The 72,089-nt window shown below is 32.3% G+C and overlaps 2 protein-coding genes and 1 non-coding gene across 5 annotated transcripts; all 3 read right to left on the bottom strand.

The window, feature by feature from the left end:
* Positions 1-30,455: 30,455 nt before the first annotated feature.
* LOC133031330 (uncharacterized) lies at positions 30,456-31,053 on the bottom strand. Its single transcript, XM_061104812.1, has 2 exons — positions 31,048-31,053; positions 30,456-30,905 (listed from the first exon to the last, which is right to left on the bottom strand). The coding sequence occupies exons 1-2, from the start codon at positions 31,051-31,053 to the stop codon at positions 30,456-30,458; spliced, it is 456 nt and encodes a 151-aa protein (XP_060960795.1).
* Positions 31,054-39,334: 8,281 nt separating this feature from the next.
* On the bottom strand, positions 39,335-39,438 carry LOC133031627 (small nucleolar RNA R71). Its single transcript, XR_009684729.1, has one exon. It is a non-coding gene; the product is annotated as a small nucleolar RNA R71 (small nucleolar RNA).
* A 3,618-nt stretch (positions 39,439-43,056) lies between these two features.
* Positions 43,057-48,353, bottom strand: LOC115722913 (uncharacterized). Of its 3 annotated transcripts, none has more exons than XM_030652283.2 (6): positions 47,915-48,353; positions 47,371-47,508; positions 44,934-46,043; positions 44,310-44,347; positions 44,037-44,229; positions 43,057-43,443 (listed from the first exon to the last, which is right to left on the bottom strand). In XM_030652283.2, exons 2-6 carry the CDS (start codon positions 47,503-47,505, stop codon positions 43,441-43,443), a joined length of 1,479 nt encoding a protein of 492 aa, XP_030508143.2. In that variant the 5' UTR covers positions 47,506-47,508; positions 47,915-48,353; the 3' UTR covers positions 43,057-43,440. The 3 variants fall into 3 exon arrangements, with proteins under 3 accessions (XP_030508143.2, XP_030508144.2, XP_060959556.1); XM_030652284.2 differs by having other exon boundaries at positions 47,816-48,094; XM_061103573.1 differs by lacking the exons at positions 47,371-47,508; positions 47,915-48,353 and adding an exon at positions 46,392-47,332.
* Between the last annotated feature and the right edge of the window lie 23,736 nt (positions 48,354-72,089).

The following is a 72,089-nucleotide window of genomic DNA, read 5'->3' as shown; positions in this document are numbered from 1 at the left end:
GTTGAGACCATACTACTTGTAAGACTCAGTTAATTGATTTTGATTAATCAATTATAATTCTAAAGTTAGACTATGTCTAGTTTATGAATTTTCACTAAGCAAGGGCGAAATTGTAAAGAAAAGAGATTCTAGGTTTATTTATTAATTAAGAGACTTTATATGTCTAATTAATAAATATATTAAATGACAATATTATTTAATAATTAATTTTTAGTTATTAAATAATTAGAATTGGCATTTAAATGGTTGAATTTGAAAATTGGCGTTTTTGAGAAAATGGGATGCAGAAATGATAAAACAGCAAAATTACATAAGTGAGGCCCATTATCCAAAGCCCAGGCCGGCCACTATTGTAGGCTTTTATCATTTATTTTTTCATTATTTTAATGCCAAATAATTCTAACCTAAACCTAGGTGGTTACCTATAAATAGATAGTGATGGCTCTCATTCACACTTAACTTTGTGAACTCTGTCAGATGAAAGTTGAGCCTCCTATTCTATACATAGCCACCACTTCCCTTCTCTCTTCTTTTCCTCTTCAATTTCGAACCTTGAGTGAATGAGTGAGTGCCCACACACATCAAGTGGTATCTCAATCATAGTGTGTAAGACTGTAGGAGAATTCCAAACAACAAGAAGGAGAGAAAGAGATCCAAGTTCAGATCTTGGTGATGCTCTGCTATAGAAAGGAATCAAGGGCTAGAGATCTGAATGGAAGGAGTCATTATATTCCGCTGCACCCAATGTAAGGTTTTCTTAAACTCTTATGTGTTTATTTCATTGTTTTAGAATTCATATTAGGATGTTAATGAAACCTACTTGTTAGTAAATCTAGATCCTGGTAAAATATATCCAACAGAGGCTGCACGTGTAGCCTCTAGAGGCTGTACGAGAGGCCTTACAAGCGCGGACGAGGGGATGCCAGCCGAGGAAGCTCGACATTTGCAGCGTGTCATGGGCGCGCGCAGCGGGGTCCTGGTCGAGACGCACGGGTTCAGACAATGAAATGTCTGAAGCACGCTCACGCACGAGCACCTTGTCCGAGTGACTGGTCCGTGCGTCGTGCATCCCTCGAAACCCTTTCAACCCAAAAATTCCAAAATTCATAACTTTTTTAATTTTTATCGAAATTGAGTTCCGTAAAAAAAAAGAAAATTGCTTAAATTTTTCACAAGGAATCCAAATAAAATATTTTCAAAAACAGAAAAAAAAAATTCATGGAAAAATTTCGTACAACACATACATTCATCACATAAGCACATAAACCATGAAACTTCTTGGGTTTTATGCCCTAAATAAAACTCATTTCAATATAATCAGGTTTACTTATTAATATAGATCAGAAATAACATTTAATGTTGCATGGTTCACATGATTTATTTCATGATTATATGTACATAATGTATGAATTCATCTGAAACCCTTTTCACATACTTGATCCTGTTTATTGTGCCGTCAACACATTGGAAAGTAAACATGACTATGTGAATAAAGTTTCCTAGATTTATCAGACATAGGGTTTTACTGATATGATAATCTACAAAAGAGTTTACTTGCATTTGGAGAAGTGCTATGTTCTTTCCAGAACATTGGTTAAAGTAAAGCTCAGGTTGGATGCATGGAGTATGCATCGGAAGGGACTGATATTGAACTTTGACTTAGATTTATTAAACTTACCGTAATATCTATTCAAGTCAATATCGCCTAGTTGATCCTAGATCAAATGTTCTTAATCCTGTTATGATTAGGCTCAATCCTGAAAGGCTATTCGTGTTCTTTGATTTGTTAGTTAAGCCTACTTTTAGGTCAGGGTGATACGTACATTTTGGGAACACGGTAGTGCAATTGAGTGGGAGCGCTATCATAAACATGGAATCTATAGCTTCTATCTGGCGAATAGTAAGCAAAGGATGATCTCCTTCGAGCTTGACCAAACGAACATAAATGGTGGAGTACTCATTTCACATAAGCTGAAATATCATTTATACGGGGTCAAGTGTTTTAAGGATAAAATACATTGTAGGGTGTAACGGTAATCTAATCCATTTACAGTGTAGATCATTCATATAGAGGATCATTGATCACATTAGGATTAGAACAATGGATAACTAATGATGCGTCTATATGGTGGAACATATAGAGCATTCTATATACTGAGAGTGCAATTCTAAGTTCTATGCGTGGATTCAACGAAGAATTAATAAGTTAGTGAATTTTAGTGCTAAATTCTTGATCTACTTATTGGAAGCTCGGTTATATAGACCCATGGTCCCCGCACTAGGTTAGATAATATTGCTTGTAAGACTCATATAATTTGTTTTGATTAATCAATTATAATTCTCAAATTAGACTATGTCTATTTGTGAATTTTTCACTAAGTAAGGGCGAAATTGTAAAGAAAGAGTTTATAAGGGCATATTTGTTAATTATGATACTTTGTATGGTTCAATTAATAAATATGATAAATGACAATATTATTTAATAATTATTTATAGTTATTAAATAGTTAGAATTGGCATTTAAATGGTTGAATTTGGCGTTTTTGAGAAAATCAGATGCAGAAAAGATAAAACTGCAAAATTGCAAAAAGTGAGGCCCAAATCCACTAGTATAGGGCCAGCCACTTTTATAGGAATTTACCTCTGATATTTTCATTATTTTAATGCCAAATAATTCAAACCTAACCCTAGTGGAATGCTATAAATAGATAGTGAAGGCTTCAGGAAAATTACACTTAAATTTTCTATTTTTCCTTCAGAGAAAAACCTGAGCCTTCTCTCTCCCTATCTTTGGCCGAACCCACTCTCTCTCTCTTCCTCATTGAGATTTCAAAATTCTTAGTGTGAGAGTAGTGCCCACACACAACAAGTGATACCTCAATCATAGTGAGGAAGATCGTGAAGAAAGACTTTCAGCAAGAAGGAGGTTTCAGCATCAAAGATTCAGAGAAAGAGATCCAGGTTCAGATATTGATAATGCTCTGCTACAGAAAAGAATTAAGGGCTAGATATCTGAACGGAAGGAGTCATATTATTCCGCTGCAACCAATGTAAGGTTTACTAAACTTTATATGTGTTTATTTCATCGTTTTAGAAAGTTCATATTTAGGATGTTAATCAATATACTTGTGAGTAGATCTAAGATCCTTGTAAAATAATTTCCAACAAAACTATCAAAATCAACACATATCATCGTTTTAATTCATATTTCATGAAAGTAAATCATTACCATGGCTCTGAGGCCAGTAATTGGAAATATTTTGCCAGGATCTAGATTTACTACCATCACTACCTATTTATAGGTAACCATCTAGGTTTAGGTTAGAATTATTTGGCATTAAAATAATAAAAAAATAAATGGTAAATTGCATTAGTGTGGCCGGCCCTAGGAATGGATAATGGACCCACTTTGCAATTTTGTCATTTTGTCATTTTTCCATCCCATTTTCTCAAAAATACCAATTTTCTAATTTAACCACTTAAATGCCAATTCCAAATATTTAATAACTAAAAATTAATTATTAAATAATATTGTCATTTAATATATTTATTAATTAGACATATAAAGTCTCTTAATTAAGAATTAAAACCTAGAATCTCTTTTCTTCACAATTTTGCCCTTTCTTAGTGAAAAATTCATAAACTAGACATAGTCTAATTTTAGAATTATAATTGATTAATTAAAATCAATTAACTGAGTCTTACAAGCAGTATGGTCTCAACTAGTATGGGGACCATGGGCCTATATAACCGAGCTTCCAATAAGCAGATCAAGAATTTATCAAGTAAATCCACTGACTTATTAATTCCTTGTTGCATCCACGCATAGAACTTAGAATTGTATTCTCAGTCATATAGAAAGCTCTATATGTTCCACGATATAGATACGCTATTAATTATCCATTGTTATAATCCTAATTTGATCAATGATCCTCTAATAGATGATCTACATTGTATAGGGATTAAATTACCGTTACACCCTTCAATGTATTTTATCTTTAAAACACTTAGCTCCGTATAAATGATATTTCAGCAAAGGGAAATGAGTACTCAACCATTTATCTCTGTTTAGCCAAGCTCGAAGAAAATCATCGTTTCACTTCTATATACCTATAGAAGTTATAGATTCCATATCTATGTTTAGCGCTCCCACTCAATTATACTATCATGTTCCCAAAATGTACGTATCACCCTGACCCAAAAGTAGGCTTAACTAACAAATCAAAGAGCATGAATAATACTCTTGAGATCGAACCTAATCATATCAGGATTAAGATCATTTGATCTAGGATCAACTAGGTGATATTGAATTGAATAGATATTACGGTAAATTTATCATATCTAATCAAAGGTCAATATCGGTCCCTTCCAATGTATACTCCATACATCCGATACTGGTAAACTTTGCCAATACCCTGGAAAGGACACGACACTTATCCAAGGTGTAAGAATACCTATCGCTCATTGTCATGCCAGTCTAAATCCAGTGAACTGACAAATCAGGGAATTAAACTTTCGAACATATAATCAAGATTATATTCCACTGTGCTGACAAAACTATAATCATTAACAAATACATATGTTCTGGACTTAATAGAATTTATTCATTAAATATAATCATGAAATAAATCATGTGAACCATGCAACATAAAATGTTATTTCTGATCTTTATTAATTAGTAAATCTGATTATATTAAAAAGGGTTTTATTTAGGGCACAAAACCCAACACATCTCGCTATGAGGAAACTTCCTATAGTTTCATCCAACTAACGAAAGCGAGACTCATAACCCTGGCAAGTCAGAAGATTTCCATATACCCGCAATGGACGTCAAACATATTATGTCGACTCAAAAAGAAGAATGGTTCCAGCTTGCCATTGTGATCACTACAATCAAGTTTCTGTCGAGACATCTCCAGATTCAACAATTAAAGACGTGTTTAATACACGATATTCTTGACCCAGTAAAAGCGGGAAAATGACAACTAAATGATTTTCAAAGTCATACACCGCATTTACATTTCATGATATGTAATCAGATCCCACGAATTAAGGGATAATGACTGTAATTATATTTTGGTCAGCCTTGTAATTAACTACCATTATGCAATTATAAATAGTGGCAAACAATCTCAAAAAAGGGACGAAAAAACTCTTATGCAAGAGGCCCTAAAAAAATACTAAGAAATCTGAATAAGATTGACTCGTGGACTATGCAGAATTTTAACTACAAAACCACGTAAAAAACCCAGTGTTCATATTTTATTTTTCTATAGCTTTTATTATTTCTGTGTTGAATTATCATTGTGAGGCTCAAATTTGGTTAACAAAAATTTGGGTTAACAGCATTAATTAATTATGTTATATGATTGCATATGATTATTTTATATTGTGGGCTCTATTTTCATGAAATAAGCATTAGGGTTATTGTTAACCTCAAAATGTGATCAACCGACAGCAGGGTCGTACAGATCTGATGTTTGCCACGTGTTTGCACAAATAAGAATGAAAATTAATAAACACATAGATTTTTTATAGAGGTTCGGCCCCTTGTGATAGCAGGTAATGACCTACTTCCCTTTTAGATTAATACCGAGAGTTAATACTATTCATCTCACTATAGATGGGATATGCTATAGCACCCTTAGGAATGTAATGTATGAATCAAGAATGGAAAAACTTAAGTATAGAGATAATGCTTGTATAGGCGTGTGAGAGAGGAAGTGAAGAAGAGAAAAGTTGTCAAACTTAGGCTTAGAGCTTGGAGGCAATTATTAGTCTTAACTGAGCTTAGGCTTTTTAGGTTAGAGTTAAGGCCTTTATATAGGAGGCCTAAACTCTAGATTACAACTTGAAACCCTAGATATTTGTATATTTTATTAGTTAATTACAAAAGACCAAAATGTCATTGAATCTAGATATTACGAAGCTATTCTATTGGGCTTTTAGGGCCTAATTTGCAGCCCAGAGGATGTTATCCACGTGTAGAAGTACACAAGAAACCCTGCAGGACACCTCTTGGCTGGCCAGGCCCCTGTGGAGGAAGGCTAGTCTGCCATGGTGCAGTCCCAAGGCTGGTCGGCCATAGGGCTAACCAAGGGTGGGCGGCCAGCTCCTGTGAGGGAGTTGGTCTGTCACTTGATGCCTGTTTGAGTGTCGAGATCTCCGTTTTCTTAGGTGCTGACTCAACTTTCTCATCAGTGAGCGATACTGCCACGTGACATTGATTTTTTTTATGTAAGATTGCCATGTCAGGAGGAAAAAATTGTGATAGCATTTGCCCCCCAAGTTCCTATACGGATGTCTGTACGGATAGGGACTTTACCTGCTATGTTGATGTGGTCGCGACTATTGTAGCCTTTGGTGAATAAAATTTGATGCATTTTTAGCCTTTTAAAACACTTTGTCTTGACTAATTGATCTCATTGCTATAGAAAAATAACCACTTTAATTATCTTTTTGTTGTGTAGTGGAAGTGAAGAAAGGGCCCCACATGCATTATATAAGTGCTTTTTGGAGGGAAAACCTTTTTTAACTTCTCATTTTTTACTCTTCACTTTTTCTCACTAGAAATTTGCATTAGAAAAAGCTCCTCCTTCTCTCTAGAAGGCTGAACCCACAAGCATCATCTTCCCAGGATTTTTGTGTTGTTTCGACGATCTGAGCTTCCCACCTTCTTCTTCAACATCATCTTGTAGGGGTAAGCTTTCTTTTCCAGCTATTTCACTTAATTTTGTTGATTTTGCAATGGATGCATGAACATTATGTTGGGAATACTTTACCAGGATCTAGATTTACTAACAAGTATGTTGATTAACATCCTAAATATGAATATCTCTAAAACAATGAAAATAAACACATAAGAGTTTGAGAAAACCTTACATTGGTTGCAGCAGAATATAATGACTCCTTGCGTTCAAGATCTCTATCCCTTGATATCTTTTTGTCACAGAGCATTATCAAGATCTGAACTTGGATCCCTTTCTCTCCTTAGAGTTTGGTTACCACCGTCTTACTCACTATGATTGAGTACTTAACTTGCTATGTGTGGACATGGCACTCTTTCACTCAAGGTTCGAATGGGGAAGAATAATGAAGGAGGCAGAAATCACTATGGAAGGAACTCTCTCATCTAGGTTGAAGGCAATAGTCAAATTGTCAAAAGTTGGATGAATGAGAGCATCATGTTCCTTTTATAGTATTTCAACTAGGGCTTAGGATTGAATTATATGGATTAAAAAAGAATAAAATATTGGGCAAAAATCAACACTAGGGCCGGCCACATAAATGACCATTCTCTAGTTACAATTTTTCTACATTATTTCAACCACTATTCTTCTTTCAATAATACCATATTTTCCAATTCAATCCTATAAATGTCAAAACTATTTATTTAATAATTATAATTAATTATCAAATAAAATTGTCATTTATATAATTTATTAATTAGACCATACAAAGTCTCTTAATTAACAAATTGACCCCAAAATCTCTTTTCTTCACAATTAAGCCCTTGCTTAGTGAAAATTCATAAATAAGACATAGTCTAATTTTAGAATTATAATTGATTAATTAAAATCAATTAACTGAGTCTCCAAACAGTATTATCTCAACTAGTGAGGGGACCATGGGCCTATATAACCGAACTTTCAATAAGTAGATCTAGAATTCACCAAGTATTATTAATTCTACCTTGTGCCACTATAGATTTGGAATTAAATAACACTCTCAATTATATAGAACACTCTATATGTACCACGATATAGATATGTTATAATTATCCATTGTTAAAATCCTAGTTGTCAAAGATCCTCTATAGATGATCTACACTGAATAGAGACAAATTTACCGTTCTACCCTTCAATGTATTTTATCCTTAAAACACTTAGCTACCTATAAATGATATTTCAGCAAACTAATATAATTACTGAAATGAGATCTCAATCATTTATCTCAATTTAGACAGCTCGAAGAAAATCATAGCTTCACTTCTAAATACCTATGGAAGCTATAGATTCCAAATCTATGATTAGCGCTCCCACTCAATTGAACTACCATGTTCCGAAGATGTAAATATCTGCCAGAACCATAGGTTAGCTTCCACGAACAACGAAGAAAATAAATAATACAACCTAGTTGAACCTAACCATATCAGGATTAAGATCCATAGACCTAAGATCAACCATTGATATTGACTTAAAAAGATATAACGGTAAGTTTATGATATCCTATCCAAGATCAATATCGGTCCCTTTCAATGTATACTCCATACATTCGATACAGGTAAACTATATTAATGCCCAAAAAGGACATAACACTTATCTAAGGTGTAAGTATACCTTATCACCGACTATCACGTCAGTCTAAATCTAGTGAACTGAAAAATCATGAGAATTAAACTTTTGAACATATAATCATGATTATATTCCACTGTGCTGACGACAATATAATCATGAACAAATATATATATATATGTTCTGGACTTAATAGAATTTATACATTAAACATAATCATGTGAGCCATGCAATATAAAATAATTTCTGATCTTTATTAATTAGTAAATCTGATTATATTGAAATGGGTTTTATTTAGGGCACAAAACCAAAAAAACTCCCACTTGCACTAATATAAAACTAAAAGTGCATTTCAAATAATTTCAACACCTTGATTTCCAGATCAAGTGTAGTATGTAGTATTCTCTTTGTAATAGGATCTGATAGGTTGTATTCAATACAACCTTTTCTCCACCATTACATTTCCTTAATCACAAAAACCTTGATATTGTGAAATTCCTCTTTATATGTTTACTCCTCTAGGGATACTAGATTCTTTATTTTGGCAACTACTTCTGTGCTAGTCAGGAAGTAACACTATTAGTTAATAAATTATTAGTAAAATGCCAAAAAATGTATAAAACTTTTCATAGACTGAATAAGTATCTTTCCTGCAACTTTAATACTCAGTCTCACTGGTAGAGTTAGAGACTCAGATAGGGGTTTATACTTCTCCAAAATCACTACTCCACCCCCAGAGTAATCACCATCTCATCAATAGACTTTCTTGTTGGGATTTTATGCCCAAAATAAAACCCATTATAATACAATCTGATTTGTTATCAATAGAAGATTAGAAGTCATTTATGTTTACATGTAGTTTTCATGTTTATGGTTTAATGTGTACAAAATCTGTTAAGTCCAGAACATATAGTTATTCACAATTACAGCGATGTCAACACAGTGGAATGTAATTGTGATTATATGCTTCAAACGATAATGTCCTTGATTCATTCGTGCACTTGATTTACACTGATGTGATAATCAGCGATAAAGTATACTTATGTTGGGTTTTATGCCCTAAATAAAACTCATTTCAATATAATCAGATTTACTTATTAATATAGATCAGAAATAACATTTAATGTTGCATGGTTCACATGATTTATTTCATGATTATATGTACATAATGTATAAATTCATCTGAAACCCTTTTCACATACTTGATCCTGTTTATTGTGTCATCAACACTTTGGAAAGTAAACATGACTATGTGAATAAAGTTTCCTAGATTTATCAGACACATGGTTTTACTGATATGATAATCTACAACAAAGTTTACTTGCATTTAGAGAAATGCTATGTTCTTTCCAGAGCATTGGTTAAAGTAAAGCTCAGGTTGGATGAATGGAGTATGCATCGGAAGGGACCGATATTGAACTTTGACTTAGATTTATTAAACTTACTGTAATATCTATTCAAGTCAATATCACCTAGTTGATCCTAGATCAAATGATCTAAATCCTGTTATGATTAGGCTCAATCTCAAGAGGCTATTCGTGTTCTTTGATTTGTTAGTTAAGCTTACTTTTGGGTCAGGGTGATACGTACATTTTGGGAACACAGTAGTGCAATTGAGTGGGAGCGCTATCATAAACATGGAATCTATAGCTTCTATCTGGCGAATAGTAAGTAAAGCATGATCTCCTTCGAGCTTGACCAAACGAAAAATAAATGGTGGAGTACTCACATAAGCTGAAATATCATTTATACGGGGTTAAGTGTTTTAAGGATTAAATACACTGTAGGGTGTAACGATAATCTAATCCCTTTACAGTGTAGATCATTCATATAGAGGATCATTGATCAAATTAGGATTACAACAATGGATAATTAATGATGTGTCTATATGGTGGAACATATAGAGCATTCTATATACTGAGAGTGCAATTATAAGTTCTATGCGTGGATTCAACGAAGAATTAATAAGTCAGTGAATTTAGGTTATAAATGTTGGGTTTTATGCCCTAAATAAAACTCCATTTCAATGTAATCTATTTTATTCAACATCAATAAAGAAATAGAAGTATTTTTCATTCATTTGGGTATGTTTTGGTTCACTTTATCAATTTCATGTCTATTTGATTTATAAATTCATCTTAAACCCTTTTCACATACTAGATCCTGTCTATTGTGTTGTCATCACTTTGGAAAGTAAACATGACTATGTGAATAAAGTTTCCTAGATTTATCAGACACAGGGTTTTACTGATATGATAATCTACAACAAGAGTTTACTTGCATTTGGAGAAATGCTATGTTCTTTCCAGAACATTGGTTAAAGTAAAGCTTAGGTTGGATTCATGGAGTATGCGTCGGAAGGGACCGATATTGAACTTTGACTTAGATTAATTAAACTTACCGTAAAATCTATTCAAGTCAATATCGCCTAGTTGATCCTAGATCAAATGTTTTTAATCCTGTTATGATTAGTCTCAATCTTGAAAGGCTATTCGTGTTCTTTGATTTGTTAGTTAAGCCTACTTTTAGGTCAGGGTGATACGTACATTTTGGGAACACGGTAGGGCAATTGAGTGGGAGCGCTAACATAAACATGGAATCTATAGCTTCTATCTGGCGAATAGTAAGCAAAGGATGATCTCCTTCGAGCTTGACCAAACGAACATAAATGGTGGAGTACTCATTTCACATAAGCTGAAATATCATTTATACGGGGTCAAGTATTTTTAGGATAAAATACATAGTAGGGTGTAACGGTAATCTAATCCCTTTACAGTGTAGATCATTCATATAGAGGATCATTGATCAAATTAGGATTATAACAATGGATAACTAATAACGCGTCTATATGGTGGAACATATAGAGCATTCTATATACTGAGAGTGCAATTCTAAGTTCTATGCGTGGATTCAACGGAGCATTAATAAGTTAGTGAATTTTAGAGATAATTTCTTGATCTACTTATTGGAAGCTCTATTATATAGATCCATGGTCCCCGCACTAGTTGAGATAATATTTCTTGTAAGACTCATGTAATTGGTTTTGATTAATCAATTATAATTCTCAAACTAGACTATGTCTATTTGTGAAATTTTCACTAAGTAAGGGCGAAATTGTAAAGAAAGAGTTATTAGGGGCATATTTGTTAATTATGATACTTTGCATGGTTCAATTAATAAATATGATAAATGACAATATTATTTAATAATTATTTATAGTTATTAAATAGTTAGAATTGGCATTTAAATGGTTGAATTAGAAAATTGGCATTTTTGAGAAAATCAGATACAAAAGTGATAAAACTACAAAATTGCAAAATGTGAGGCCCAAATCCAATAAGCCTTGGCCGGCCACTTTTATAGGAGTTTTACCTCTTATATTTTCATTAATTTTAATGCCAAATAATTCAAACCTAACCCTAGTGGAATGCTATAAATAGGTAGTGAAGGCTTCAGGAAAATTACACACTTTCATTCAGAAAAACCTGAGCCTCTCTCTCTACTTTGGCCGCCACTCTCTCTCTCTCTCTCTCTCTCTCTCTCTCTCTCTCTCTCTCTCTCTCTCTCTCTCTCTCTCTCTCTCTCTCTCTCTTTTCTTCCTTAGTATTTCGAAACCCCTTAGTGATTAGAGTAGTGCCCACACACAACAAGCAATACCTCAATCATAGTGACGAAGATCGTGAAGAAAGATTTTCAGCAAAAGGAGTTTCAGCATCAAAGATTCAGAGAAAGAGATCCAGGTTCAGATCTTGATAATACTCTACGACAGAAATGATACAAGGGTTAGAGATCTGAATGGAAGGAGTCATTTAATTCTGCTGCACCCAATGTAAGGTTTTCTAAACTTTATATGTGTTTATTTCATCGTTTTAGAAAGTTCATATTTAGGGTGTTAAACAACATACTTGTGAGTAGATCTAAGATCCTGGTAAAATAATTTCCAACAACTGGCCTCAGAGCCATGGTAATTGATTTGCTTGCAAGAAATTTGGAATTTAAAACGATTGTTTGATGTTTTGGATGGTATCATGTTGTATTGAGTGTTATTTGATGATTGATTGATGTTTGTGAATTTACGTGAAAAATAATTGAATATCTATTTCTGGAATTATTTTTATTGGATAGTATGGACAAAATTAAGCAAGTTACTTTTTTACAGAACTCAATTTTGATTTAATTTGAATTAGTAATGATTTTTTGAATTTTCGAAAAAATTGGGGTTGAGCAGCACACCTCCTGCGCGCGAATTTCATGCAAATCCTGCTGCCGCCGAGGTTACACGCCCAGATCACCCTCCTGCGCGCGCATCCCGTCCGTACAGCTCGCAATTTTTTCGTTTTTCTTCGTTTTTTCATGCTTTTTGATGGATTTAACTTCCGATTTTTTTTGTAGTTCTGTATTTATACATTTACTATTCCTAATTCAATTCTAATTATCATAATTAAATTTATTAATATTTTTTAAATTTAATTCATGATATTAGTGTAATTTGAATTTAAAAAAATAGTTAGTATCTATCTTTTTTGCTTAATTATCTATCTTATTTTTAAATTTGATTATATCTTTTCTTATTTTTAAATTTAAGGTCAGATTTTAAATTTTTAAATTAAATCTTTTTTTTTTAAATAATTTGACCTTATTTAAATTTATAATAAGATAACTATAATCATGTAATTTTAAATAGATGTAAGATATTTTGCTAACTTTTAAATTTTGTTATTTTATTTATTTAAATTACATTTAAAATCTGAAAAAGATATTCATTTATCTTTTTAATTTTTTATTTAATTTTTATTTATAAAATAACATTAAATTTTTAAAAGTAGTTAGCAAATTTTTAAATGATATTTAGGTTGGTTGAAACCTAATTTTTCAAAATTGTAGGTTTTATTTAATTTATTTTTTAAATTTCGAAATTTTTTTTAATTTTTTTTAAATTTTTGAAAATAAATATTTTATTTATTTAATTAATTTTTTTTTCGAAATTATTTATTTAAAATTAAATAAATCCTACATCCAACTATCCAGCTAACCTTGTTGCAGGAGTATGTGTTTTAGCTTGTTTGTAAGCTTTCAAAACCTATTATTGCTTGATTGCAAATAGCCATGGTTACCTTTTTGCCAAATCTAATGATCTGATGGCTCCCTTGGTCAAGTAAATAATTTGTAACAGGTATATTTACAATCTTCTTTCATCTATGTATGACCTAGCAACATGATAGGACCCATCCAAAGTGTGCCTGTGTGAGCCTATGTGTTTAATTTCATTATAGATGCATATAGGTTGTTGTTGCTAAATAAAATGTCATAGTTCTTGATAGATTTTATTTAGGCCCATTCATTTTTTGGGCCTATTCAATTAATAACAGTTGTTCATTTTAAGGTTAAATTCCTCTCTTTTGGGCCTTGTGTGAGAGTTGGGAGCCATAAAAGTGGGTACGACATACTGAACCTAGCACCCCCTCACATGAACCACCTCAATTGTGAAGGCCCATTTGCCTGATTTGAATAACTGTACTAGGTTAATTAAATTAGTTTAACCTACTTAAATTGATTAGCAACATAATTAATTTCATTTATTTTGAAATTAATTTAAGAAAACCATAGTTTAAAGAATTTTATATTCTAAGCTAAACTATATGTATTTTCTTGTATTTAATTAAATATAGAATTATAACCATCTAGATTCTTTCAGAGGCTTAATTTAAATTTTTCATTAAATATTCCTATTTAAGTTGATATTTAGTTATCTATAACTAACCAACTTAAATCTGAATATCTTTTGGATTTAAAATTTCAAAATTAAGTTGAGGAATTTTAGGCATTGGTTATTAAGATTCTTTAGATATTTTTTAAGTTAATATCTTTTCGAATATTAACTTAAAATGGAATATTTTCAAATTAAGTGGTTACAACTTAATTTTAATTTAATTAAATCTGATTAGATATTTAAGTTGATTTTTTAGATTATTCTAAAACAACTTAAACAAGATATTTTCAAATTTGTTCCATTTATCATTCGAATTTATTTTTTCGAATTTAAATAATAATTGAAATTTAATTAAAGTTGATTTTTTATTTAAACCATCTTTGATTTGTAATTTTTCATTATCATAATATGGAACTTGTTCGATATTTATTCGAATTTATTTTTCGAATTAAATAATAATTAAAAATTAATTAAAGTTGATTTTTTATTTAAACCAACTTCAATTTGTAATTTTTCATTATTATAATATCGAATAAAATGATTATACAAAATACATATATTTTTTTTAAATAATGAGCTTTTAATCGAGAGACATTCGATCTCCATTGTTGGTTTTACATTGCGTTTGTTTTAGTGAGTAATCCTCCCTAATGGAGGAACGTTCATTAGCAATTTCGCACCGTTTAATCTCGAAAGATAAGTAGTTTGTGAGTGTTTTGTATGGTATGGATCACCCTAATGGTGGCGACCATACTTGACTTGCAAATTATGAAACAATGGTGGAAGCTCATAAGATAGAATTTCCTTGACTCTCGCCTAAACGGGACAACGTTGAATTCCAATCTTGATCGAATAAAAGGTTGCTAGAATGGTTATCATTTTAGATGAGTTGACAACTCTATTCAATGGATGATGCTTTGACTCTCACCTAAACGGGACACTGTATCAGTTTGTTGAAAGACCTTGGAAAATAAACTATGTTAGATTTAGTATTTCTATAACATACGTAATTATTTGTTATTTTCTGAACATGTGTGTGAATTTATGAACCAAAACCTTACTTCTGTTTTATTGATGTGTTGTAGTGTCATTATGAATAACCCTCACCCCGATCCTCTCCTAGTTAATATCTTAGCAAAAGAACTCTATAGTGTGAAAATGCATCCTGGTAGTTGCATAAACTCGCACCTGTTGATGATGAATCTGAAGTTCCAAAAGGAAAATCTACTAGGAATTGATTTATCAAGAGAACAATGGGTCCAACTCATCCTTAATAGTCTTCCTCCGGAGTATAATGAATTTGTTATTTCTTACATGATCAACAATTTCAACTCCTCCGACATGGACAAGCTCGAAGCAGAATTACGAGCCCATGAACGGAATCTAATTGCAATAGGTCCCCCTGGGTTTGCAATTCCTAAACAGCGGAAAAGGACTAGGTATGAAGGATCTAGCAAAAAAGCTTCTTCAAGTACAATTATCAGACATAATCTTCTATGTTCGAATTGTAAGAAAAGGGACATCAAGAAGAACGATGTCCCAGGCTTCTAAACAATTCAAACGAAGGTAATGCTTTTGTTTTTGAACGACAAATCCGTCTAGATTGTTGATTCTGGGTCTACTAACCATGTATGTTCTTCACTGCAGTTACTTGAAACTTGGGAAAATCTGCTTCCACGAGAGTTAAAGCTTAAAGTTGGCAATGGCGAGTTAGTATCGGTCAAAGCTAGAGGAAAAGCCCGCATCAAGTTTCAACAAAGATTTTTAATTTTAGAAAATGTTTTATTTATTCCAAACTTTAGTAGAAACTTGATTAGTGTCTCATGTTTGCAAACACAATCTTATATATTGAATTTTTTGAGTACAAATTGTACAATTTCTCGTAATGGATTTCAAATATGTGTTGCTACCATGGAACAAGGGCTTTATGTTTTAAGACCGAATACTCAAATCTCACTAAATAGTGAACTTTTCAATGTAGCTAAACCTAGAAACCTCAAAAGAAAAGATATTGATAATGATGATCAAACTTATCTATGGCATTTACGTTTAAGTCATATAGGCTTTGATAGACTCAATAGGCTAACCAAAGGCGGTCCATTGAAAAATGTCGTCTTAGGTGAACTGTCGGTATGCGAGTCCTGCCTGAAGGAAAAATGACTAAACGTTCTTTCTCTGCAAAGGGAGAGGTGCCAAAATCCCCCTAGGGTTAGTGCATTCCGATGTCTGCGGACCTTTGAATGTCAAAGCCCGAGGTGGTTATGAGTATTTTGTCACTTTCATTGACGATTACTCTAGATATAATTTTCTTTACCTAATACAAAAGAAATCTAAAACGTTTGAATAGTTTCAAGAGTTTCATGCTTTGGCTCAAAACCAATTAGGTAAATCATTAAAGATCTTGCGAACTAATAGGGGTGGAGAATATATGGATATGCATTTCAAAGATCATTTAATTGAACTTGGAATTGAATCCCAATACACTGCCCCAGGCACTCCACAACAAAATGGAGTTGCAGAAAGAAGAAATCGCACTCTTTTGGAAATGGTTAGGTCTATGCTGAGTTATTCAACTCTGTCTACGTCCTTCTGGGGATATGCTATTCAGATGGCAAATGACATTTTAAATGTTGTTCCATCTAAAGCAGTCCCTAAGACACCCGTCGAACTTTGGAATGGTCGTACACCTAGTTTACACCACTACAGAATTTGGGGGTGCCCTGCTCATGTCTTAAGAAAGAAAGAAGGCAAACTTGAATCACGTACCGAAGTATGCATGTTTGTCGGAAATTCTAAAGAGACTAGGGGTGGACTATGTTATAGTCACAAGGATAACAAAGTGTTTGTTTCTACAAATGCTACTTTCCTTGAAGAGAACTATATTAAAGATAACAAACCGAAAAGTAAAGTTGTTCTAGAGGAATTGCTATCAGATTTAAGTCCTTCCAATGTTCCGTCCTCCTCCACACGTGAAGAGGACAATCCCACTCCCTCAGTTGAACCAGCTGAGATATCTACTACTAAAGTTTCTATTCAGAAGATCACCGCACCTCGTCGTAGTGGGAGGGTTTCAACAAAACCAGCTCGTTATGGCTTGGATGGTGAAATCAATATGGTCGTAGGTGACGGTATTGATGACGATCCATTAACCTATAAACAGGCAATGGCTAGTCCGCAACGGAAACGATGGTCGGCCGGCATGGATTCAGAAATGGATTCCATGAAAAAGAACAAAGTCTGGGAATATGTAGGCGCACCTGACGACTATCATCTGATAGGATGCAAGTGGGTTTACAAGAAGAAAAGAGGAGCTGGAGGCGAAGTCGAAACTTTTAAAGCTAGACTTGTAGCCAAGGGTTATACCCAAAGAGAAGGCGTGGACTATGAGGAAACTTTTAGTCCTGTTGCCATGCTCAAATCCATCCGAATTCTTCTCTCCATAGCAGCTGCTTTCGATTATGAAATCTGGCAAATGGATATCAAGACTGCCTTCCTTAATGGGGTACTTGAAGAAACCATCTATATGGAGCAACCAGAAGGTTATGTTCTTCCTGGGCAGGAAAAGAAAGTTTGCAAATTAAATAGGTCTATCTATGGACTTAAGCAAGCTTCTCGCTCATGGAACAAAAGGTTTGATGAAATAATCAAGACCTAAGACTTTCTTTAGAATGAAGATGAACCTTGTGTTTACCAACTCAAGGAAGACCAAGTAGTAGTATTCCTGGTCCTTTATGTTGATGACATTTTGATTATTGGAAACAATGTCAAGAAAATGACTCACATCAAGGAATGGCTCAACACTCAATTTGATATGAAAGATTTGGGTGAAGCAGCCTACGTTCTTGGTATTCAGATTATCACAAACTGGAAGAACAGATCTCTTGCTCTCTCTCAAACAACCTACATAGATAAAGTCTTAGAGAGATTCTCCATGAATAACACTAATGGGGCAAACATGCCTTCTAGATATGGTATTCGTCTATCTAAGGAACAGTCTCTGACTGATCCTCAAGAGATAGAGGACATGGCGAAAAATCCCTATGCCTCTGCAGTTGGAAGTCTAATGTATGCAATGTTATGCACTAGACCTGACATCTGCTATGCAGTTGGAATCGTGAGCAGGTATCAGTCTAATCCAGGACATGAACATTGGAATGCAGTTAAGTATATTTTGAAATACTTAAAGAGTACAAGGAATCTTGTGTTAGTCTACAAGGGTGGTGCTTTAAATCCCATAGGCTACACTGATTCAGATTTCCAGGCAAGTCTTGAAGACAGAAAATCTACATCTGGGATGGTGTTTACTCTTGGGGGTGGAGCAGTGGTTTGGAGAAGTGCAAAACAAACCGCGATATCGGACTCGACTATGGAAGCTGAATACATAGCTGCAGCCGAAGCTGCTAAAGAACTTGTCTGGCAAAGAAAGTTCTTCACCAGTATAGGTGTCGTTCCTGGAATGGAAAAGCCTCTGGTCCTACTTTGTGATAACAATGGAGCAATAGTAAACAGTAAAGAACCTCGAAGCCACAAGAGAAGCAAACACATTGAAAGGAAGTATCACATTATCAGAGAATATGTGGCAAGAGGGGATGTACTAGTTGAGAAAGTTGACACAGAGGACAACCTAGCTGATCCATTTACCAAAGTCTTGGCCGTGACAGCTTTTGAAAAGCACCGTCACAATTTAGGATTAATTGATATGTACTGATTAGTTTTATATTAGTGCAAGTGGGAGTTTGTTGGGTTTTATGACCTAAATAAAACTCCATTTCAATGTAATCTATTTTATTCAACATCAATAAAGAAACAGAAGTATTTTTCATTCATTTGTGTATGTTTTGGTTCACTTTATCAATTGCTTGTCTATTTGATTTATAAATTCATCTTAAACCCTTTTCACATACTAGATCTGTTTATTGTGTTGTCATCACTTTGGAAAGTAAACATGACTATGTGAATAAAGTTTCCTAGATTTATCAGACACAGGGTTTTACTTATATGATAATCTACAACAAGAGTTTACTTGCATTTGGAGAAATGCTATGTTCTTTCCAGAACATTAGTTAAAGTAAAGCTCAGGTTGGATGCATGGAGTATGTATCGGAAGGGACCGATATTGAACTTTGACTTAGATTAATTAAACTTACCGTAAAATCTATTCAAGTCAATATCGCCTAGTTGATCCTAGATCAAAGGTTCTTAATCCTGTTATGATTAGGCTCAATCTTGAAAGGCTATTCGTGTTCTTTGATTTGTTAGTTAAGCCTACTTTTAGGTCAGGGTGATACGTACATTTTGGGAACACGGTAGTGCAATTGAGTGGGAGCGCTAACATAAACATGGAATCTATAGCTTCTATCTGGCGAATAGTAAGCAAAGGATGATCTCCTTCGAGCTTGACCAAACAAACATAAATGGTGGAGTACTCATTTCACATAAGCTGAAATATCATTTAAATGGGGTCAAGTGTTTTAAGGATAAAATACATAGTAGGGTGTAACGGTAATCTAATCCCTTTACAGTGTAGATCATTCATATAGAGGATCATTGATCAAATTAGGATTATAACAATGGATAACTAATGATGCGTCTATATGGTGGAACATATAGAGCATTCTATATACTGAGAGTGCAATTCTAAGTTCTATGCGTGGATTCAACGAAGCATTAATAAGTTAGTGAATTTTAGAGATAATTTCTTGATCTACTTATTGGAAGCTCTGTTATATAGATCCATGGTCCCCGCACTAGTTGAGATAATATTTCTTGTAAGACTCATGTAATTGGTTTTGATTAATCAATTATAATTCTCAAACTAGACTATGTCTATTTGTGAAATTTTCACTAAGTAAGGGCAAAATTGTAAAGAAAGAATTATTAGGGGCATATTTGTTAATTATGATACTTTGTATGGTTCAATTAATAAATATGATAAGTAACAATATTATTTAATAATTATTTATAGTTATTAAATAGTTAGAATTGGCATTTAAATGGTTGAATTAGAAAATTGGCGTTTTTGAGAAAATCAGATACAAAAGTGATAAAACTGCAAAATTGCAAAAAGTGAGGCCCAAATCCAATAAGCCTTGGCCGGCCACTTTTATAGGAGTTTTACCTCTGATATTTTCATTATTTTAATGCCAAATAATTCAAACCTAACCCTAGTGGAATGCTATAAATAGGTAGTGAAGGCTTCAGGAAAATTACACACTTTCATTCAGAAAAACCTGAGCCTCTCTCTCTACTTTGGCCGCCACTCTCTCTCTCTCTCTTTTCTTCCTTAGTATTTCGAAACCCCTTAGTGATTAGAGTAGTGCCCACACACAGCAAGCAATACCTCAATCATAGTGAGGAAGATCGTGAAGAAAGATTTTCAGCAAAAGGAGTTTCAGCATCAAAGATTCAGAGAAAGAGATCCAGGTTCAGATCTTGATAATACTCTGCGACAGAAAGGATACAAGGGTTAGAGATTTGAACGGAAGGAGTCATTTAATTTCGCTGCACCCAATGTAAGGTTTCCTAAACTTTATATGTGTTTATTTCATCGTTTTAGAAAGTTCATATTTAGGGTGTTAAACAACATACTTGTGAGTAGATCTAAGATCCTGGTAAAATAATTTCCAACAATAAATTCTTGATCTACTTATTGGAAGCTCGGTTATATAGACCCATGGTCCCCCCACTAGTTGAGATAATATTGCTTGTAAGACTCATATAATTGGTTTTGATTAATCAATTATAATTCTCAATTTAGACTATTTCTATTTGTGAATTTTTTCACTAAGTAAGGGCGAAATTGTAAAGAAAGAGTTTTAGGGGCATATTTGTTAATTATGATACTTTGTATGGTTCAATTAATAAATATGATAGATGACAATATTATTTAATAATTATTTATAGTTATTAAATAGTTAGAATTGGCATTTAAATTGTTGAATTAGAAAATTGGCGTTTTTGAGAAAATCAGATGCAAAAAAGATAAAACTGCAAAATTGCAAAAAGTGAGGCCCAAATCCACATTGCATGACCGGCTACTTTTATAGGAATTATCCTCTGATATTTTCATTATTTTAATGCCAAATAATTCAAACCTAGCCCTAGTGGAATGCTATAAATAGATATTGCAGGCTTTAGGAAATTTACACTTAACTTTCATACTTTTCATTCAGAAAAACCTGAGCCTCTCTCTCTATTCTTGGCCGACCACTCTCTCTCTCTCTTCTTCCTTAAGATTTCGAAATACTTAGTGATTAGAGTAGTGCCCACACACAGCAAGTGATACCTCAATCATAGTGAGGAAGATCGTGAAGAAAGACTTTCAGCAAGAAGGAGTTTCAGCACTAAAGAAGGAGAGAAAGAGATCCAGGTTCAGATATTGATAATGCTCTGCTACAGAAAGGAATCAAGGGCTAGATATCTGAACGGAAGGAATCATTATATTCAGCTGCACCCAATGTAAGGTTTACTAAACTTTATATGTGTTTATTTCATCGTTTTAGAAAGTTCATATTTAGGGTGTTAATCAACATACTTGTGAGTAGATCTAAGATCCTAGTAAAATAATTCCCAATAACTGGCCTCAGAGCCATGGTAATTGATTTGCTTGCAAGAAATTTGGACTTTAAAACGATTGTTTGATGTTTTGGATAGTATCATGTTGTATTGAGTGTTATATGATGATTGATTGATGTTTGTGATTTTTGTGAAAAATAATTGAATATCTGTTTCTGGAATTATTTTTATTGGATAGTATGGAAAAAATTAAGCAAGTTACCTTTTTACAGAATTCTATTTCGATTTAATTTGAATTAGTTATGATTTTTTGAAGTTTCGAAAAAAAATCGGGATCTTGCAACAGGGACACGCGCGCGGAAATCATGCAATTCCTTCCCTGCGCCGAGGTTCCATGCCCTAGCACACCCCATGCGCGCGCTGACATGTATGCTCAGCATACTGTCCGTACACCTCGCATTTTTTTCGTTTTTCTTCGATTTTTCATGCTATTTCATGGATTTAACTTCCGATTTTTTGTGTAGTTCTGTATTTATACATTTACTATTCCTAAGTCAATTCTAATTATCATAATTAAATTAATTAATATTTTTTTTAATTTAATTCATGATATTAGTGTAATTTGAATTTGAAAATAGTAAATATCTATCTTTTTGCTTAATTATCTATCTTATTTTTAAATGTGATTATATCTTATCTTATTTTAAATTTAAGGTCAGATATTAAATTTTTTAAATTATTTTTTTTTTAAATAATTTGACCTTATTTAAATTTAAAATAAGATAACTATAATCATGTAATTTTAAATAGATGTAAGATATTTTGCTAACTTTTAAATTTTGTTATTTTATTTATTTAAATTACATTTAAAATCTGAAAAAGATATTTATTTATCTTTTTTAATTTTTATTTATAAAATAACATTAAATTTTAAAAGTAGTTAGCAAATTTTGAAATGATATTTAGGTTGGTTGAAACCTAATTTTTCAAAATTTTAGGTTTAATTTTAAATATTATTATATTAATTTCGAAAATAATTTTTTTTATTTATTTAATTAATTTTTCGAAATTATTTATTTAAAATTAAATAAATCCTACATCCAACTATCCAGCTAACCTTGTTGCAGGAGTATGTGTTTTAGCTTGTTTGTAAGTTTTTAAAACCTATTATTGCTTGATTGCAAATAGCCATGGTTAACTTGTTGACAGATCCAATGATCTGATTTTAACTCATGGCTCCCTTGGTCAAGTAAATAATTTGTAACAGGTATATTTACAATCTTCTTTCATCTGTGTATGACCTAGCAACATGATAGGATCCATCCAAATTGTGTGTCTGTGTGAGCCTATGTGTTTAATTTTATTATAGATGCATATAGGTTGTTGTTGCTAAATAAAATATCATAGTTCTTGATAGATTTTATTTAGGCCCATTTAGCTTTTGGGCCTATTCAATTAATAACAGTTGTTCATTTTAAGGTTAAATTCCTCTCTTTTGGGCCTTGTGTGAGAGTTGGGAGCCATAGAAGTGGGTACGACATACTGAACCCAGCACCCCCTCACATGAACTACCCCAATTGTGAAGGCCCATTTGCCTGATTTGAATAACTGTACTAGGTTAATTAAATTAGTTTAACCTAATAAAATTAATTAGCAACATAATTAATTTCATTTATTTTGAAATTAATTTAAGAAAACCATAGTTTAAAGAATTTTTTATTCTAAGCTAAACTATATGTATTTTCTTGTCTTTAATTAAATATAGAATTATAACCATCTAGATTCTTTCTGAAGCTTAATTTAGATTTTTCATTAAATATTCCTATTTAAGTTGATATTTAGTTATCTCTAACTAATCAACTTAAATTTGAATATCTTTTCGATTTAAAATTTCAAAATTAAGTTGAGGAATTTTAAGAATTGGTTATTAAGATTCTTTAGATATTTTTTAAGTTGATATTTTTTCAAATATTAACTTAAAATGGAATATTTTCAAATTAAGTGGTTATAACGTAATTTTAAATTTAATTAAATCTAATTTGAAAGATATTTAAGTTGTTTTTTTTTAGATTCTTCTAAAACAACTTAAACAAGATATTTTTTCAAATTTTGTGGAAAAGATACTTAGTCAAATAAGATATTTTCTAGATAGTTATTTCTAGACTACTTATTATTTCTAATATTAAATAGTAAAATATTATACATTGTGAAATTAATTATATAAATAATTAATTTTGGTACAATTTATTTTAAGTATATTTTTTCCTAGTATTAAACTAGAAATTAATAATTAAGCCTTCTCTACACTTAATTATTTATTTCTTGAATTTAATACATTTAATTAAATTGAAAATTAAATATCTAAGTTGATTTTCATCATGATACTTAAATATTTCTTTTTCATGACACTTAATTAAATAGAAAATTATTTTTAGTTGAAATTTATTTTTTCAACTAAATTTAAATAATTTTCAAAATATATTTTTTTTCTTTATTTTATTAATCAATTTTTGAAATTGCATTTCATAATGCAAGATGATTTTGAATTTATCTTGAAAAATAGATTAAGTTGTAAATTAATTATTTATTTTAATTAATTCTTGGACCAACTTAAATCAATGATTTTTTCATTTATTGATTAATTTAAAATAAATGAATTAAAGTATATTATTAGAAATTGAATTAATTAGTCAAAGAAAAATCTAGATAGGTGATATTTTTGTTTGAAATATTTTTCTAAGTAATTATTATTTAAGTATTTCGAAAATATAAAGTTTTATACTTTTTTTTTTCAAAATACAATAAATATATTCTCATGAAAATTTATTTTGAGTTGCAAATTAATTTAAATTAATACAACTTAAATAATTTTCTTAATATTTATATATCAAAATTACTACTGAGATGAAAATAATTCAACTTATTTTAATCACCATCCAAGTATAATTTTATAAATAATAAATTAAATTTTAATTTAGAATTTTAATTCTAAATTCGATATTTAATGAATATATTTTATTATAAATAATAATAAAAATACATTTTAAATAATGAGCCTTATTATTAAGATATTCGATCTCCATTGTTGGTTTTACATCGCGTTTGTTTTAGTGAGTAATCCTCCCTAATGGAGGAACGTTCATTAGCAATTTCGCACCGTTTAATCTCGAAAGATAAGTAGTTTGTAAGTGTTTTATATGGTATGGATCACCCTAATGGTGGCGACCATATTTGACTTGCAAATTATGAAACAATGGTGGAAGCTCATAAGATAGAATTGCCTTCACTCTCGCCTAAACAGGACAACGCTGAAATCCAATCTTGATCGAGTAAAAGGTTGCTAGAATGTTTAACATTTTAGATGAGCTGACAACTCTATTCAATGGATGGTAACTTTGACTCTCGCCTAAACGGGACACTGATATCAGTTTGTTGAAAACTTTGGAAATTATTTAGGATTGTATGTTTTAGTATTTTCACTTGTCATTCCTACTTGCTATATGTTTAATAATTCCTTAATTGTGTATGAATTTATATTGAACCATGTTATTTTTTGTTATTAAGTTGTAGTTTAATTTCGAATCTTCATTGTTGGTCTAACTTGGTTTGTTTATCTAATGAGATAAATCCCTAGTGGATTTTCACCATTAGACATACATAATAGTGTTAGATCTCGAAAGATAAATATTGTATATGCAACATCTAGCTGTTCATCAGATGATGACACCTTAGACTAGTATTTTTACGATATGAAACAAGAAGATTGTATAAATAAGATTACTTTGACTTTCGCTAATCGAAGCATCGTTGGATTCTTATTTAAACAACAAAATTATCCTAATTCCTCCTAGCTTATTCATTTCGAATTAGCTCAATAACATATTATTGGATGAATAGTTTATAAATCATTTAATGTCATTCTATTTTCTTTTAAGAAATAAAACGACACTTTTGATTTTATTCCCGAAATTCTATCCCAAAATGATATAAATCCTCAATGTTAGAAATCTCCTACTTGTATGGGCAAATCTTAGAGTTTAAATTAGTAGTGGTGGTCCAAGAAAGAATTACTCATTATATTTGGTATAAATTTAAGTCTTTGACTTTAATTTTAGATTCCAAACAGAAATTTTCTTATATTTCTATTTCCAGAATACAATACAGTTACACTTTCACAAGTGTTTAACATCCATCTTCTATTAATGGATTCAAAACTGTATATTAAAGTATAGAATATGAGTTTAATATTCTATGACCAAGATCCACTTGCACTATTCTAAGAACTCTTTGATGTAACTATACCTAAGTCATCAAAAAGACACAACCACATTTTTATTAATCTATGGCTTTTGTATCTTATTCATAGTGGTTTTGACAAGATCAATCTCTGTAAAGAGTTAATATGCCTATATCCACTGAAAGTTGTTCATCTCATTCGTAGATGGATGTACATTCAGGGGTGGATATGAGTTTTTCGTTGTATTCTTAAAACGATAACTCTAGATTATACCTTATGCAAAGAAATTTGAAATGTTTGAAAAATTTCTTAATTTCTAGCAATGGTGGAAAACCATGAAGGTAAGTGGTTAAAGATCTTGCAAACTGATAGGGGTGGAGAAATACTTAGTAGATATGCAGTTCAAAGATCATTAAATTGATTTTTGAATTATATCCAAACTTACCTCCCCAGAAATTTCGATTTGCATATTGATGATTAGTTACTAGTCGTTGCCTAAGTCTTTCTATGGTAATACAATTTCAGAATGATGTAATGGTTGTATACTTAATCATTACTAGATTCATGGATGACCTAATCGAATTCTTAAGAAAAGCTAGAACTGTTAACCATGGTTTGCATGTTTGTTAGCTATTCTAAGTGATTAGGGGTGGACCATCCCATAGTCAATAGATAAGAAAGTGTTTGTTTAAACAAATACTACTTTTCTAAGAAAATGACTAAGTCTGAAAATAAAGTAGAAAATAAAGGAGATATTTTTCTTGATTCCAAAAGTGTTCTATCATCTTATATGACATATGATGATCCCACTGCCTCTGTTGTCTTGTCACAACCAAAGAGGTTAATACTATTTAGTTTTCTTAGACATAATTCACGGTACCTTGTCGTAGTGGGAGAGTTTCTAGGAACTTCATCTTCTTATGACTTGGAAGCCACTAGTGATTAAAATCCATTGTGAGTTTAAACAAGTAATGGACTGTCAAGATAAGAAACTAAGAAGAAAGCCAATAGAACTATGGTTTAATCCATTCACATGGAGTAACCTAAACTTTCTATTACAAGGACATAAAAGGAAGTTTCGTGTATAAATCTATTCAATGGACTTAACAAAACTTCCTGTTCCTAGTATTATAGGTTTGAGTTTATCTAAACCTATGGCTTATGGTATACCTGGTAATTACTTACTCTAATGCAAGCAACTTACTTTAGTAAGATGCTAAAGCATTTTCTTTCTAATGACAATCTATAGAAGCTTCTCGACTTCTAGGCATAGATTTTATTTATCTAAGGAAAAGTCTCAACTATTCCAGAAAAGATAAAGCCATGAAAGAATTTCTTATATCAACAGTGAGAGGTCTCAGATATGCTTTTGTATGCCTTAGACCAGACACCTGCTGTTGAGTGGGAGTAATGAGTATGTATCAGATTAATCCAGGAGAATAACATTGGAAGACAATAGGGTAAATCTTAAGATAAAGAAGAGGTACTATATGTTAGTTTATAAGGGTGTGTTTAAAACTCTTAGACTACACCACATCAGATTTCGAAATTTGCCTTTGTGCTAGAAAATCTTTCTGATAAGATGGTGATTACTCTGGGGGTAGAATAGTGATTTTGGAGAAGTGTAAAAACCTATCTGAAGTCTCTAGGTCTACCAGAAAGGGACTGAATGTTAAAGTTGCAGGAAAGGTACTTATTCAGTCTGAGGAAAGTTCTATACATCTTTGGCACCATTCCAAATTGCCTTAACTACTAGTGTTATTTCCTGATTAACCAAAAGTAGTTGTCAAAGGTATAGAATCCAGTATCCCAAAAAGAGTGGACATATAGAGAGGAATTTCACATTATCAATGATTTTGTGATTAAGGAAGAGTAATGGTGGAGAAAAGGTTGTGGTTAAATCAACCTGTCAGATCCTATTACGAGGAGTTTACTACTACTACACTTGATTTGTATATCAAAGTGTTGATATTATTTGAATGCACTTTTTTGTTTTATATTAGTGCAAGTGGGAGTTTGTTAGGATTTATGCCCTAAATAAAACTCATTTCAATATAATCAGATTTCCTTATTAATATAGATTAGAAATAACATTTAATGTTACATGGTTCACATGATTTATTTCATGATTATATGTACATAATGTATAAATTCATCGGAAACCCTTTTCACATACTTGATCCTGTTTATTGTGTCGTCAACACTTTGGAAAGTAAATATGACTATGTGAATAAATTTTCCTAGATTTATCAGACACAGGGTTTTACTGATATGATAATCTACAACAGAGTTTACTTGCATTTGGAGAAATGCTATGTTCTTTCTAGAGCATTGGTTAAAGTAAAACTCATGTTGGATGCATGGAGTATGCATCGGAAGGGACCGATATTGAACTTTGACTTAGATTTATTAAACTTACTATAATATCTATTCAAGTCAATATCGCCTAGTTGATCCTAGATCAAATGATCTGAATCCTGTTATGATTAGGCTCAATCTCAAGAGGCTATTCGTGTTCTTTGATTTGTTAGTTAAGCCTACTTTTGGGTCAGGGTGATACGTACATTTTGGGAACACAGTAGTGCAATTGAGTGGGAGCGCTAACATAAACATGGAATCTATAGCTTCTATTTGGCGAATAGTAAGTAAAGGATGATCTCCTTCGAGCTTGAGCAAACTAAAATAAATGGTGGAGTACTCATTTCACATAAGCTAAAATATCATTTATACGGAGTTCAGTGTTTTAAGGATTAAATACACTGTAGGGTGTAACGGTAATCTAATCCCTTTACAGTGTATATCATTCATATAGAGGATCATTGATCAAATTAGGATTATAACAATGGATAATTAATGATGTGTCTATATGGTGGAACATATAGAGCATTCTATATACTGAGAGTGCAATTTTAAGTTCTATGCTTGGATTCAATGAGGAATTAATAAGTCAGTGAATTTAGGTTATAAATTCTTGATCTACTTATTGGAAGCTCGGTTATATAGACCCATGGTCCCCCCACTAGTTGAGATAATATTTCTTGTAAGACTCATATAATTGGTTTTGATTAATCAATTATAATTCTCGATTTAGACTATGTCTATTTGTGAATTTTTTCACTAAGTAAGGGCGAAACTGTAAAGAAATAGTCTTAGGGGCATATTTGTTAATTATGATACTTTGTATGGTTCAATTAATAAATATGATAAATAACAATATTATTTATAGTTATTAAATAGTTAGAATTGACATTTAAATGGTTGAATTAGAAAATTGGCGTTTTTGAGAAAATCAGATGCAGAAAAGATAAAACTACAAAATTGTAAAAAGTGAGGCCCAAATCCACATTGCATGGCCGACGACTTTTATAGGAATTATCCTCTGATATCTTCATTATTTTAATGCCAAATAATTCAAACCTAACCCTAGTGGAATGCTATAAATAGATAGTGAAGGCTTCAGGAAATTTACACTTAACTTTCACACTTTTCATTCAGAAAAACCTGAGCCTCTCTCTCTATTCTTGGCCGACCACTCTCTCTCTCTCTCTCTCTTCTTCCTTAAGATTTCGAAATACTTAGTGATTAGAGTAGTGCCCACACACAGCAAGTGATACCTCAATCATAGTGAGGAAGATCGTGAAGAAAGACTTTCAGCAAGAAGGAGTTTCAGCACTAAAGAAGGAGAGAAAGAGATCCAGGTTCAGATATTGATAATGCTCTGCTACAGAAAGGAATCAAGGGCTAGATATTTGAACGGTAGGAGTCATTATATTCCGTTGCACCCAATGTAAGGTTTACTAAACTTTATATGTATTTATTTCATCGTTTTAGAAAGTTCATATTTAGGGTGTTAATCAACATACTTGTGAGTAGATCTAAGATCCTGGTAGAATAATTTCCAACAACTTACACCTTGGATAAGTGTTATGTTCTTTTCAGGACATTGGGAAAGTATGCTAGTTTCGGATGTATGGAGTATACATTGGACTGGGACCAATATTGATCTTGGTAAAGATATTATTTTGATTCACACAAACATATTACATGGACTCAAACAAACATTCTTAACGTAAAACATGAATTCATACAACACATTTTTACGTAAAATTTACTAAAATACTATCAAATTAAATAACAAACCAACCCAAGTTGTATGCATAACATACACCCTGTGTACAGATGTCCACTCTTCTTACCTCAGTTGCTAAGACCACACTTGCTACCTCGAGCACCTCAACGAATTTCCTTGTTGAGAACAAGATCCTAGACATTCATTAACACAACAATACACTCAAAATACATTCAAGTATGAATCTCTAAACTCATACAGAAACTTACGTAAAAAATACGTAACACATAGGTCCATTTTACTTGCATGACACACCATACATAAGCATTTATTATTTTGATTCACACAAACATATTACATGGACTCAAACAAACATTCTTAACGTAAAACATGAATTCATACAACACATTTTTACGTAAAATTTACTAAAATACTATTTATTCTTATTAAAGTCCAAATAAATAGTTAATTAATCACCAATAATTATAATAAATACCTACAGCAACCAATAAATAATAAAACCTATTCCATTTGATATCATAGGTAGTAAATGGTATTACAAAAATACCCTTTCGGATTTAGCGCATATTACAATTATCCCCCTCTAAAAGAAAATTTCGTCCCGAAATTTTACTCAAATAATTTTGGATATTGTTCTCGCATATCAGACTCTAGCTCCCAAGTAGCTTCCTCAACCACGCTGTTTTTCCATAGGACTTTCACCAAGGTAATTGTCTTATTTCTCAAAATCCTATCCTTTTGATCAAGAATCTTTACCGGACGTTCATTGTAGGACAAATCTTCCTGCAAACCCAAGAGCCTTTCATAGCTCAAAACATGCGATGGGTCTGACACATATTTCCGGAGTTGAGATACATGAAATACATTGTGCACCCCAGATAATGATGGCGGTAAAGCTATTCTATAAGCTACACTGCCCACTCTATCCAATATCTGAAATGGACCAACATATCTAGGACTTAGTTTCCCTCTCTTACCAAATCTCTTTACTGAGAGTCCTTTTCGTGGTGTCACTCGAAGAAACACATGATCACCCACTCCGAACTCAATGTCCCTCCGCTACAGGTCTGCGTAAGATTTTTGTCTGCTCTGAGCTGTGATCATTCTAGCCCTGATCTTCTGAATAGCTTCGTTGGTGTGATGAACTGCATCTGGCCCTAGGAGTTTGTTCTCTCCCAACTCATCCCAATGCAGTGGAGACCTGCATTTTCTTCCATACAACATCTCATAGGGTGCTACCCCGATAGTAGACTGATAGCTGTTGTTGTAAGAAAATTCAATCAAAGGCAGGTATTTGCTCCATGATCCTTGGAAGTCTATCACACATGCCCTCAACATATCTTCCAAGATCTGATTTGTTCTCTCAGTCTGACCATCTGTCTCTCGGATGATATGGCCGAACTTCAATCGAGTTCCCATTCGCTCTCGTAAGCTTTCCCAAAAGATGAAGTGAACCGAGCATCTCGATCACAAACAATAGAATACGGTGCCCCATGTAATCTCACAATCTCATTCACATAAAGTTCAAAGAAATGGTCCATGGAGTAAGTCATGCGTACTGGTAGAAAATGGGCAGATTTTGTATACCTATCGACGACTACCCAAATGGCGTCATGTTGCTTTGTAGTCTTAGGTAACCCAGTCACAAAATCCATGGAAATGTCTTCCCACTTCCATTCAGGGAGCTTCAGTGGTTGTAATAATCCCGCTGGTCTTTGATGCTCTGCTTTAACTTGTTGACATGTTAAGCATTTGGCCACAAATTCAACTACATCCTTTTTCATACCAGGCCACCAATACAATGCTTTTAGGTCATGGTACATTTTAGTGGTCCCGGGATGAACTGAATAAGGTGTAGTATGAGCTTCTACCAATATCCCCTTCTTGAGCTCATCATTATCGGGCACATAAATTCGTCCCTTGAACCGAATTAATCCCGTGTCCGATATTTCATAATCTTTGGCGTTACTATTCAAAATTTCGCTTTAGTTCACCGAGCTTTTGATCGGTCGTCTGCCCCTCCTTAATTCTTTCTCACAAAGTGGATTGAAGTGTGACCTTTGCAAGTTGCCCCGTAATAAACTCTATACCAGCTCGTTCCATGTCTTCCACTAATTCCCTTGATACTCCTTGTAAAAGTGGAAACTAGTCCGGACCTCTACTACTGAGTGCATCCGCTACCACATTGGCTTTACCGTGATGGTACATTATCTCGCAAGCCGTAGTCTTTGACTAGCTCCAACCATCTCCTCTCGCCTCATGTTTAACTCTCTCCGGGGTGAAAAAGTACTTTAAACTCTTATGATCGGTAGATTTCACATTTCACTCCATAGAGATAATGACGCCGCATTTTTAGTGCAAAAACCACCGCGCTAACTCTAGGTCATGTGTCGGGTATCTCTGTTCGTATTCTTTTAATTGCCTTGAAGCCGTAAGCAATTACCTTCCCTTCTTGCATTAGAACACAACCCAACCCTTGTTTAGATGCATCACAATATACCGCAAACTCGTCCTCTTCCGTTGGTAAACCGAGGATTGGTGCCGAGATAAGTCTATTCTTCAACTCTTGGAAGCTTTGCTCACACTTGTCCGACCTGTGAAAATTTTAGATTCTTCCTAGTTAATTTTGTTAAGGGTGTGGCTATCTTTGAGAACCCCTCAACAAACCTTCTATAATAGCCTGCTAAACCCAAAAGCTTCGAACCTCTCGAGGCGGTCTTTGGTCTAGGCCATTCTTTCACCGCAAAGAACCTTAGCAGTGATCTACTTTTATTCCCCCGTTAGTGACAATGTGGCCCAAAAATGCAACCTCGACAACCGTAAATCACATTTTTTGTACTTGGCATACAATTGATGTTCTCTCGCCGTCGTAAGGTCAAGCGTAAGTGCTCCTCATGTTCCTCCTCTCGTCTTAGAATAAATCAAGATATCATCTATGAATACAATGACAAACCGATCCCGTATATTCCTTGAAGACTCGGTTCATGAGGTCCATAAAGTCAGCCGGGGCATTTGTAAGTCCAAATGACATCACCATGAACTCATAATGCCCGTATCTCGTTCAAGGTCAGTCTTCGTATATCTTCATTTTTGATTCTTAGCCGATGATACCCCGAACGAAGATCAATCTTAGAAAACACCTTTTTCCCTTGAAGCCGGTCAAACAAGTCGTCAATCCTCTGGGTACCGATTCTTTATAGTCACCTTGTTCAATTCTCGTAATCTATGCACATTCTCATAGTACCGTCTTTCTTTTTAACAAATAGAACCGGTGCGCCCCACTGAGAGTAGCTAGGTCTCGATAAACCCTAACTTAAGCAATTCTTCCAACTCGTATTTTGAGTTCTTTCAATTCCGATGGTGCCATCCTATATGGTGCGCGGGAACCGTGCCGTTCCGGCACTAATTCTATCACAAATTCGATTTCTCCGTGTGGTGGTAACCCGGTAACTCCTTCCGGAAATACATCAAGAAACTCAAAGAACTACCGTGTTTCCTCCGCTTTCTTTCAATTTTCTTGGTGTCATCAACCACATTAACTAGATACCCTAAGCACCCACGCCGCAATAGTTGCCCACCTTCATTGCCGAAATAATAGGAGTGCGGGGTTTCTTTCCTACCCCCCGAACTCGAAAGTCTCTCCATCTTCGTGTGAAAACAACTTTCTTTTGCTTGCAAATAATTGATGCTCCATATTTGGTAAGAAAATCCATGCCCAAGATTACATCAAAATCAAATAAATCTAATACAATCGTCTACAAATAATTCTCTACCATCTATCCCGATGTATACCCCTAAGCCAACTTCTAGAGATTACAACCTCCCTGCATGGTAACATGGTCCCAAACCCCACAAGAATAATTCACTTGCATTTATATGATTTACAATTGTGCTAGCAATAAAGGAATGAGTTGCACCATACTCAAACAAAACTTTACAAGTGGTGTTGGCCATAAGAATCGACCCGATACAACCGAAGGACCGGCCTCGGCCGCTTGAGTGATGGCAAAAACTCGGCCGGAACATACTTGTCATCTTTCTTGGGTCTCCGCTCTATTCCCGCCCCGTCCCCACAAGCAATTGCGTTTGATGTGTCCTTCTTTTCCACATTTGTAGCATGCTTTTGCGCGACACTCGCCGAGATGACGTTTGGTACATTTAGGGCATTCCGGAATGTTTCGCCCACCGCCGCCATTAAATCGTTGGTCGTTATCACTTTTGTACCTCTTGTCTTGACTTGGCTGCCCGGACCGGTCCCGTCCCCCGTTTCGTGGTCATTAGAATTGGCTCCACCTTTCTTAGATTCTCTCCCCGGCGCATTTTCCTTCCAAATTTTGTTTTCACTCCGCCACTCGTAAGAGCCATTTCGACAACTTGAGCATAGCCGAATTGACCCCTTGACACAATTTCCACATCTCGAGCAACCATTGGTTTCGTGCCTTCCACAAATCGATGTGCTCGCACTCTATCGCAGGGGTACCGCATCCGGAGCAAATTTCGCCAATCTATCAAATTTTTGTGCATACTCGCACAAGAAGACTCCCCTTGGACTAACCCAAGAATTCATCGACCTTTGCCGCGAACTCGCCGAGTTATAATACTTCTCATTAAAGACCCTTTTGAAATCGTCCCTGGCCTCATGGTATCTACATCCTTTGTTTGTTCCACCACCTCCCACCCTGCATACGAGCATCTTTCCTCGCATGTAAGATGCACACTTCACTCCTGGCCATTCCCATCCACCCTTAGCATCCGCAAAATGCTTTCTATGCGACTTATCCACTCCTCGCCCACTACCGGTCTATGCCTCCCTCAAGCTCGTGGGTGTTGTTTCCGAAATCTCTCTCGCTAACAACTCATGTCTAGCCTCTATAGCAGGATATACCACCCTGTGCGGTGGGTCTCTATTTTCTCGCATCCCGCCTTATTTGACCGGCGGCCTCCTGACGTCTCGACTCGACAAAGTTCTTCATCCTGCCTATGAATGATTCCTTCCAGTGCGGCAATGCGCTCTTCCCATCCCTGTGGTGCTTGAGGTGGTTCATTGATCCCTCCATCATCTCGGCCTTGGCCTTGGCCTCGACGTCGACCTCGACCCACTCTAACTGACCTTCTAGGAGGCATTTCTAAACTCCTGAACCACACAAACTAATACACATCAAGATCATTTTGATCATCAATTTTACATGAAAATAATGTTACCCTCTCGCATGCAGAAATTTAAGGCAACTTAATTATAAGTAATAACCACTTACAGTACAGTGAGTCGAGCTCGTCTCATGGCGGTGAACTTTACATGTTAGGGCTAACCACATTCTTTAGGACCGAACCTGGCTCTGATACCATATTGTAACACCCCTATTTCCCGAGATGTCACATAGGATAGTCCGTATAAAACAATTTAATAAGATAAAGACAAACAAATACTTCTTTATTGAAAAATATCCAAGCATGAGATCTCATTGTTTAAAACAAAATTCTTTTAGTACTGTAAACTTAAATAAGAACTAGTTAAATCAAAATAATAGTTCCAAAATGTTTAGCAGTTAAAAACATTAAAAGCAAACATCGTGCCAAATTTCCCCCTAACATGCGGTCCACGCCTCGAGCTCTTCATTCTCACTGCTTAGCCTTACCCTTACCTGCACACAGAGTACCCGTGAGCTAACGCCCAGTAAGAAGAGCTATGTAGGACATAACCCTCCTAACTAGTTACTTGACATAATTTGCTATTTTATATTAATCAACAGTAATTCACATTCCATAAATATATCCACAACGCATGTTGTTCTCACATGCACACATCAAGTCTCATACCGCACATTATACTCACATACGATAATCAACTATTCTCTCATGTTGATCAGACATGAGGTAACCTACCCTGCCTTGTGTTATTCTCACACTTGGCATCCAACAGGGCAATTAATTACCATAAGTTGTACTCACCCATGATAATGTTATAACCTGCAAGTGTTATGCTCACACAAGCAGCAAGACCCTAATATTATTCTCATGCTAATGATGCTCACAAAATATAAGGAAATCACAACACTATCAAATTAAATAACAAACCAACCCAAGTTGTATGCATAACATACACCCTGTGTACAGATGTCCACTCTTCTTACCTCAGTTGCTAAGACCACACTTGCTACCTCGAGCACCTCAACGAATTTCCTTGTTGAGAACAAGATCCTAGACATTCATTAACACAACAATACACTCAAAATACATTCAAGTATGAATCTCTAAACTCATACAGAAACTTACGTAAAAAAATACGTAACACATAGGTCCATTTTACTTGCATGACACACCATACATAAGCATTTATTATTTTGATTCACACAAACATATTACATGGACTCAAACAAACATTCTTAACGTAAAACATGAATTCATACAACACATTTTTACGTAAAATTTACTAAAATACTATTTATTCTTATTAAAGTCCAAATAAATAGTTAATTAATCACCAATAATTATAATAAATACCTACAGCAACCAATAAATAATAAAACCTATTCCATTTGATATCATAGGCAGTAAATGGTATTACAAAAATACCCTTTCGGAGTTAGCGGATATTACATGGTAAATCTGTCCCAACTCGGCGTAAATCATCTATAGAGGATCTTTGATTATTGGGATTAGAACGATGGTTAAATGTTTATAGCGTATCTATATCGTGGAACATATAGAGCGTTCTATATAACTGAGAGTGCAATTCCAAGTTCTATGGTGGATGCAATGAGGAATTAATAAGTTAGGGAATTTACTTGGTAAATTCTAGTTCTGCTTATTGGAAGATCGGTTGTATAGGCCCATGGTCCCCATACTAGTTGAGACAATACTACTTGTAAGACTCAGTTAATTGATTTTAATTAATCAATTATAATTCTAAAATTAGACTATGTCTAGTTTATGAATTTTTCACTAAGCTGGGGCTTAATTGTAAAGAAAAGAGATTCTAGGGTTTATTTGTTAATTAAGAGACTTTATTAAGTCTAATTGATAAATATGTTAAATGACAATTTTATTTGATAATTAGTTTTAATTATTAAATAAATAGTTTGGACATTTAAGTGGTTAAATTTGAAAAATGGTACTTTTGAGAAAATAAGATAAATAGTTGAAAAATAGTAAAATTGCAAAGTGGGGGCCCACATCCATGGCCGGCCAGTTAAGGGCTATTTTACCATTTATTTTATCATTTTTTCATGCCAAATAATTCAAACCTAAACCTACTTGGATTCCTATAAATAGATAGTGATGGCCTCAAATTGAAAGATGATGAAAACACTTGCCTTCAGTCAAAATTTTGAGCCATCTTCTCTATGCCATTCGAATCCTTCATCTCTCTTTCTCTCTTCTATTTCGAACCTTATAGTGATAGAGTAAGTGCCCACACACATCAAGTGGTACTCAATCATAGTGTGTAAGACTGTGAAGAATCCAAATTCAAGAGAAGGAGAATCGGGCTCAGATCTTGGTGATACTCTGCTACAGAAAGGATACAAGGGTTAGAGATCTGAGCGGAATGAGTCATTTAATTCCACTGCACCCAATGTAAGGTTTCTCAAACTTTATATGTGTTTAAATTACATTGTTTTAGAAATTCATATTTAGGATGTTAAATAACATACATGGTAGTAAATCTAGATCCTTGTAAAACATATTCCAACATTTATAGCATCAATGCAAGTCTAGAAACCTAATTTGGTGTAGTCTAAGAGTATTAAAATACCACCCTTATCGACTAACATATAGTTTCTTTTCTTGATCTTAAGATTTACTTGATTATCTTCCAATGTTCCTTTTCTGGATTAATCTGATACCTACTCATTTCTCCCACTCAACAGTAGGTGTCTAGTCTAATGCATAGCAAAGCATATTTGAGACCTCTCACTGTTGATCCTAAGGAATTCTTCCTGTGGCCTTTATCTTTTCTGGAATAGTTGAGACTTTTTCTTAGATAAATAAAATCTACATCTCCAAATCGAGAAGCTTCTATAGATTGCCATTAGAAAAATGCTCTAGCATCTTACTTAAGTAAGTTGCTCGCACTAGAGTAATTAAATAACCAGGTATATCACAAGCCATAGGTTTAGATAAATTCAAACCTTTAACACTAAGAACAAGAAGTTTTGTTAAGTCCATTGAATAGACTTATTTTTAAAATTTCCTTTCTTGTCCTTGTAATAGAAAACTTTTGGTTGTTCCATATGAATGGTTTTAACCATAGTTCTCTTGGCTTTACTTCTTAGTTCATTATTCTTACTATCCATTACCTGTTTAAACTAACAATGGATTTTAATCACAAGTGTCTCCCAAGTCATAACAGGGTGAGTTCATTGAAACCCTCCCACTACGATAAGGTACCGTGACATACTATCTAAGAACATAAGTGGTATTAACCTCATCGATTGTGTCAAGACAACGATGCAGTGGGACCATCTTATATGAATAAAATAATAGAACACTTTGAAATCAAGAAAAAATATCTCCTCTACTTTGCTACTATGTTTTTCAGACTTAGTCGTATTCTTAGAAAAGTAGTATTTATTCAAACAAACACTTTCTTATCTTAATGACCATAAGATGGTCCACCCTAATCACTTAGAATAGCTATCAAACATGCAAACCTTAGTTAACAGTTCTAGTTTTCTTAATAATATATATTATAAAATAAATGTATATTATTAATTATAATTATAATTAATATTTATAATTTTGTTATATATAATTATTTATACTTCTGCCTTTAAATTGTACACTTTATATTAATATTAATATTAATATTTTTTTCATATATAATTATTTATCTATGTATTTATTATCGAGTCTTTATTTATGCACATATATTAATATTAATATTTATATTTCTATCAAATATATACATATTATTTATTTTTTACTATATTTTAAATTTAGTCTTTATTTACGAGCTTAAATGGTAGGCACTGCCTCCTAATTTTTTTGTTATTTTATTTTTTATAATACTTGGTGTATGATTCCCTGGGAACGAAATTCTAAAAATTATTGGTTAAAAGAAAATTATCGTGGGTTGATATTAAAAGTGAAAATTTTGACATCATGGAACTAAATCAAGTAAATGTGGAAGAAAAAACTCTCATTGATCATTTTTCTCCCATTTCTACTAGTCTCCCATCATGCATTATTTTTCCTGAAACAAATGCTATACATTTTAAGTTGAAACCTTCCATAATTCAACTTTTTCTATCTTTTTATGAGTTCAATAGAGAGGATCCATATATACATATGAAAGGTTTTTTTATAAATTTGTTCTACTTTTTGATTTCAAAATTTTTCTGATTAATCTGTTAGGCTTAGAATTTTTCCATTCTCACTAAAAGATAAGTCTAAAGCCTAGTTAAATTCACTCCCAGCCCAATCTATTTCTACTTGAGATGAATTAGTTAATAAATTTTGTCTAAATTTTTCTCGTGTCTTAAACAGATAATATTAGGAGAGAAATCTCTAAATTTTATCAGAAAGATCACGAAGAATTTTATGAATATTTGGAAAGATAAGATTTATTGCTAAAATGTCCACACCATGATTTTGAAAAATAGAGATTGGCCAAATACTTTTATGATCGATTATCTCTCTCAAACTGACAAATAGTACAATCAATGCACACTGGAAAATTTTTGCAATTTAAAAGGGAAGAGGCTTGGGTGTCTCTTGAGAATCTTTCTGTAAATTTTCAACAGTAGAATTGCCAAGATCCTAGATCAAAAGCTTCCAACATGCCTAAGAGAGGTGGAATTTACAATGTGAAAGATGACGTAGATTTAAAAACTTCATTAGCAAATCTAACTAGGAGAGTTGAAGCTATGTCATTAAGTCAATCGAGGAATACTCATATACATCGGAATGAATTTTGTTCTCTATATTATAGTACAAGTCATGTTGTCCAGTCTTGTCTATCATTGCCTATATACTAAGGGGCATTCTTTGAAGAAGCGAACACTCTTCAAACTTATGGGAATTCATTTGATAGCCCATTCGCTCAATCCTATAATCCAAATTGGAGAAATCATTCAAATTTTTTTTGAAGACGGAATCAGCCTCTAATGAACCAAGGGTACCAATACAACTCACCCAATCAGAGTCATGCCCAACCGAATATGCCATATCCTCAACAACAAAGAAAACTATTTAGAGGATACTCTACAAAAGTGCATGCAAACCACCTAAAAAGATTTACACACAAGTTCTCAATCCATGTCAAGGCTTGAGACACAAATTAGTCAGCTTGCTACTACTGTAGCTGAAAGGGAAAAGGGAAAACTTCCCAGTCAACCCATTCCCAATCTAAAGATTCAGTACGAGGTATGTACATCTAGACATATTGAAGAAGTTAATGCAATTTCTATCCTTATGTCTAGAAAAATATTTGAAAACCCTGATTATGTACCTCAATCTGATACTGAAATGAACACTGATTCGTTAAAAGAAAATGAAAAGAGTCAGCCTGAAAGCTCACATTCCAAAGACTCGATTGAAGAAATGAGTCAAACTTTGTCGTTCATTCCAAGAGCTTCATTCCCACAAAGGTTGATCCTGGTCAAAAAAGGTAGTCAATATGGTGAAATCTTAGAGGTATTCAAGCAAGTAAGTATAAATATCCATTTCTTAGATGTCATTAAACAAATACCTGCCTACTCTGAATTCTTGAAAGATCTGTCTACTGTAAAAAGAAAAACCAATGTTCCAGAAAAAGACATTTTTAACGGAACAAGCCAACTCTATAATTCAATATAAAAGCCTTGTTAAACACAAAGATCTGGGGTGTCCCACAATTCTATGTATTATTGGTGATCATGTGATTAACAAAGCTTTACTTGATTTAAGAGCTAATGTGAATTTTTCGCCTTATTCTATTTATAAGCAACTTGGTCTAGGGGAACTGAAACCAACATCTATGACACTTCAGTTAGCTGATCGGTCTGTAAAAATTCTTAGAGGTATCATAGAAAATGTTTTGATAAAGGTAGATAAATTTTATTTTCTAGTTGATTTCATTATTCTTGATACTCATTTTGTTGAAGACATAAATGCTCAAATTTCTATCATTTTGAATAGACCTTTTTAGCCACATCTAATGCAATAATTAACTGACGTAATGATGTTCTTAAATTATCATTTGGAAATATGACTAATGAGTCAAATATTTTTAATGTTGTTAATAAATCTGTTAAATGTGATGATGTGTATGAGGTTAAATTTGTTGACTCTGTTACACAAGATTTCTTGCTGAATAAAGATAAATCTTTTGAAAATTATGTAAATTATTTTGGACCTATCATAGCGACACAACCATTATGTCGGTTCAGCAGTGTGGACATAGTACTGGTTAAGAGTGATATCATCTTGATGATATTGACTTAGAAAGATATAACTGTAAGTTTATAATATATGTACCAAATTCAATATCGCTCCAATCCAATGTATACTCCATACATCCAATACTAGCATACTTTACCAATGCTCTAGAAAGAACATAACATTTATCCAAGGTGTAAGTAAACATTATCGTTGATTATCACATCAGTATAAATCTAGTGTACTGATGAATCATGGATTATAAGCTTTGAAACATATAATCATGATTACCTTTTACTGTGTTGACAGCACTGTAATTGTGAATAATAATATATTCTAGATTTATTTAAAATTGTATATTGAACTATAATCATGAAAATCATATGTTAACTTAAATGACTTCTAACCTTCGATTGATAACAAATAAGATTATATTAAAATAAGTTTTATTTAGGTTATAAAATTTTAACAGATAGAACATGGCAGAGGCGTGACTTATGAAAGGCAAAAGCTAATAAAGCTCAATATTAGCATAACTCAATAGTGAGAGGGCTCAATAAAGACAAAAGCTAAACATAAGGCAGAAAAGCTCGAAAGGGTGTAATATGGGAGTGCATTGTGCAAGAAAGCTCTAGCTCCCAAGACATAAAAAAAAAAAAAAAAAAAAAATATATATATATTTAAATTGGTTTTAAGCAACATAAAATAAGACTTGGATGTACTCTGAACATAAAAGAAGGCTCAGATGCACTTTGAGCATAAAAAGAATGACTTGGATGCACTCTAGGTACAAAAAACTCATATGTAACACTCAGGTGTACTTTGAGCACAAAAAAAGACAAATGTACCATGAACCCAAAAGAGAGTCAAATATACTCTTAGCACAAAAAGAACTCATATTTACTCTATGCGTAAAACAAAATAACAAAATGAACTTCAAGGCTGTGAAAATAGTAAAAGTCTTACCTTCACAATGTACAATATTCAATGTTGTTATGCTTCATATTCATCCTTAGAGCATGCCAGGCCTACTCTAAGAACGAAAGGCAATTATCTAGGGACGACCTCAATTGTGGCATAAGTAGAGTTTCAGTGTCAGGGCAAAGAAGCCCAATTGAGGTAAAGACCCCAATAAGGGCAGAGGATGCTAATAGAATTAAAAAAACCCCAATATGAATACAAAATGACAGTAATTCTTAAATTTGAAGAGTAATGAACTCCGTTCCCCTTAAGATCGAGGGGCAATTGTGCAAACATTTTGCTTGAATGTAAAAAATGATGATGGTTCTTCTAGCTTAAGAGAACTAAGCTCAGTTGCTTTTATTAAAGGGCAATTGTGAGGGTATTTTGCCAATATATAAATTAAATAACAGTTATTTATATGCATCACATTTTTATGTAATTGATGCATTTGTTTAATTATGTCCTAGTGTTAGATAAAGATTAATTGCAAGAAATACTTTAACGACATGTTTCACTAAAAGTGAAGAGCTCAGCTCAATTTTACATGAAGAGTTCAGCTCAAATGGACGAGAAGAGCTCAACTCAAATATAAATTAATGAAAGAGCTTAAAAGAGTTGTCTATTTTGAGCGGGACACATGGACCGATGAGAACAAGACCTAATCTCTCTTTTTTTCAAGTTCTACAAATAGCTAACCCATTTTTAATTATGGAACTTTTTTATTACTATTAACTTTTTTATTACTATGTCAAAATAAAAACACAATAGCATCAAAGTATTTCGTTTGCTTACAGGTAACAGATTCCCCGCATTTTGATTTCTCATATTCATATTGGGATTGAACTAAGAAAATCATTCCGATCAGTCCGGTGGCAATAATCAACCATTATTGACAGAAATTAAAAATAAGAATAATTATAACAAATAACAATGTTTATGCGGACGTTTTTACACCTGTGGTCAGAAATAGAAACTTCAAACCTATGCCACAGATCAAAATGGAAATGTAAAACTCTTTCTTTATTGATACAAAACCATTCTATGCCTTAATTCTAAAATGGAATGGAATGGAATGGTTGGTTAATTAACGTTTTAGTATCTATACCTAATCAAATACAAAATCATAAAAAAATGCCTGTCTTCCTCACCATCTGATATCGAATGATGTCTTTTAAAGTTTCTCCATAAGAAACTGAATATGCCTGTCTTTGGAATACTGGATTTGCTTCCACGTAAATAGCAAATTCCACGAACGTAGCCCACGTGCACTCACTCACTGCATTGCATATCAAATATGAAAGGTTATATAGACCTGGTGAGAACATATCCCTTCAATGAATCACAAAGCAGACTATGTCAATCCTATAAACAATACAAATGTACCAAATGAGTCCCCAGCTTAGTACAAGATTAATGACCAGGTTCATGTACTTAAATCTCAATCAAATTCTTTTTCTATTTATTTAACTTTTTCCCTTTTCGAGTAAGAATAATGTCCAGCCCAGGTAATATATAAAATTTCTCAAGAGGACGCTAATTCAGATTATTTTGTATTTTTTACACACACATTTAGATATTCATCATGCAAAGTTCTCTCGAGCTGCTACTGTTTTGCCACACAGTTTTATCCTTTGGGTGATCATTTTTATTATCAAGAACAAGAACCTGCTTGTTTTTCAAAGGATGCACATACAAAAACGGCTAAGAAGATGGTGGTGCAAAATTTGTCAACCAGCTCCTCAAAGATGGGCATGAAAATTAGGCATAATGCAAACAAACAATGACTGTTTTATTTGGAAATAGAATTAAACAATAGTGCAAAAACAAATATAACCACAAATCATATGATGAAAGCCAGTGTTAGATTACCTTAGACTTCAGCCGCATGGATCTTCTAGGAAAGTCTTTTCTGGTAATAGGTTTTGTACTTCTAAAGAACATTGCACTAGCTCTACCATAACTACTTTGATCAGTTTCTATCCTTCTTTTCTGAAGTCCTCTAGTATCCAAAGTATGAGAACTCAAGCATGTCTTCCTAGATGACTTGGAAAATTGTGAACATCTGAAAGATGAAAAATTAGATATAAGCTGAGCTCACCACAAAATTGATAAATCAAAGTTTTCAGTGAAAAGAAAATTTACTCTGAACTTTCCGTCTCTTTTAAAATGTTACTCTTTTCCTGTAAACGAAAGAACGTTAGAGCAAGTCACTGGAACAAATATGATAAGCTTACAAAGTAATATGTAAAGTTGGATGTGCGTGCAATTAAAAATTTTAGAGAACAGAAATCAATAATGCCAATAAATATTCTGTAAAAAGATTTTAAAAATATACAAGAATGTTAATCAGCTCATAATTTTACATGTGATATGCCAGGTTTAAAATGCATCAAACAAGGAGGGATGGAGACAAAGATTTCTAACTAATAGAATAATTATAAGAGATGATTTCCCAAAGACACGAGTAAAAAAGACTTTTTTTTTTCATTATTGAAGTAAGCAATTCCTAAAGATGAAAGAGAAAAGGTGTTCAAAATAGTGCAGTATGCCTAGTCTTAATTCAAAATTGGCCTAAGATATGTAGTCTATTCCTAATAAACAGCATAAATTTCCCTAGTGGTTTTTCTGTATTTCCTTTAGGACGAAGAGGAAAAAACAACAGTTCACATGACATCCTGCATAAACAACTTAAATAATTTAAATGGGAATATGACATGCCAACCAGTTATAGCTTCGTTTATGCAGAAAGGGGAAACATAGACATACCCTCTCTTCATCAAGTGCAGGCAAATGCTTCTTGTATGAATTGGGGTCCGGTTCACTTAAGTTAGCTAATCTGGTTTTTTCAGTTTCAGTATTGTTCTTTGTGTCAAACCCACTCATGAGTCCACTATTTTCACAACGTGAACAAGATGCATCTTTGTTGCAGCTTGCAACTTCTGATGACTGCATGTCTATAGAACCACTTACTGAGCATCCAGTATATATCACAGTAGGATCTGCATCACTACAACCATTTTGAAGGAATGTATTTTCGTGCTGGCTCACATTGGAATTCAGATGGTCTAATCTCTCAGGAATTAAGGGATCATCTGAGATAGAATTGACAGCAGAATCACAGACAGACTTTGTGAGATGAGCACCAATAACATCTGAATCAAGAACCACCGTACCACCATCTTTAGCACAAGAGTCAGCAACAGAAACTATATTGTCATGTGCAGTAGAATTAAACTCAGATGACTTAGGGGTTTGATCTTCCTTTGACTTTTCAAGAACATCTACAGAAGCAGTGCATGGCTGTATTGTGAAGCGAGTTAATGTTTCAAAATTTTCCGGTTCATTAAGCTCAGAGTGATCATTTTGTGACGCTTTTGAATTTGGGGAGCATCGGGTTTCTATTTGTCCTTCCTTGATTTCTCCCGCATCTATATTCCAAAAAGAATTTCTCATTTCCTTCCCACCTTCCTTGAGATGCCCAAGGTCCTCATGCAAACTCCGACACTTATTATTCTGCACATTCTCACATATATGAACTTCATTTTTAAATCTCTGAGTCCAGTCTGATGGGCTTGAATTCAAATCAACATAAAGGTTAATCCCCTCTTCTGATCTGACATAAAACTCAAAAGAAGAGAAACGAACATTTGGAGAACTTTCAATGGCGGAAGCCAAAGAATTTTCGGCAGGACAACTACTATCATCTTTGTCCCTGCATTTGGTTTGAGGCATAACTTCTACAAAATTGTCTTTTGATGAACTGAAAAACCTCTCCTGAGAGGTTTTCCTTTGGGCTTTCCTATTATTTATACTACTAACATTGCATTTAGACTGAGATGTCTTCTGGAGATTACAGATCGAACCATTAATTCCCTCCTGTGCAAAGACAAATTCAAATACATCTAATCAACACTAATTTCTCAACACTAGTTTACAACAAGGAAGCAAGCCAAAAACTAATCATCAACTTTTTTTCATCTTCAATTTGTATGTTCTGAAAATAGCATCTAGTAAAACAGTATATCTCAACAAAAAATAAGCAATCAGGTAAAGATCATTACATATTTGATAACAAAGAAATGGATAATGTTAAAAAAAAAAAAAGAGGTAAAATCAAGCACAATCAAGAACCACATGGAATTAGACTGCATGTTTACATTTAACAATTTTACTCTTATAAGTATGTTACTGTGCTAAATACATTTACTAGGCAGGAAAGCAAACCTTATCATAAAATTTCTTTTACAGGAGACAACCTGGTTCACTGGTTTAAACAATTTTGAGGATTTTCTTGGTTATCTTCCTCTAGGACACCAGATGGACAATAGTATATGACCCTACCATCTCTCAAGCTTTGATACATCCTTTTCTTGAGAACTTAGAATCTAACCTAAAAGAGATGATGATATGTTTACATAAAAAAGCTGAAGTACAATCTATTAGGCAACTAGTAAGTAATATAGAAATTTTCTATCATCGACAGTTTATTGGTTAGCTTGGAAGAATTTTTGTCATATATTACAGCAAAACTGCAAAAGTCCTCACTCATGCCTGAATTTCCCTCTATTATATAAGTATACAATGACAATAACATCTTCATTCATCTGAAAAAGTTAGAAAACTCACTAAATACTCACCACGGTAAGTCTAATGAATTCATACATTTCAAGAAGACATAACCCAAGGAAAGAAGAATATGTTCCAAAGTATCCTCCTATACATTTGGGTTTACATATCTTCTCCTTTTCTCCTCATGACTGATATGACAGGAAAAATTTCTCAAAGATGACATCTCATTTGTGTTGTTTTCACTCATTACGAGACATATGCTGGGTGAGTAAGTAATGATATGATTGATTGGCAAACAAGAACAAGTCCCTAATTTATCCATTCATTACCGAAGTAATTCTTTTATATAAAAAATTAAAAATAATACCAAAAACATCACCTCTTTATTTTCTCATATATGATGTAATTTACTTCAAACAGGAAACTTTTCTCAAGGGCACAGTAACAAGATCAGAAATTAAACGAGTCCTTGTCAACATCACTAATTATGTGAAGGAAAATTCAAACAGATAATTACACAAGTGAATGAAAATGAAAAACAACCGCCTCCCTTATTTATATTCCTTTTACTATATGAACTATGTTTTGTCTATACAATTTGTTTTTTATTGTAATGTTAATGTATCAAAGGTACCTCTAGGTAGGTAATCAACGATTTTTCCAAATCTGAGTGTGATTTATTGGCAGGCAAACCATACTGCTTGCACATGTTTTGGAGCTCTTTTCTTGAAAAGTTGTCATAGAAACGCTTTTTTTCCTTACTCACCATTACCTGAAACCAAAATGAAATCGTCACCAATTGAAATGATGATCAATGAATCCAATATTCGTAATTTCCTCTGATTATGGAACTTACGAAGTTTCCTTCAGGATTATCAAAATCATATCTTAGGCACAAAAACATATATAACCAGATATACAATATTAAACCTTCAATTTCAGTTCTTTCTTCTTCACTTCAGCTTATATTTATCCTGACTTTCTAAATATCAGTTTGAGAAATAGAAAAAGTAGTGAAAAAACGATAAAAGAACACTAAGCTACAATATTTTCAAATTAGAATCTCTGGGATAACTTACCGTAAAAATAAATAAACCGAAGAATCTCGGGTGCCATTTCTGCCGAAACTGGCAACACAGAACACGAAAAAGAAACAAGAGAATGTGGGGTAAGCTTACCTGATCGGGAATTTTCAAGGAAACTTTCCGAGAAAGTGCGGGAAAATGCGAAAAGAAAGAAGAAAGAAGGAGGGAGTTGAGGAGAGTCAATGCCAAGACTTGGGAGACTCTATGCCTTGCAAATCTGGTGTTGGATTTCCGCTCGATTTTTCAGACCCAGACTGAAGGAAAGGCCAATTTCGTAATTACATTTGTTTTTGTCTCTTGCTAGTTGCTACCTCTTTGTCTTTATCTAAGAACTGATTCTCTGTTAACTGGCGTACGATTGTCAATGTGTTCTACCAATTATAGATGACACCATAGAATGAGAATCCACGTGGACGAGTGAGCTAGGTTTTTGAGGAATGAATTTTCATGATTGGGAACACGGATTTTTATAAAGGGAACCAACATCACCGACCTTCCAATCTTTTGTGAAAAAGAACATGGAGACATATTTAGTTTGGAAAATTTGACTATTAATGCATTATATTGATGGTGTTCTTATTGAATATTAAATAAAATATTTTATTTTTTTTAGTACTAAATTTATTCTTCTAATAATAAACTAAATTCTATTTATTTTTTTTTTATTCTCATCTTTTTCTCTACAAAGTTACATACACACTTTTACCGGAGTATCCTTGCCGGAGTCTTAGCTTGACAACCAAGTATGTAGGAGCAACCCAAACTCCCTACTAACTCATCCTTCAAAAAGAATAATGGGTATGTAATTTATTTAATAATTATTGTTAGATTAAGTTGTATTTAGTTATATTAAGTTTAAAATGAATAGATGTACACATATCATTCATTTACTTTGGTTGTCATGTTTCTGAAACTCGAGATGCTTGAATTCTGCATTTTTTGATTTTTTTATATTTTAGCGATAATTTGCAATATCTAACAATATATCGTGACATAAGAGCATGTTGAAGCTTAGAGATGACTTTTAACGACATTCTACGGCATGTAGCGATTAAGTTTACGACTTGTGCCAATTTATGCTTACCATGGACATTTTTCGCAATTTCTGTCGACATTGTTTGCGACATGGGTCGATAGTTTAGAGTACTGTGTTGGTTTAGTAGGAAAGGGGTTATATTGTCGACATGTAGCGATGTTATGCAACTTGCTTATCAACATAATTTGCGATCACTTGAGACATATCTTGCGATATTTCTCGACATAGTTTTTATTAACTAATATTTTTTTCTTTTTTTCTTTTTTTTTTGCGGATTCAACTTTATTTGTGGTTGTATTATATGATGGGACTTGCACAGTTGAAGGTTTCAACTGGATATTCAATAACCTAAAGAGTAAGATGTTAATGTTTGAGGTTGACACTACTTTACAAAAGATACATGAAATTTTGGATGAAGAGTTGGATATAGACCCTCTTGTGTATGAATTGAAAGTAGAGGTGTGTTACATGTACATGAAAGGTAATATGATACCGCCAGAGATTTTAGTGAAAGATAGTCAAGTAAGATTATTCTTAAGAATGAAGGCAAAAATAAGTGTGAAGAACTTGCTGACATTGTTTGTGACTAAGGTTAAGAGGCATGCGATGTTGGGGCCTACTTCGCCAACTGCCCCCCTCCCCAAGAAGTTTTGTTAGGAGTTTTGTCCCAAAAACAGATCTAGCAGTAAGTTTAAATGAGCAGAACCCTACTAATATAGATGAGGACATGGTTGACAATGCATTTGACTAGTTTAATGAGTTTGATGCTCCCTTCTACAACAATGATCATGTGGTAGATTTGAATGGGGATGGTGATGTGGACTTGTAAGTTGATGAGGCTGTAGAGGTACATGCTTTGAGGTCAGAACTACCTCAATTACCTCCAAGGAACCAAAGGACAGAGCAAGAAAAAAGAACCCCTCGTAGTGAAAATCACCAAACACCAGGCACTAGTAGCAGCCAACCAGGTCCTCCTTGTAGTACTGTACCATTTGATTTTAAAGTTTGTACAAATTCAAACCTATTGTGTGGACAAGAGAAGACATAGAGGAAATTAATATTTATACAACTTCTCTAGTGGTACACCTTCAAGGGAAATACACGTTGGTAAGTTGTATACAAATAAGACTGAATTGACAAATGTAGTGAGAAGGTTTGCATTGAAAATGAATTTTGAGTTCATCGTGAGGAAGTCTGGCACCAATAATTTATTTTACGCAACTTGCAAGGATTAAAATTGTAAATGGAGAGTGGGGGAGTAAGAAGGCACGTTGTGACATGTTAGAGGTCACTGTGTTCCACAACAAACACACATGTAACTTGGATTCTAGACATGTTGATAACCATCAAGCAACATCGTGGGTTGTTAGCCACCTTATTAAGAACAAGTACAGATCAGATGGAGCTAAGTAGAAGGCAAAAGACATATAGAGGGATATGTTTGAGGATTGTGGCATCAAGATGAGTTACGAGAAGGCATGGAGGTGTAGAGAGAAGGCACTTATGTATGCGAGGGGTACGCCATTAGAAGCTTATAGCCAGTTACCTGGTTACTTGTACATGCTAGAATAAAAGAATTTGAGTACTATTATAGACACTGTCATAGAGGACAACAGGTTCAAGTAATGTTTCTGGTCACTAGATGCTTGTAGGAGGCGATTTAAGTTTTTCTGTCTTGTGATTAGTATCGACAATGCATTCTTGAAGACAAGGTATGGGGGCACAATGTTAGTTGTGTAGCGTACGATGAAAATAGCCAATTGTTTCTGATTGTCTTTGCTATTATTGATAGTGAGAATCACGACTCTTAGAAGTATTTCCTGCCAATGTTAAGGGAAGTGATTGGGGAGGTTGAAAACTTAGTGTTTATATTAGATAGGCATCAAAGCATTGAACATGTTGTTGAGGTTGTTTTCCCCGAAGCATGCCACTATGCCTGCTATAAGCTTATTTCTATGAATGTCATGTTGGGAATATTTTACCAAGATCTAGATTTACTAACAAGTATGTTGATTAACATCCTAAATATGAATATCTCTAAAATAATGAAATAAATACATAAGGGTTTAAGAAAACCTTACATTGGTTGCAGCGAAATATAATGACTCCTACCGTTCAAGATCACTAGCTCTTGATTCCTTGTTGTCGAATAGCATTATCAAGATCTGAACCTGGATCTCTTTCTCTCCTTCAGTTCTAATTACCACTGTCTTACTCACTATGATTGAGTACTTGACTTGCTATGTGTGGGAATGACACTCAATCACTCAAGGTTTCGAATATAGTGAAGAACAATGAAGGAGGTGAAATCACTAAGGAAGGAACTCTCTCATCTAGGTTGAAAGTAATAGTCAAATTATCAAAAGTGGATGAGTGAGAGTATCATGTTCCTTTTATAGTGTTTCAACTAGGGCTTAGGACTGAATTATATGGATTAAAAAAAGAATAAAATATTGGGCAAAAATCAATACTAGGGCCGGCCAAAAAAAGGACCATTCTTTAGTTACAATTTTGCCACTTTATTTCAACTAGTTATTCTTCTTTCAATAATACCATATTTTCCAATTCAATCCTATAAAGGCCAAAACTATTTATTTAACAATTATAATTAATTACTAAATAAAATTGCCATTTATATTATTTATTAATAAGACCATGTTGTTGGGTTTTATGCCCTAAATAAAACTCTTTACAATCTGATTAGTTATCAATATAAGAAATTTGAAGTGATTTATGTTTGCATGAATTTTACATGCTAATGGTTTAACATGTTTATTACATTTACACACAAAATCAGTTAAATCCAGATCATATGTTTATTCACAATTACAGTATCGTCAACACAGTGGAATGTGATTGTGATCATATGAATCAAAAGACTAAGTCCCTGTTTCATCAGTGTTTTGGATTTACACTAATGTGATAATCAGCGATGATGTGTACTTACACTTGGAGTAAGTGTTATGTTCTTTCCAGGACATTAGTAAAGTATACTAGTTTCGAATGTATGGAGTGTACATTGGATTGGACCGATATTGCAACTAAGTTAAGATATTACAAACTTACCGTTATATATCTTTCCAAGTCAATATCAGTAGTTGATCTTAAGATTAAAAGAATCTAAATCCTGATATGCTTAGGCTCAACTCAGGAGTACTATTCATGTTCTTTGATTTATTAGTTAAGCCTACTTTTGGGTCAGGGTGATACGTATATTTTGGGAACATGATAGTATGATTGAGTGGGAGTGCTGAACATAAATATGGAATCTATAGCTTCTACTGGTGTATAGAAGTCAAGTGATGATTCCCTTCGAGCTTAGCAAATAGAAGTAAATGGATGAGCTCTTGTTTAACTGACTAATTATTAGATCACTAAACACCATTTACAGGTAGCTAAGTGTTTTAAGGGGCAAAATACATTGAGGGGTAAGAACGGTAAAATTATCCCATCTCGATGTAGATCATCTATATAGAGGATCTTTAAATCACAATAAGATTATAACAATGGTTAAATGAGATAGCATATTGATATCGTGAAACATATAATATGCTCTATATAAATCTGAGAGTGCAATTCTAAGTTCTAAGAGTGGATTCAACGAAGAATTAATAAGTAGGAATTTACTTGGTAAGTTCGGTTCACTTATTGGAAGCTCAGCATATAGATGCATGGTCCCCATTCTAGTTGAGAACATTCTGCTTGTAAGACTCATTAATTGATTCGTGATTGATCAATTATAATTATAAAGTTAGACTATGTCTAATTTATGAATTTTCACTAAGCAGGGGTGAAATTGTAAAGAAAAGAGATTCTAGGTTTATTTATTTATTAATGGACTTTATATGTCTAGTTAATAATTAAATTAAATGAAAAAATTATTTAATAATCTATTTTAGTTATTAAATAATTAGTTTTGGCATTTAAATGGTTAGAATTGGAAAATTAGCGTTTTTGAGAAAATAGAAATAAAATTTGTTAAAACTGCAAAATCAAGTGGGCCCATTATCTACACCTTGGCCGGCCACTTGTTTAACTTTTTCAAATTGATATTTTCATTATTTTAATGCCAAATAATTCTTAACCTAAACCTAAAAGTTGTCTAAAAATAGAAAGTGATGGCTCAGTCAAATCACAAGTTTTCAATAACCTTTTCTTACAGAAATTTCTCTCTTTAGAAAAACTGAGCCTTCCCTTTTTCTATACCTTGGCCGAAACCCCTCTTCTCTTTTCTCTTCTCCTAAATTTCGACCCTAGTGAAAGAGTGAGTGCCCACACACAGCAAGTAGTAACTCAATCATAGATTGGAAGACTGTGAAGGATCAAACTCAAAGAGAAGGACATTCGGGCTCAGATCTTGATTATACTCTGCGACAGAAAGGATACAAGGGTTAGAGATCTGAGTGGAAGGAGACATTAATTCCGCTACATCAATGTAAGGTTTTCTTAACTTTATATGTGTTTATTTTATTGTTTTAGAAAGTTCATATTTAGGGTGTTAAACAACATACTTGTGAGTAGATCTAAGATCCTGGTAAAATAATATCCAACAACTGGCCTCAGAGCCATTGTAATTGATTTGCTTGCAAGAAATTTGGACTTTAAAACGATTATTTGTTATTTGGATGGTTTCATGTTGTATTGAGTGTTATATGATGATTCATTGATGTGTTGTGAATTTTGTGAAAAATAATTGAGATTTTGTTTCTGGAATTATTTTTATTGGATAGTATGGAAAAATTTAAGCAAGTTACTTTTTGATAAAACTCAATTTCGATTTAATTTGAATTATTTATGATTTTTTGAAGATTCGAAAAAGATAAGGTTGTTGAACCACCCCTGCGCGCGCGGAAGTCATGCGTGACACCCATTCCGCCGAGGTTTCTCGGCCCAGCACCTAGTGTGCGCGCACGGACGGGTATGCACTGCATCCCGTCCGTACAGCTCACAATTTTTTCATTTTTTCATGCTTTTTCATGGATTTAAGTTCCGATTTTTTGTGTAGTTTTGTATTTATATATTTACTATTCCTAATTCAATTCTAATTATCATAATTAATTTATTTAATATTTTTTAATTTAATTCATGATATTAGTGTAATTTGAATTTGAAAATAGTAAATATCTATCTTTTTTTTTTGCTTAATTATCTATCTTATTTTTAAATATGATTATATCTTATCTTATTTTTAAATTTAAAGTGAGATATTAATTTTCTTTTAAAATTAATTTTTTTTTAAATAATTTGACCTTATTTAAATTTAAAATAAGATAACTATAATCATGAAATTTTAAATAGATGTAAGATATTTTGCTAACTTTTAAATTTTGTTATTTTATTTATTTAAATTAAATTTAAAATCTGAAAAAGATATTTAATTTATCTTTTTATTTAATTTTTATTTATAAAAGAACATTTAATTTTTAAAAGTAGTTATCAAATTTTGAAATGATATTTAGGTCAGTTGAAACTTAATTTTTCAAAATTGTAGGTTTAATTTTAAATATTTATTTTAAATAATTTTGAAATTAAATTTTTTTTTATTTTTATTTTTCGAAAATAAATATTATTTTTTTTTCCGAAAATTAAATATTAATTTTATTTATTTATTTAATTATTTTATTTTCGAAATTTATTTATTTAAAATTAAATAAATCCTACTTCTAACTATCCAGCTAACCTTGTTGCAGGAGTATGTGGTTTAGCTTGTTTGTAAGTTTTTAAAACCTATTATTACTTGATTGCAAATAGCCATGGTTAACTTGTTGACAGATCCAATGATCTGATTTTAACTCATGGCTCCCTTGGTCAAGTTACTAATTTGTAACAGGTAAATTTTGCAATCTTCTTTCATCTGTGTATGACCTAGCAATACGATAGGACCCATCCAAATGTGTGCCTGTGTGAGCCTATATGTTTATTTTATTATATAGATGCATATAGGTTGTTGCTAAATAAAATGTCACAACATGATAGATTTTATTTAGGTCCATTTAGTTTTTGGACCTATTCAATTAATAACAGTTATTTATTTTAAGGTTAAATTCCTCTCTTTTGGGCCTGGTGTGAGAGTTGGGAGCCATAGAAGTGGGTACGACATACTGAACCCAGCACCCCCTCACATGAACTACCCCAATTGTGAAGGCCCATTTGCCTTATTTGAATAACTGTACTAGGTCAATTATATTAGTTTGACCTAATAAAATTGAATTAGCAACATAATTAACTTTTAAAATGTATGAAATTTATTTTCATTTTAATATTTTAAAGTTAATTTTAAGAAAAACACTTTTAGTTTTAGATATTTCTTCTAGACAAACTATTTGTATTTTTCTTGTATTTAATTAAATAAAGAATTTTAACTAACTAGATTCTTTCTGGAACTTATTTAATTAAATATTTCTATTTAAGTTATAAATTAGTTATTTTAACTGATTTTTCATATCTAACTTAAATTTGAATATTTTATTTAAATTTTAAATTAAGTTGAGGAATCCTAGGCATTAGTTATTAAAGATTCTTAAGATATTTTTTAAGTTAGTTTTAAACTTAAAATTGAATCTTTTTCAAATTAAGTGGTTACAACTTAATTATTGATATTTAATTAAATCTAAATTTGAAATTATTTAAGTTCTAGATTTTTTCTAAACAACTTAAATTAGATATTTTTCAAATTTTTCTTGAAACATACTTAGTCAAATAAGATATTTTCTAGATAGTTATTTCTAGACTACTTATTATTTCTAATATTTAAATAGGAAAATATTATACATTGTGAAATTAATTATTTAAATAATTAATTTTGGTACAATTTTATTTAAGTATATTTTTCCTAGTATTAAACTAGAAATTAATAATTAAGCCTTCTCTACACTTAATTATTTATTTCTTGAATTTAATACATTTAATTAAATTGAAAAATTTAAATATCTAAGTTGATTCTTATCATGATACTTAAATATTTATTTTTCATGACACTTAATTAAATAGAAAATTATTTTTAGGTTGAAATTTATTTTTTCAACTTAAATTTAAATAATTTTCAAAATATATTTTTTTATCAATCAATTTCGAAAATTGCATTATGCAATAATTTTGAATTTATCTTGAAAAATAGATTGAGTTGTAAATTAATTATTTATTTTAATTAATTCTTGGACCAACTTAAATCAATAATTTTTTCATTTAATTGATTAATTCAAAATAAATGAAATTTAAAATATATATTATTAGAAATTAAATTAATTAGTCAAAATAAAATCTAGATAGGTGATATTTTTGCTTGAAGTATTTCTTTTCTAAGTATTCAAATTTTCGAAAATTTGTATGGTTCTATACTTTATTTTTCGAATACAATAAATATATTCTTATGGAAATTTTTAAGTTGCTAATTAATTTAAATTAATACAACTTAAATTAATTTCCTTAATATTTATATTTAAAATTACTACTAAAGATGGAAATAATTAATTTTATTTCAATCACCATCTAAGTATAATTTTATAAATATTATATTAAATTCTTATTTTTTGATTTTTTTTTAATTCTAAGATTCGAATTTAATGAATATATTTATTAGAATAATAAAGAAAATACATTTTAAAGAATGAGCTTTATTATTACTAAGATATTCGATCTCCATTGTTGGTTTTACATCGCGTTTATTTTAGTGAGTAATCCTCCCTAATGGAGGAACGTTCATTAGCAATTTCGCACCGTTTAATCTTGAAAGATAAGTAGTTTGTAAGTGTTTTATATGGTATGGATCACCCTAATGGTGGCGACCATATTTGACTTGTAAATTGTGAAACAATGGTAGAAGCTCATAAGTAGAATAGCCTTGACTCTCGCCTAAACGGGACAACGCTGGATTCCAATCTTGATCGAATAAAAGGTTGCTAGAATGTTTAACATTTTAGATGAGCTGACAACTCTATTCAATAGATGATACCTTTGATTCTCGCCTAAACGGGACACTGATATTAGTTTGTTGAAAAACCTTGGAAATTATTTAGGATTGAATTTTTTTTTTAAGTATTTTCTCTTATCATTCCTACATGCTATGTGCTTATAATTTCTGAATTGATTTTGTGTTAAACCATTATTAATTTCTATTTGTTGATTTCTATTATTTTGTAGTATCCTGTATTATCATAATGAATCCCATGTTATCACTGTTGACTGAAAATAAGCTGAATGGATCTAACTTTCCTAAATGGAATGAGAACATTAATATTGCTCTCATAGGAGAAAGTGCCTTGTTTATTTTAACCGAGCCGTCACCTGAAGTGCCTGGGGATAATGTATCCAAAGCTGTGAAAGAAAAGTATGAGCGTTGGCAGAAAGCAAATGACAAAGCTCTATACTTTATGCTTTCCAGCATGGTTGACACCCTCAAAACTCGGTTTTCTAAAACTGAGAAGGCTGCTGAAGTTATGACGAAGTTAAATGAGCTATTCGGTAAGGCATCACTTCAGTCTCGCTTTGACGCGACTAAGAAGTACATTAATGCACGGATGGAACCTCATCAAAACGTGCGTGACCATGTTCTCCTCATGGCAAGTTATTTCCAAGAAGCCCAGGATCATGGTGCTGAAATGGACAGCGCTACTCAAGTAAGCCTTATCTTGAATAGTCTGACTCCAGCATTTCTACCATACACATCAAATTATGTCATGAATAAGAAGGAAATAGACTTTCATGAGTTAGTCAATGACCTTCAAACTTATGAAAATTTGATTGGAGTACCCAAGAAGAAAGAATAAACCTCACAATCCTGGGAATGGTAATGGGACGATAAAACCTGAAGCAAATGTTGCCTCTGCTTCAAAACCCAAATCGAAGAAGAAGTGGAAGAACACCAAGAAGCGAGCAAAAGCCATGAAAAACAAAAAGGCTGCTGCTTCTGGTGATGCTACACTTAAAGGAAAGTGTTTCTATTGCAATGAAAAAGGTCATTGGAAACCCCAGTGTCCTAAACTTCTTGCAAAGAAACAAGGTATTTCTATTTATAAACTTTAAGAGTTTTAGTGAATTATTATCCAATTGGATTTATGATTTTGGACTAACTTTGTTTATTTGTTTTCTTCTTCTTATAGGCCAAGCTACTTGAACTCAGATGAGTTGGATTGGAAAGCTGGACCAAGGGTGAAATCGTCCAGATGAAGATGAAGCTCTTCAATTTATTTTTGAATTAATTGTTTTAGTTTAAAGACAATTTGGATTTGAAATTTTAGTAAGGGATATTTATCCCTGGTTTTCTCATATTGTTGCAATACATTTTTTTTATTATTAATAAAGTTTCTATAATTTTCGAATTCAACCAATTGCAATTTATGAGATTGAGCTTCATTTATTTTATCTTCATCAACTATTACCACATTATATTTATATGTTTGTATGTGTAAGTATTTTTATTATTGATGCAAATTCTATAATATTTACAACTCTTCATAGAGTTATATTAAATAAACACTAGAAATTATTTCTATGTTTATTAATAATTGTTAATTCTAATACAATTATTAAGAATTTGTTTAATAAAAGGATCTTTTGATCTGATAGGGGTGGAGAAAAGTTAAGAAAACTATGCAGTTCAACGATCTCTTATATCTAATGAACTCTGGATAGTATTCAACTCCACATCAACTCTATCACACTTAGAGAATCATGATCTTTACAACCTTCAAGGGTGGATCATAATCTCTATATACTTAGGGGTAGAGTTTATCCAAAATACCCTATATGTATATACTTAGGGGTGGAGTCTATCCCACAATTCCCTATGTAACACATAATTTCTTTTAACATGGAAGTAATATAATGACTTAGCTATTATCAATATAAATCCTTGATCTTGATTGTATGTTCCATTTCGTTTTACTATTGTAGTAAAAAGTTTGATACCTATAAAAGTTCTTTGATAAAGTTTCACACTACCTTAATTGAGTGGGAGAATTTAAAAATTCTATTCCCATCTTCATTAGGTTGACACTTGTGATAGGTGCTTAAGAACACTACTGAAAAGCAAATCTAACCATACACATGGATAGGTATAACTTATCAGAATTATGAAAATAAGATAAAGAACTCTAGTTCAGTCCATTCGAATGACTTGAACCAAGAATTCTTAATCCTCATTAAAATTTTATGGTATCTTAATTTTGATTACTTAATCTCTGGCATGTATTTTTCACTTCAAATACTAGTCTGCTATGTTGATGACTTAGTCTTAACTTAAAGTTTTAGACTAATACAAAAGTCACAACTAGATAACTCTGCAAACGATAAGAGGTTAAAAGTATTATTTAACCAGACATCTGCTATTGAGTGGGAGCTATCTGAGATGTAATCAAATAGGAAACATTAGAAGATATTCAAGAAAGATTTATGAAAGTGATCTATACGTTAGATATTAAGGAACTGTGTATCAGTTGTCCTTGTATCTCACCAACTCATTTCGAAATTCTTGAGATGGTGCTTACTTTGGGGGTAGAGGAGTTATTCTATAATAATTCAAGCTCTACCAGAGAAGAGTTATAACTTTGTAAATTCGAAAATATCAAGAAAGTTATATTACTGAAGAAAAGTCTACGCTGTATTATCTCAATTACATATTTTAAAATATGAGAGATATGTCTTCTGTTAATTCAGATGTACTTTTAAAACAGTAAAGATTTCAGTATCCCTTGATGAGTAAAGCATATAGTAAAGTGTAATATCCAGATTAAAATAGTATTTAATTTTTTTTTTTTTTGGATATTAATTGAGCGAGGATAATTATCTTGTTTCTTTGTGTTGTTAGTGAGTTGATATTATTGCTTAGAGTAGTTGTACCAATTTTCTAGAGAGAGTTAAAGTTGTATTAACTACGAAAGTAAAATATTATGGTATTTTTACAGAGTAAGTAATCGTTTAATTAAAGCCCAATATGAAGGTCCATTAGGGTTTTATAATATATTTAGTGAGTTTAATTAATTAATGTTAAAAATTCGTAGGTTTGGATAAATTCGCAGGATTAAAAACTGTTTTACTAAAACGATCATATCTGGAGTTCTAGAGCTCAGATTGAGGTGATTTCAGTGGCGTTGGAAAGATAATTCAAAGATCTACACTTGATGTAAAGATCAAGACATCAGATTGACCTATTTGCATACTTTGTTTTATATTAGTGCAAGTGGGAGTTTGTTGGGTTTTATGCCCTAAATAAAACTCTTTACAATCTGATTAGTAATCAATATAAGAAATTTGAAGTGATTTATGTTTGCATGAATTTTACATGCTAATGGTTTAACATGTTTATTACATTTACACACAAAATTAGTTAAATCCAGATCATATGTTTATTCACAATTACAGTATCGTCAACACAGTGGAATGTGATTGTGATCATATGAATCAAAAGACTAAGTCCCTGTTTCATCAGTGTTTTGGATTTACACTAATGTGATAATCAGCGATGATGTGTACTTACACTTGGAGTAAGTGTTATGTTCTTTCTAGGACATTAGTAAATTATATTAGGAGTTCATAAGACTTTATTTGATAAATAGGATATTACTAGTTAAGCTTGACAACATTAAGTTTAGATATGTACATAGAATCTTCTCTTCCAATAATTGAACTCTTTTGTTTCTTTTAAATCAACCTTTCTTGTAAACATGAAACTAGAAGATCGGGGCTTAGAATCAATGTGAAAGGAACGACCAATAGAGGTGGGGGCTAAGGATGTGTGTTCCGCTGACCCACGGATGGTTGATGTTCCGAGAGAACCCAATAATAGTTAAAGGCTAACGATCTAATAGAGGTATTGGAAGGACTACGAGCATGAAGCTAAGACAATTTGTTGAAGAGTTTTCACGGGCTCGGCAAAATATCACCAACATCTTTAGTAGTGGAACTTGAAGCACGTAATGAAATGTACCAATAGCCAACTAAATCAGTAGCGCATATATTTTCACCTATCTATGAATGGTTGAAGAAGCGGTCTCACACTAGCCATGAATGGAAATGACATATAGGAAGTAGGGATGACTTAGAATAGTAGACGCTATACCAATTTGGGGACGGTATAATTTACGAAACCTACTTATTAAGAAGGATGAAATAATAGATCTTTAAGGAGAAGGTACTATCTTGTTGGATATTCTATAAGTTACACACTCTTAAGTTAGATGGTAAGAAGTATGAGTCTTGTATGCAAAGACATTGGAGATAAGTATGTTATAGAAATGAGTCGGGGAGAGGACGATGCCATCATATAGAAAAGGAGTGCGGTGTCTTGAATAAGATCCAAAATGAGAAGTTAGAAAGAGACATGATAAAATTACTAAAAGTAATAACTTATGAAGGTATCTTAAACACTAAGAGATAAAAGCGAGCATCAACAAATATTAGATTACGAAGGAAAGTTGTAAACTTTAAACTCGAGGTCATCTACTTGGTGGAGGAGATAACGAGGAAAAATGTGTATGGTTTCGACGGGGGAGACATTTTCAAAGGAGAAAGACAAAAAGGTCCGGGCACGGCTAACAATTTGGGTACAACATGAATGAGAGACAACTAAGAGGGTGACTACTCGGAATTGATCACGAAATAACTACACAAGTAAGAGATTGTGGATGCAGCTTTGTGGCGGGTGTACAACAGACAACTATAGAGAGTAGATCGCAAATTCAAAACTTGAGAAAGAGGAGGAATTAGCATTCAAGGGTGACATCCCTAGATTCCCAATACTCACTGATCCAACAACAATGGTGTGGAGTATAGCTCAATGAGAAATGTTAGGAAAGCCTCACTTAGAGACGGGAGAAAAGTGAGACACAATTAGGACCAAAGTAACATATATTGAAGAATGTCATGGCATGTCGAGGACTATACAAGTTTTTGATAAGTGTTGGGATTAGAAAATACACTCATGCAACATAAAGGAATTCAAGGCACAACGTAAGCAAGGATATTTTTACAATCCAATTACGACTTATATTATGGGCAATAGTATAAGTATGTTGGAGTGTCATCTAATGAGAAACTAAGAGGAAAACTCTGACAAAGTCACCATTTTCTTTGAAAAGAGATGGTGTTTACTAGGTCACTATAATGCGAAGAAAATGACTATGGATTTGTCAAAAGCTAAAATTGTTAAGAGCAAAAAAAAAAAAAAGGAAAAATATTAGATATTTTTCTCAATCTAAAAACCGGTAATAGAGATCTTTGGAAGGACTCTCTCGGTACAATAACTAACTTATTGCACACTACTAAGTCTTGTCCAATTGAAAGTGCAAAAGTTAGAAGAAGAAAAAAAAACAAGATAGGTATTGATAATTTGGTGGCGTTTGGATGTAAAATGAGACGCTTGAACGAATTATTGACTTGTGCTTAAAGGTAGTATGGAAAGTAAGAATAAAAAATTCTGACTAAGGAATTATAAATAGTGAGTCTCCGAGGTAATAAATCAAATACAAGTAGGGGTATAGGAGGTATAATAGTGATGGACGAGTAAGGTCCGCATTCGGCATAGTTTGCAAATTATATATATAGTATCCTTACCCTGATAACTTGGATGATCAATACATTATGAGATTGGTATGGTTGACTTATTGTTAAAAGTCAACAAATAATAAATAGTTCGGCTACGATAAGCTATGGTAGGATTGAACTTATTTTAAAGGGGTTATTAGTGTGCTTTCTATGTTTTGATACATATATGTTATAGTCTTAAGTAAATAATCAGTATTGGAATGTATGTTTAAGAGATTTGGAAGATTTAGAGGTACAATTAAGAAGTTGAGATATATATTTTTTTTTTTAGTGAATTAAAGAAGGCTACAATATACAGGGCATGAATATGGCTGGAATAATCAATGCTATGATAAGTATGAAATTATGTGATACCTTAGATGGCTAGTCTATTAGAAGAAGCAATCATTGAACATAACTATCAGAATCTATCGACATTACGTGATTCAAAGTTCACCAGCTTATAGCAGATAATACCAAAGTAGATAAAAGTTAGTATAGAAAACTAGCTAATCTCATAATCAAGTCAACTTGATTGAAGGGGTAATGGAGGACCAAGCACCATAGGAGAGATTAGCAAAGAAAATACAATATAGTGATACAAGAAAGAGACTACAAAGGCAGAGCCGACGGTGGTTACCTAGGAAAATGGGAAGAAGGCGTGACAAGTGCGATGAATACATGGATAAAGGATATCAAGAGGTGAATGTTAGACAAAAAGGTGGTCGAAATGGATCATTAAATATTTATATATAGAAGACCTTTTAAAGAGCTTAAATGTTTATTTCCAAGTGTCATGGAACAAGTGTCTATCGATGAGTGGGTAACACCTATGAAATTGAAAGAATGACATTGTAGCCTTATAGTAGAAAATCAAGTAGAGAAGTAAGATTTTTATAGGTAATAACATTCAACTAAAGAATGGGAATGATTAAAGACAAGTTTGCATAAGGTCTTCTACCCTACTCTTTGTGTTTGTTATTTTGTATTGTATAATGTGTTCTCAAGTGACATGTAAGGATGTTCATTTAGAGAATAATTAGTGTTACTTTAAATGGCATGTAAGGATGCTCATAGAAGAATAAATAGTTTCACTCTTAATGGCATGTAAGGATGATCATAAGAGAAAGAAAAACTTTTCATATATTACGAGCATGTGATTGCAAAACTTAGTATTTAAAGCATGTATATGTAAGTTATTATGATGGAGTACATTTTGGTATTTAAGTAATGTATAGAGAAATAATAATACTTAATTAAGTTGTGTATATTTTATGTGTTATGGATTGACCGATAAGACATAGGTTAAATGCATGTTTATTGGGTCCATATATATGGTAGATAATGAGGTAATGCGGTAAAGTGGTGAAAGACATGACGACTCAACACCCCGAGTGTTGGTAAGTTAAATTTCGAGGACGAAATTTCTTTTAAGAGAGGGTAGAATGTAATATCCGGATTAAAATAGTATTTAATTTTTTTTGGATATTAATTGAGCGGAGGATAATTATCTTGTTTCTTTGTGTTGTTAGTGAGTTGATATTATTGCTTAGAGTAGTTGTACCAATTTTCTAGAGTGAGTTAAAGTTGTATTAACTACGAAAGTAAAATATTATGGTATTTTTACGAGTAAGTAATCGTTTAATTAAGCCCAATATGAAGGTCCATTAGTGTTTTATAATATATTTAGTGAGTTTAATTAATTAATGTTAAAAATTCGTAGGTTTGGATAAATTCATACTTGTGGATTAAAAACTGTTTTACTAAAACGATCATATCTGGAGTTCTAGAGCTCGGAGTGAGGTGATTTCAGTGGCGTTGGAAAGATAATTCAAAGATCTATCAATTATGTAGAAATAGATTTATCGTAATTTTAACTTTATTGGGGTCAAAATTAGGTTACAAAGTGACGACCTGTTAAGTTTAGTATAGAAACCCTAAGTTTTAAAATTTAAATTTAAAAGCTTATATCTATGAAATAAGATTTTTATTTAATTATTCTATTTAGAGTTAAATTAGCATCGAGATTATAGGGGTTAGTTTATTATTTTCTTTTATAGATTTAATTAGATTATAAAACATAAATCTATCACATTCTTGATACGTAATATGCGAGTCTATAACCTAAGAAAAATAAAACTCGATCTCAATCTCTTTCTTTATTTTGAATACAATTCTTAGAGAGGACACTCATAAAATCCTATATCCTACAAGTTATCCATCTCGCTACCTATCAAAGATTTAAAATTTTCCTTCTTGTTTCATTCTCTTCGCCAAACAACACTCATGATTTTCATCAACATAACATTGAGATCATCATCACCATTCTAATAATTTGAGATTTCAAGATCTAGCACTGATTAAGAAGTGTCATCAAGAAGTAAGAGAGTTCTTCTTATTGTTGTGAACTTTTAGGTTAAACTATGAAATCTCGTTTTTATTTTTTTCTGAAAAATTATTGTCTTAGTAAAATAGTCATATCTCTCTCAATATTGATCCGTTTCCAGCGATTTTTGTATCGTTAGAAAGCTTATTCGATGATCTAAAATTTTTATGAAGAAACTATTCACCAGTTCGGTGATATTCTATGTCGAAAATTATCATCTTTCTGATATTGTTGTAAATCATTTTTTTTCATATTCCCAGAAAAAGTACTTTCACTTAAAATACCATAACTCTCTCAATTCTTGTCAATTTTTAATGATCTATATATGATTTCAAAGCTTATTCAATTTTCCATAAGTTTTATGACGAAACATTTCGTGAATTCGGAGTTATACTATGTCGAAAAGTTAGTTTCCTTCTGTATCATGTAATTCGTTTCTTGAATCTTGTTCTTCCAAAACTGTTTTGGTAAAATTGTAATATCTCTTTGAATATAATTCCAATTTCAGAGATTTTGGTATCATTGGAAAGGGAATTTAATTTCCTAAAACTTTCATGAAGATGTTATCTTCTATTTCTGAACCTTTCAATACAAAAAGTTTGTATTTTTGCTAAGTCGTATAATTCGTTACTCCATATTCCTTCTCAGAAATAGTTTCAGTAAAACAATCATAACTCTCTCAGTTTTAATCCATTTTTAATGATCTTTATATCGTTGGAAAGATAATGGAATTTCCTATAATTTTTATGAAGACAACTTTTACTGAATTAGTGTAGTTGTTGGTCAAAAATAGTAATCTTTCTGCTGTACTGTAAGAGTACGAATTTTAATATTAGGGCCTTGACCCATGTCTTATTATAGGTAGTAGTGACGAGATAACAACTCGTAAGCAGCGGGATTTGAGGTAAGGAAATTAGATAGTTTTCTATGTGTTTATCTGCATAAATTTAAATTCTTTATATATTGAAATATGATTTATGATTTGTTATTATGAATATGTATATAGTGCGAGAATGTGTGGTATGGACACAATATGAGTTTGTGAATTGATACATAGATTATGGTTGTATGACTTGTATATGTTGTATGTTGTATTTGTATGTTTCAGGTTGTATGTTGTATGATATATTTGTATGTTGCATGTTGTATGTTGTATGTTGTATGCTAACGTCTCAGGTAAAGTGGGGGACCATGGTGGGGTATGATACGGGATAAGGCCGTTGAATGTAGAGATACCACTACCACTGCATTTCTTGAGTCGTGTATGAGATTGTTATGGTGGGTATGATACGGTGATATTCTTGTTGAATATAGAGATACCCTATCCTATAACAATGGTAGGGCTGCATAGGCCCATGTTATTATATGGGCGATTAGGCCCGGGATATTGTAGGGTCGAGCTAGGCCGGGTTATGTAAGTAATGGCTATGATATGCCAATGTTGTGATAATGTTATTATTATTTATAGTATTGATATGATTATGTTATGAGTATGATATTGGAGTTATGATCTCTGTATATGTGTACGGTGTGAACAAATAGTATAGACTTGTATGATAAAGGTTTCCATATGTACAGTTATTTGGTTATAGTTATAAAAGAGCATGTATGATATTGCTAAAACTTAATAAATACATTAATGGTATGTGTGATATTATATGGTATTGTTTGATAAGCATTTCCTTACTGAGCTTTTAGCTCACCCCCCTTACTTTCCCCCTACGGGTATTAGACGAGGGAAGTATGTATAGTGAGCGAGGTCGAGTTACGGTACGTATCGTGAGCGAGATTTCTGACGGGCGAATGACAAGACAAACGTCTAGAACGCCTAAGTGGTGCCTTAGTTTTATTTTAAGCGATTGATAAATCTAACACGGTGGAAATGCATTATTTAAAATTATTTACTTACCGTATCTTGTTTTACAAATGAAGGATCATATACCTGTTGCATTTTGATTTTTTTAAAATCCCTTTGTTGTATTTAAATTATTTTTTTTATCTTTTCAAATTATGCATGAAAATAGTATTTTTGTAAAATAAGACAAAATATTGGGGCGTTACAGTTGGTATCAGAGCCGATCGTCCGTTAGCCCGAAGGATACTCACGGTATACATACAGAAGACTGAAAAAGATCCCTCTCACTATTATGTAAGTGTTAGTTTTAATTTTCTTGGTATTGCCATTAATAGTCTTATATGTGATACATATAATTAGAGCACACTAGTTGCCACGTGGCGAATTCGAACAAAGTGAATTTTAACGTATAAGGCTTCTTTTCTCAGCACAAAACAACTAAACAACAACTCAAAAACAACTAGAAAACAACTTAATTATACCATATAAATCAATTAAAGTTTATAATATTATGCAAACAAAAATAAATTTATAAGACAAAAACTTCAAAAAATACAATACTGAAATAACTTAATAGCAACGAATAAACAACACGATAACAATTTTATTTTAATATAAAAATTAATTGAGCATCAACACTTACGTCATCTTAAAAAATAAAATAAAAACAGCACACAAATAATAAAATATATATATATACATTTATTTCTCTTAGTTAAACAACTAAAAAACAACGAAAAAACAACTGTATAAACTCCACTACAATATGCAAATTACATAGGCATGAAAATAACTCTAAAAAAATAAAAAATACCACTAATGTATAAAATAAAATAAACATATATATATTCATTTTTATTTGGTTGAATAACTAAATAACAACATATAAAACAACTGTATAACAACTTACTATCATATGCAAGTTAAATGGGCATGAAAACAACTTCATAAATTACATCAGATCCAAGAAAAAAATAAAAAAAATAATCTATAAAATAAATTTAAAAACAACTACATAACACTTATACACAAACTTAAATATATATCTACACATTAAAAAATAAATATATACTATTTTTTTTTTGTTAAACAACCTAATAGCAACGAATAAACAACACTATAACAATTTTATTTTAATATAAAAATTAATTGAGCATCAACACTTACGTCAACTTAAAAAATAAAATAAAAACAACACACAGATAAAAAAACCATGTATATATACATTTATTTTTATTGGTTAAACAACTAAATAGCAATAAAAAAATAACTGCATAAACTCCACTACAATATACAAATTACATAAGCATAAAAACAACTCTAAGAAAGTAAAAAATACCACTAATGTCTAAAATAAAATAAACATGTATATATATAATATATTCATTTTCACTTGGTTGAATTACTAAATAACAACAAATGAACAACAGTATAACAATTTACTGCTATAATATACAAATTAAATAGGCATGAAAATAGCTCCACAAATTGCATCAAATCCAAGAAAATAACACACAAATAATCTATAAAATAAATTTAAAAATAACTTCATAATGCTTGTACACCAACTCAAAAATATATCTACATATTAAAAAATATATATATATATATATATATACTTATTTTTCTTTTAGTTAAACAACCTAATAGCAATGAATATAACATAATAATTATTCCATTTTAATATGAAAATTAATTGGACATTAACATTTACGTCAACTTAAAAAATAAAATAAAAACAATATACGAATTTGAAAAAAAAAAACATGTATATATATTTATTTCTCTTGGTTAAAAAACTAAATAAAAAAAAAATTACATAACAACTTCATTTCAATATGTAAATTATATAGGCATGAAAAAAACTTCAACAAAATAAAAAAATACCATTAATATATAAAGTATTTATACATGATATTACTTACACTACACTAGCATTTCTTTTCTCATAGTAGCTAGATCATGAGATTAAGGGTTAATCATGGTTCTACACGATGCATATGGAGTTGAGCTGTGTGAGTGAAGTCAAGTCGTTGGGAAAGGGACTTTATACACTAGTGGAGGAAAGGCAAGATCAGTAAATTTGTAATTAAAAAAACTTGAAGCAGTATAAATAAAAAGTATAAATATTAAAAAAGATAAAATTGCCGTGTGGCAATATAAATGTAAAAAATATATTTTTTTTGTCATTTTGTGTAAAAAACCCTTCCCTTTTTCTATACCTTGGCCGAAACCCCTCTTCTCTTTTCTCTTCTCCTAAATTTCGACCCTAGTGAAAGAGTGAGTGCCCACACACAGCAAGTAGTAACTCAATCATAGATTGGAAGACTGTGAAGGATCAAACTCAAAGAGAAGGACATTCGGGCTCAGATCTTGATTATACTCTGCGACAGAAAGGATACAAGGGTTAGAGATCTGAGTGGAATGAGACATTAATTCCGCTGCATCAATGTAAGGTTTTCTTAACTTTATATGTGTTTATTTTATCGTTTTAGAAAGTTCATATTTAGGGTGTTAAACAACATACTTGTGAGTAGATCTAAGATCCTGGTAAAATGATATCCAACACATGTAAAGTCTCTTAATTAATAAATTAACCCCAAAATCTTTTTTCTTCACAATTAAGCCCTTGCTTAGTGAAAATTCTTAAATAAGATATAGTCTAATTTTAGAATTATAATTGATTAATTAAATCAATTAACTGAGTTTGCAAGCAGTACTATCTCAACTAGTGGTGGGACCATGGGCCTATATAATCGAGCTTTCAATAAGTAGATCTAGAATTTACCAAGTAAATTCTCTAACTTATTAATTTCGCCTTGCGTCACTATAGATTTGGAATTGAATAGCACTCTCAATTATACAGAACGCTCTATATGTACCACGATATAGATACGTTATGATTATCCATTATTACAATCCTAATAGTTAAAGATCCTCTATAGATGATTTTCATTGAATAGGGAAAAATTTACCGTTCTACCCTTCAATGTATTTTATGTTGGGTTTTGTGCCCTAAATAGTCAAAGATCCTCTTTAAGGAATGTGGTCGTTACAAGACATGCATCGACGACCCTGGAAGAAAAATGGCCCAGCTTGTTATTGAGATCAATGGAACCAAGCTTCTGTCGAGACCTCTCCAAATACAACAATTAAAGACGTGTTGAATACACGATTGTTCTGACCTAGTAAAAGCGAGAAAATTACAGCTATATGATTTTCAAATCATAAACCACATTTACACTACGTGATATGTAATCAAATCCCACGATTTTAGGGATGATTGTTGTAAACATATTACAGTCAACTTTGTAATTAATTGTCCACTATGTAATTATAAATAGTGGCAGATAAGATCAAAAAAGGGACGAAAAAACTCATACAAGAGAGGCCCTGAAAAACAATCAAAAATCTGAATAAGATTGACTCGTGGACTATGCAGAATTTTCACTGCAAAACCACGTAAAAAATCCTGTATTCATATTTTCATTTTTTATAGCTTTTATTTTTTCTGTGTGGAATCACTACCGTGATGCTCAAATTTGGTTAGCGAAAATCTGCGTTAACAGAGAGCACCATGTTCCTTTTATAGTATTTCATCTAGGATTAAAATTTTATTATATGGATTAAAAAGAATAAAATAATGGGCAAAAATCACACTAAGTGGCGGCCACTAAATGTGGGCCTCACTAGTTACAATTTTGCTACTGTATTTTAACTATTTATCATTTCTTTCAATAATGTCATATTTTCCAATTTTAATCCTATAAATGTCAAAAATATTTATTTAATAATTATAATTAATTATCAAATAAAATTACCATTTATTTTATTTATTAATTAAACCATACAAAATCTCTTAATTAGCAAATAAATCCCAAAACCACTTTTCTTCACAATTAAGCCATTGCTTAGTGAAAATTAATAAATAAGGCATAGTCTAATTTTAGAATTATAATTTATTAATTAAAACCAAATAACTAAGTCTTCAAGCAGTATTATCTCAACTAGTGTGGGGACAATGGGCTTATATAATCAAGCTTCCAATAAGTAGAACTAGAATTTACCAAGTAAATTCTCTAACTTATTGTGCCACTATAGATTTGAAATTACACTCTTAATTATATAGAACGCTCTTATATGTACCAAGAAATAGATACACTATGAATTATGCATCGTTTTTATCCAAATAGTCAAAGATCCTCTATAGATGATCTACATCGAATAGGGACAAATTTATTGTTCTACCCTTCAATGTATTTTATCCTTAAAATACTTAGCTACCTATAAATGATATTCCAAAAAACTAATAAAATTACTGAAATGAGATTTTAATTATTTATCTCTATGAAGCCAAGCTCGAAGAAAATTATCATTTCACTTCTAAATACTTATAGAAGTTATAGATTCCATATCTATGATTAGCGCTCCCACTCAATTATACTTTCATGTTCCCAAGATATAAGTGTTCAGCCGTCCGAGCTTTAACGAACAACTCTAAGAACATAAATAATACAATTGAGATCAAACCTAACCATCAAGATTATGTGATTAAAGATATATTCCTAGATTTATCAGTACACAAGGTTTAACTGATATGACAATCTACAACATAGTTTACCTGCACCTTGGATAAGTGCTATGTTCTTTCTAGAGCATTGGTTAAAGTAAAGCTTGGGATGCATCGCACGGGACCGATATTGAACTTTGATTCAGATATATTAAACTTACCGTAATATCTATTCAATTCAATATCACCTAGTTGATCCTAGATCAAATGATCTTAATCCTGATATGGTTAGGTTCAATCTCAGGAGTATTGCACATGTTCTTTGATTTGTTAGTTAAGCCTACTTTTGGGTCAGGGTGATACGTACATTTTGGTAGCATGGTAGTGCAATTGAGTGGGAGTGCTAAACATAGATATGGAATCTATAGTTTCTATCTAGCAAATAGAAAATGAAATGATAATTTCCTTCGAGCTTGGCTAAACAGAGATAAATGGTTAAGTACTCATTTCACTTCGCTGAAATATCATTTATACGGGGCTAAGTTTTTTAAGGATAAAATACATTGAAGGGTGTGACGGTAATTTAATCCCTATACAATGTAGATCATCTATAGAGGATCATTGATCAAATTAGGATTATAATAATGGATTAATAACGTATCTATATGGTGGAACATATAGAGCGTTCTATCTAGCTGAGAGTGCAATTCTGAGTTCTATGCGTGGATGCAACAAAGAATTAATAAGTCAGTGAATTTACTTGGTAAGTTCTTGGTCTGCTTATTGGAAGCTCGGATATATAGGCCCATGATTCCCATACTAGTTGAGACAATACTACTTGTAAGACTCAGTTAATTGCTATTGATTAATCAATTATAATTCTAAAATTAGACTATGTCTAGTTTGTGAATTTTCACTAAGCAAGGGCAAAATTGTAAAGAAAGAGTTTCTAGGGTACATTTG

This window comes from Cannabis sativa, chromosome 9, assembly GCF_029168945.1.
Source record: "Cannabis sativa cultivar Pink pepper isolate KNU-18-1 chromosome 9, ASM2916894v1, whole genome shotgun sequence".
Taxonomy (NCBI): domain Eukaryota; kingdom Viridiplantae; phylum Streptophyta; class Magnoliopsida; order Rosales; family Cannabaceae; genus Cannabis; species Cannabis sativa.
This window is presented reverse-complemented; position numbering and strand designations above follow the sequence as displayed.

Excerpts from the sequence above, each read along its gene's own strand:
- LOC115722913 (XM_030652283.2), bottom strand. The coding sequence starts at position 47,505 with ATGGTGAGTAAGGAAAAAAAGCGTTTCTATGACAACTTTTCAAGAAAA. Across the intron at positions 46,044-47,370 it reads CGTTGATTACCTACCTAGAG|GAGGGAATTAATGGTTCGAT; the intron begins GTACCTTTGATA and ends GTCTTTGCACAG. Across the intron at positions 44,348-44,933 it reads CTGCACTTGATGAAGAGAGG|GAAAAGAGTAACATTTTAAA; the intron begins GTATGTCTATGT and ends TTTCGTTTACAG.